Below are 72,089 nucleotides of genomic sequence, written 5' to 3'. Positions count from 1 at the left end.
GGCGGTTATAAAATATAATAATAACTTTATTTTTATGACGGTTAAAGTTCAATATTATTGTTTCATTGTCAGACTAATACATCACTTTTTATAATTTACCAAAGAAAAGTACACAAGATAAGTAATTTTGTTACAAAACGAAACGTATCAGACAGTAAACGTATTAGATAAATTAGGGATGACTGCGATAGGACTATGATAGTATTGAACGGACCCGTCAAAGTCGACGACAACACGACGACAGCAGAGTTAGAGGTTAGTTTATAGCAGCGAATTTTTTTTTTTTTATGTTATCGCGGGCAAACGAGTAGTTAATTAATTTAATTTATTAAACTTCTAATACTTTACTGTTCTTTAGGTTTCAGGTTTTATAGTTGATGTAAGCCCTAAAGGACAGAGATCCTCTAAATTTTACAGCTTCTATAACACGATCCCTTGTAGTAGCAAGAGCTTTGTAGCTGAGCTGTGTTGATTACGCTCACCGACTGGTCGCCAGCGGGCTTAGTCGGTAGTAACTTCTACATACGATGTATGAAGATATTGAAAACATTGAAACTGCTGTGGCAGAAAATGCTCATTATATTTGATTTAATAAGACCTCTTTACACTTGAGCGAACACCTGAGGCGATTATCGGCAGCCGTCACCCAGTTCTAATACGGACCGAGTACGTGCATTGTGATCTGAAAGTAGATTTTTCACGGTACATAACTAATTTTGCTATCCTATATAATCAATAAATAATCCAGATTATCTTACAATAAAAAGAAAAATAGTCATTATTTTTAATTACTTGCTTATGTTTATAAAAAAAAAAAAAATCTAACAAATTTAGCATTGCAAATTTTATTACCTCCGTCTTTTAGCCGAAGCAGCGCCTTGGTGATGGCTTTCCGATTCAAATAACCGCAGTGCCTGGGACTTGATTAACTGGAGCGGTTGGCCATGCCGACCTATTTATAACCTAGAGGTATTTTGATCTAGCATTTACAAATAAACTAAACTAGTTACACTTTAAAAACATAGAATATCAGCAACTACCGTTATAAATCAATATGAACAGGGTCTTCAGATCAGGGATTGTCAATTAAATTTATTTTGATAGAATTTTTCGATAATTTAAAAAAAATATAGGTATGTCTTATTTGTTATTGTAATAAAGTAATACATAAAATATATGAGTAAAAGAAGTTCATAAAATATAACTCATTTTTCATTAAAGATCTTCGTCATAAGTCCCTTTGAAACCGGAGACTATTTACTAAAGATTCAATGTACAAACTATTTTACGCAAACTGCATACTAAGTTTTCTATTACCTTGATGAAATAATTGTTCTAATGGTGTTTTCTTAGACAATTTCTAACTAACAGCAGTGTTATTATGTAAGCAGATTGCATACACAAATTTAGAATTAAATAGCTTTAGAAAAATCTAAAATATAAAAATAATACGGTAACCCGTAAATGAGTTTATGACATTATTTACGGATACTCACACTGCCATGGTCACAACCTTATAGTAAGCTGTAGCTGATAAAAAAAATATACAAATTAGTATGAAAAAAAAATACCGACATACTATTTTTATGATCATCGATTTACAAGAATAAATAACAATAATTGTTCTTGTAATATGTACTATGTCATCATCATCATCTACATCATTATCGTATATATAATCATATATATATAATATATAAAAATTAAAACAATATAATCTAGAATATAATATGGTTGCATAAATCCATTAGAATTTCAACAATAAAGCACGATAAACTCTTGCTGCTAGAGTTTTAATTTATTGCAGAAGTGACGAGATTAATTTTAATATGTTTGAATCTACGATCACAAGACGAAAAATCGAACGCAAGTCGACATGATCAATACAGACTGCGAGAAAGCACTTTGTCCATTACATTATATTAAACTTCATTAAATAATTTAATAGCACATGGTCGTAATATTTTTTGTTTTCAGATAACAGGTTAAGTTAAATATTTGATATATTTAATATTTGCTGTTGAAACACTTGGCCCTTGGAGTAGTGGTGCAAAAAGCTTCATCAAAAGTATAACACCTCGCCTTATTGCCTTCACTGGTGACAGGAGGGCTGGTTCGTTTTTAGCCCAGAGGATCGGAATTGCGATTCAACGGGGAAATGCTGCTAGCACTCTCTCCACCATTCCACGCGGTTAAGATTTATACAGTAAATATTTTTAATTCATATTTGTATATATTTAAGTACTTAATGTTAATAATTATTTTATTATAATACAACAAGTAAAAATATATGTTATAAAATACGCGTAGAGCTAGATATTGTTACTTTTAAAATAGTAATATAAAAGCGATTATTATATCTGAAATAAATGAAGTAAGCATAATTAGTGAAATAATGTAAACAATATAATAGACAAAATGTAAAATACATGCAATAAAATCATATGGTAGTTAAAAACGCATGTACTAACGCATGCGTCCTTACAACAATCAAAAAATCGAAAGGTCTCGTCAGCTACGCGCTTAGAACGAAGTCCCTTTCGCTATGTATTATGGTTTAAACAACGGACATAATTAAATAAATTAATATTTTAAACGTAATTAAATTGTTGTAATATTCTATGATTATAAAAAAATCACATACTGCAACAGTGTTATGATGGACGAAGATTCACATTTACTTATTTCGGCTTAACTCTCATTCGCCAAGTGTTTACAGAGAAACGTGCAATATGGAACTTCATTATAAAGTTTTAAATTTAAACCTCATTTTATGTGAACAGGTCTTATAAGAAAAAAGTCTATAATGCATATTCAAAGGAATAGGGACATAAAAGTATGTATTCGAAACCGAAACAATTCTCTACCCTCGTCAAATTGATACGCCAGTTTAACCAAATATCTGCTTAACGTCACGTTTTCTTACAATGTGATTTTCGTGGTCCCTAACGAAGGTACGGATAAAATAAATGTAATTAAGTCAGTAGAACCAACAAATTCGCTGGTTCAAAATAAGCTCTCAATTAGGATTATCAGAAATAGCACGGGATTCAGCAGTACAATTATAAAATATAACTTACCTACTTTAAATTATTAATTTTAGATTAATATCGTAAATTGAATAACTGATAAATTATCAGGCTTTAATTCGTGGAGATAAGTCATAAATTATACAAATAACAAAATTGTATAGAACATAAAAATATAATGTGTACTTCGATACTTGTAAATACTTTATAAATAGTGTATCTGTAAGAATATTTATATTATTAAAATAAAATATCTATTCAGAGTATAAGACTAAAGTCTGTACGCTTAGATCTTTTGAGCTACGAAACGGATTTTAATGCGATTTTCATAAATAAACAGGGAGACTCAAGATAATGGTTTATATGTATATATATCTTTCTTCTATATATTACATACATGTATAAAATATATTATACTAGAAGAAAGCCGAAAAAAAACTAGGATATTTCTTTTTAAAAGATGTATAAGCCCTTGTGAATCTGGGATGGATAGCTTCTAATAATATAGATAATTATATGTATAAATTAAAAGTATAATATATTTTCCTGCCAAATGTCTATGTGGATTAAAATCTGAAAAACACTTTCTATATTCATACTTCGACAAAAAAGTTCACCAAGACACCAAATTTTCGCCATTGAAGTTTCAATAAAAAACAATTCAATTTATAACATTTATGCGTAGCTGTCGCGTAGATATATAATGACCTAAAAGGCTTATGATACGGTATTGTGTGCAAAGCTTTTAAAAGTTCGATTTCATGACCACTCGTGCTGAGTGGATATTGCGCAATCATTTTAAGAGGCAGGTTAACTCTACCTTTTGTTTTTTATTAGTATTTAAGGTAAAATTCTTTTACAAAAATAATTTATATAAGAATATTTTTGATGTTATATACTTTTTTTCTGTACATCTCAAAACGATAGATGTATTTAATCTTACTTACTGGTAAAATGTTCATCACGTTAATTTACTAACTTAAGTTTGAACCATCTGTTAATGCATCGCTACTTAACAATTCATGTAAAAATTTGTACTATTACGAAGTACGGAAATACTGCACGTATTGAATGTAAAAGGAAGATCTCATGGCTATGGACGAAATTACTTCTTCTTCTGCCTGGCATTTATTAGTCCCAGCTATTGCCAGGGTCTGCCTTCCGACTAAGTGAAGTAGTCCACTTTGCACAGTCTTTAACGTCATCCTGTGGAAGTCCATTGGCTCTCATGTCCTGTTTCACAACATCCACCCATCGCTTGGGCGCCCGGGAAGCCTTCCAGGTACAAATATATCAAAGTACTTTCTCCCGACATAGTTCTTAGGTCGACGCGCGACATGGCCATACCACCTCAGACGACGCTTTTGGAGCTTATCCACTTCGTCACGGACCCTGAGACTACCTCGAATGTACGAGTTGCGTATGCGGTCAGTCCGCATTACGCCGCACATCCACCTCAGCATTTTTATCTCCGTGACGTGAAGCTCCTCAGTGTTCCGAGATAGTGTTGGTCAGTACGAAAATGCAAGTATGAAATTTGTGATGGAAAATTTATATCATTAAAGTAAAACTATGTTCATTCTATAATTATTATTTAATTAATATAATGAAAATATATACTATAAAAAAGAATAGACTATAAATAACTCACTATTGGCCTAAGTTTCTAGGGCTACACTCCATGTTAGACGAAGGTCTTGTGGTACATTTTCTCCGTTAAGTCGAATAACACTTACTATCAATAGATTTCCGCATGAAAACCCTCGGCAAAGATACGTTTTGAATGAAATTCCATTTCTAAAATTCATATTTATTTTAGCTGTTAACGATTTCTTTGAAGTGAAAAATAGAGCTATTTGAACTTTTAATGTTTTTGTTGACTTTCTAGCAAATGTTCTATTAGAAAATTTAATTCAACATTTATTCTAAAAAAACTGGTCGAAGTTGAGCTTGACCATTAGAGCTGATAATAAAATGACATTTAATTATTACCGTTTCAGCACATGCGCAAATGTTTGTTAATCTCAATAATAAAAAAATATAACGGTTCTTTTATTTCGTTTTTTTTAATTAAAAAGTATGATATCTTTGAATACCACCTCGATTACCGTCTGTTGTCGGTTCTTTTCGGTAGAATTTACATCCTGAACCGGTCGTAGCTTAACGTTTCATGCAGTTCTGTAAAATGACGATTTTAAAATCTTACTTGAATAAAGTATATTTTGATAAGGTAGCAAGTCGAATATACCTATATCGTATTATAGAATAAAATATATATGCTACTTGCTACCTTATCAAAATGGGTTAACCCAAGGATCTATATCCTTAGGTCTTGTGTTCAATCCTCAGGGCGAGTCAATAAAAACATATTGGTTTTATCCGTAGACGACATTTGAAAAGCAGTCTTAATTTTGAAAGTGGAATAGCTATGTTTAAGGCGTAACAATATAGAAGGCACGTTAAGTGTTTGATTCTCTGAACTCCTTTTGATCGTATTAGGTTTGCCAACCCATTGGATTATTAGAGTTACGGAATAAATAATGAAATTTAAATAATGTTTGCGCACACACTTGTGCGCTATATTCTGTCATGAGCCGTTGACTAGTAGACAGTTGTCGTCCTTGTGAATTTGACGACCTGTTTGAAATCAGCCAGTTAGCTATTATCATCATCTTAATATTAAAAGTATCAAAAGAGTCATGGTTGAATGTCATAAGTAAAATTATTAGAATTTTAAAATAAATTTGTGGATTTAGTTAACAACAGTCCTGAAATCAATACAATCGCTAATCAATGGATAGGAGAACAAATCAGCTATCCATCGATATTTCTTAAGGTTTTTTTTTTAAATATACTGTCTATATACTTTTAAAGCCGCAATACTTTGTATTGTTGTGTTCCGGTTTGGAGGGTGAGTGAGTCAGTGCAACTTCTGCTTTGGAGATATGAATGATTAGAATTTATTACGGCTCCAATGTCGATGGGCGGTGTTGACCATTTACTATCAGTCGGCCCATTTGCCAGTTCACCTAACTATTTCAAAAAAAAAAAAAATTACAGAGTTAAAACTGAAAATTATTTATAAAGCCATTAATATTAGTCGGTTCGAAATAAACCAATACTGTGGCGGACGCGAGCGAAAACAATGGCTCTCTGTCAGCTCGACGTAGACAAATTGTACCGGAACATGAAAGAACCGTGATGTCGAACGAATGCAATGAAATCCCTTTACACTGACAATGTGGCTGTATGCTTTTATACTTGTTTATGTGGGCACATTGTAATCACAGGATTCCATTGTAAGATTCTGCGTTTCGCTGCATTGAAATACTGTGTTGTTTTGAGTAAAAATGCAACGTAAGCAGTAGCGAGCCAATACACTATTAAAATAATACTAGAATATATTTTGCGGAATTACACCACGATTTTTTTTCTTTCAATAGTTTGGATTTGTTTTGTGATTTGTTTAGTTCTATTTGAAGTCTTTATAATTTTATGAATGAACTTTCGAAAGGTTCGCTACCATAGAATTGTAGGAAAGAAGAAAATTTTCCGATTTTTGTCAAAGAGCAATGGGCGACTTTTGATCTGAGGCGAAGCGAATTAAAGTCGTCTTCGATTTATTTATTTTTTAAATTTTGAATGAATTCCTAGTTAGTTTAATTATACACTTTTGGTTCACTGGTAGAATTACAGGCCTACTCAGTGAAAAACTAGAAAGGTCTTAAGATCCCAAAAATATCCTCAGCTCCCGTTTGGTGTGGGGACAGTAGAACCGACTCCTAGTTGTTGGTCTTCTTCGGTGGAGCAAATAAGAGGAGGCATTTTTAATTACAAGTGCACAAAAGTCAGGAGAAGACCGAGCCCGAGATGGCATATATTAGCTTCGAATTCGTAATGGGGGAAAGAAGTAGTAGAAGAAGAAAGAAGAAATAAAGGCCCAAAAAAAGTCGAGCTGACTTTTATCACTATTTTAATTTGCTACTTCTTATAAAATGATATATGACGTATAAAATATGTAAAACAATTACGAACATGCTAAATAATCCCGCGTTACATAATATAATGCGGAAAGCATAAACCGGAAACATCAAGGAGCTTCCGGTATTAACTTTTAATATCCAAGATATCTTTTTACGAGAGTTGTTAATTGGAACGTCACAAAAGATATTGTTGAATTTAATTTAATTTAATTAAAACAATATATAACAACCCATAAATGATACTATTCATATTACTGAATTTTAATTTCAAACTTTTTGATTATTTTATTCGCAGTTAAGAACTTTTCGCAACAATATAATCATAATCATAAATTTATTCTTGATATTATTTATAAGTAACGTGAACGATCAATCTATGGGTTGCCTTTAGACATAAATCAACAATAATTCTGTTAGCTCGACCTTTAATCTGAGGCGGTGCTTCGGTGATGGTTTTCCGATTCTATTAAACGCAAAGCTGAGACTTGATTAACTGTTGGCTTTACGATAGCGAATATTGAAGTATGTATAATATTCTTTTTTTTTTTTCTTAAATGTCATTACAACCAATCATAATAATAATTAAAAATTCAATTTAAAAATCACCTTTTATATTTTCTGCAATAATTATCGTATCTTAGCTATGGCTAAAAAATTTGATAGGGTTTGTTATGAAACAAGAGCATAAAGCGATAAAAAACAAAAAGTTCGTATTCGTTATATTATACAATATTGTTTAAATTGCATTCCATTTGAGAAAGGTAGTAAATACTTTGTTTATAGCTTTTCTTCTCAGTAGAATCTACATTCCGAGCCGATGGCAGTTTTACATTAAATTTAATCACGTAACATGACTACTTACAAGATTTTCTAAGAGCTTGCAACTGAGTGAATAAAGAATATTCAATGTAATTATTTTCTTTTTCAACGCCTACAGTCGGCGTGGTTTACCTACTATTTTTTTTATAGTTGATTTGTTACAAGTATTGAATCATTAGTATTATGTTAGTATTATTATAAAAATAACTTACCATGAATTTATATTGGTAATTATAATCTAACCACTAAGATTGGGAACTACCAGTCTGATTTGAAAAATAGTTTTTGTGTTAGATATTCAATTTATTGAAAAACTAGCTGGTGCCAGCGACTCCGTTCGCGTTACTTTAAACCTCAAAAGTAGGGGTATTATATGATATTACACGTAGTGCTGTCGGGGATTAAAGCAAAGATTTTTTGCAGTTGCGAACACACGACAGAGCCACATAAAGCTCGACATAAAGGTCGAGTGTACTGGAAACTGGACTGCTTAAAAGTAAACGAAAAGTTTTTTAGAATGAGAAGGATCCGAGGTATAAACATGAAATCATCCATTTCTATTTATAGTATATTTATTTTTAAATGCAAAGGGATGACAACACTGGAACTCTTAAAAAAGATTTAAGACTCATCAGCCCAAGGCTACAACAATACATCAGTGAAATCCGCATCCAAATCGGTGAGGCTGATTCCGAGATTAGCGGTGACAAACGAACAGATAAACAACACAGACAAGACAAACACACAGAAAATCTAAAAATCATGTTTATGTGATCTATCGCGTTAATAGATACCTCCAATAATATTTTTTCTCAAATATCTTCCAAGTACAGATTTCGATCAGTTACGATTTTATTGTATGTATAGATATTTAACCACAATTAAAAAGCTTCATACAAAAACCCTAAGGAATATAGCAGCTAGTCAACCATGCCTGTAAACGAGTGAAGTAGTTAAAAATAAGGCCAAAGCCATCACAAAGCTTTAATAAAATAAATTGATCTTTATAGGTTCTTAAAAGGTAAAGAAAAAAAGAAGCGTTTTACGAATTAATTTTAAGATATAAAATGTAAACCTTTTGAAACTGTTTATGAATTCAATTTTAAAACATCGAAATCGTTTATAATTACTCCACTACCAGATAAGGACTTTTCACACTGAACACAATTTAAATTAGTTCATAGGTGCTTGAAAGGATTACAATCAGCCCCTTAATCGGGGCACATGTTTTCGGGTACTTCAACTCAACCGTCAAACATAGTTCAACAACTACATGATAAATTTCAGTTTTATTATTATATAGCCACAACTGAAATAACAAAACATTAAACTAAATTTATTTTTTTAAATCATATTCAGAGTCAGGTGTTGTTGTAATAAAACTGTTACACGGTCGTCCCCATCTAATAACGTTCGTGGAAATGAGTGTACACTCATTAGTCGCGATAAAATGTTTTTGTTTACATTCGACCGCCCTTCCGTCGCGGTCTCGCTTGCGTCATAGCATCTATCGACCACTGTGTTTGCGTATCCTAATTATTTATATTCATAATTTAGACGCTTGAACACCTACCTGAGCCAACTTTAGGTAGGAGGGGTCTTTTTTTTAATTATTGCAATAAAACTTTTAGCAATCATTACACTACCTGAAGTAAAATAAAATTATGTGGCCTGTAAAACTTACCAGCAGCGGAGTATAACCCTTCCCAAATGATAATTTTGGATCCGTCACCGACACCTAACATTGAATGAACTAAGGATATGACTAAGGAGAATCGAAACGGACAGACAAAAAAGGGTAACCACCACTGAATTTTTATAAGCCTAATTTGTGTTTATAAGTCTCGTGCTCGGCGGTGAAGGTTACCAGCGTGTGGCAATCTGCATATGTCGGATGAAAATCATCCACATACGTATCATTGCATTGGAGTGTGTGTATACGTCAGCTCAAAAAAGTCTTGTTTTGTAACATTTACGTTACTTATTATTTATTCTATTATATTATAATGTAAACGGGTTTCCGTTAAAGGCTGTGCCTACGCAAACTCACCTACAACCTGTATCAGTAAATGCTATTAATGTATTTTAAGTAATAAACATTGATTATTGTTAATATCGGACTCTAGCTAATTTATAGATAGCTTAATTAAACCCACGTTTATTTCGCAAATATTCGATTACTTTTAACTAACAAATCGCGCCGACGTCGAACGAAAATTTTTGAAAAATTAATATTATATCTCCTATAATTCTGATTTTTATTTATAACATACTAATCGTGTATATTTTAATAAGCAGACACACCGAGTAAAATATTTATAAAATCATTTAAAACCTACTTTACCCTCATCTTGCATTCTCTAGTAGAAGCTTGATCGATTGCGTTTAACTTCATCTTTTGATTAGATTAACATTCCATTCAATGTAAAAATCCTGCTAGCATTTGCGCTTTGGGCAGCTACTGAGATAGATTATATATTTACTAATACGTGATATCTATTAATATCGCCAATATATGTATATTATATTTTTTAAAGTAATTATTGTAATAGGAGAACAAATAAACTGGTTTCACTTGAATATTGTACAATTAAATACACCAGTATATATTAACTAGTAGTTTTATAGAGTGCTAATTTTTGTATGTTTTTTTCTGGATTCACGTAAAAAATACTAATCCTATGAATACAGAAATTTTACGGTAGCTATATAGATAAGAGATTACATAATATGTTTATTAATCAGGCTTTTTAATATATGAACACGGTCGGATTGGATTTTGTAGTAGTCGCTTAATAGCGAACGCTGCTTAGACTATAACAAATACAAAAAAAAAAATCTTTCCAAATAGTCTATTTAAGCATATTTCTATAGAAGAAAATGTTAAATAAACTATTTTAAAAGTCATTGATTATATTTATTCTTTTTTTATAGTAAATGTTTACTAAATCACTCAATAACTGTAAATTGTCATACAAAATTATACTATCTTAAGTATAAGACAACTCAGACACCTTTTTTATATAATACCATTCCTATAAAATATACCTCTGAAATTCTCCAATATCGCAAATTTTCTAATATATCATCATCATCATGATCAGCCTGTATTATTCCACTGCTGGACGTAGGCCTCCCCCAAGGCCCGATCTTCGGCTCTTCTCATCCATGTTCTACCGGCCACTTTCCGTACATCATTGCTCCACCGTGCCGCAGGGCGTCCTACACTACGCGTGCCGATTCGCGGTCTCCACTCTAGTACCTTCTTGCCCCAACGGCTATCAGTTCTTCTACAGAATAATAATATATAATACATTCTAATTAGGTTTTAACCAAGTACAGTTTATATTTCATAAATATATCTTCAATGAAACAGTTATTTTTCACATTACGAGTTTTCACCTCCATTATTCTCTTAAAATTGGGGTTAGAAATACGAGATTAATTGTTTGTATATTCAGACGAAGAATAATAAAAACTTGGTAAAAACTATCATATGACGCAAGTGGAGTTTTCATGCTTAACCGAATAGATATACCCTTTGCTGTGATGTTCGTAAAATCTATACAAACGTTTTTCTTTGATAAATATGAATATACAATGACATACGAGTTTTACAGCGAATCTAGTTTATAAACACAAAGAAAATTTCTATCCCATCTTAAAATCCTACATTAAAATATTTTAACAAACTTCGTGAATGATCTAAACAAAAAGTTTGAGAAATTTTGCAATGTTAACATTTTGCGGGCAGTTTTCAATGGAAAGTCGTGAGGTAAGTTGCATATCTAAAAAGCAATTCTGGGGCGCGTATTCACAGACCAATTCTTAGTAAAGTTGGTGAGCGACGCTCGTAACGCCCTTTCAATAAAGGAGGTCACATCGTAAAATGAAATGAAAATGGGTTTACCTGACAAATAAAAAAAATCTATATATGTAACACATCTCATTCACTTTTTATATGTCTATTTACAAGCAACAATTTAAAAAAATTACAATACCCACATTATTTAGGTTTCGTAGTAAATCACGGAATTTTTGTAATAACGCTTTTATGTTTTACATTTTTATTTCAAAAAAGTAGTTAAACCGCCAAAGGGGTAGCCACCATCATGAGGCGCTCACCATCACCCATAGACTGTCACTATAAGAAATTTTAGAATAAATTTATTAATAATTTTATTTCTTCATTGCTGCCCCACCAACCTTGGAGACGATGATCGTGTGTCCTTTGTGCCTGTAATTACACTTACTCACTCACATCATCTTTGATACCTTTATCACAGTGGGTGGTATCCACAGAGACGGGTTTGCATAAAATCCAAGTTACCCTCTACTCTGTCATTTATATTCAAATTAATAGATATTTTTTAATGCCAGCCAGACAGATCTATTTTAAAAAGTTTGCATATAAATGTTTTAGAAATTTCTCAAGTAATAACAACAACTGTGACCAATGACAAAAGTTTATCGAATTTTAAGAAGTCCTTCAAATAAATGTTTGAGTTATTGAACCAGACGCGGTACTATGGTTAAAGTTCGTTCATTATTTCATGCCGTTGTTTTAATTACTGTGTAAACATTTACCGTTTTAATGTAGTCTGTTTGAAGGTTAACTGAAAATAATGTAGGTTTTTAATAAAATTATGACTGTCAGACTGAATCCGAGGATTTTCTGTCGAGAAATTCTCAGTAGCAGCCTGGATTATGGATGTTGGCGTTAGTTGTTAGAGAGCACCTGGATCCGTTGGTGCTACGCCTGAGCTCTTTTCGGTGGTATCGGATTGGCCGTCCCATTGGCTAATGAGAGTCAGAGACTCGAGAGAGTACAGGAAATAGTAGTAGTGCACAAACACTAGTGTGCTCAAATATATTTGGGATATTATGACAAAAATGGGTTATAACCTACGTATTCGGACGATATGATAGTGTCGCATGTCGCATAGTAACTATACTATGCAAAATTAGATATGTTTTCAACAAAATCAGTGTTTTTTCAAATAGTACCAAAAGTCACAAATGATCAAAACTCATCACTAAACACTCAGCAGTTCCGAGGCAAGTAGTGTCGCGACCGACGTTCACCAAGCTACTGAAATGAAAACATAACGACCAATCACCTCCAAGACTGTAAAATGCCACGTGGTGGTGGTTCCTGTTTTTGTTCCGGTAATAAAATATAGAGGTAACCTTACAATGCCCATATTATTTTTATTTATTGAAAAAGTTACCCATCAACTTATCCCTAAGCACTTAAAATTAATATCTGATGTGGCTATCATTCAAAGTGATACGTCTTTAAAGGTGTAAACAACATTAAAAACAATTAATGACAATATGATATACGAGTATAATGTGTTGGCTGGTATGTCTTGAGCCACCGTGGCAGAAATCAATTTTATCTTAATAAAAAAATAAAATAGGAACTGTATTTTTAAAAAGGTTTCTTTCAAAAAAATCTAAAAATCCTATTTAATTCTTATAAAATTATATGAAATATTTTAAAGTAATTCAAAAAAATGTATTATGTACCTATATTGAACTTGTTTTTTGACTTATCGACTAAGTTCTACCGGTACGTAAGCAAAAATTCTTGAATCAAATTTTAAAAATGAGAATATTAATATCCTTTGTCTACTTACCCTTCGACCTGAGCTGTCGGCAAAAGCTATTCAAAATTTAATGAACGTCTCGTTTTTACCCAATAGATTTTATCATTTTGAGGGTATGCACAGCGTTTTCTTCTTTACGATATGAATATAAACTTAAACCGTCTGAGGATAAGGGCAAACATTCAAACATGGATGATAATGTAGATTTAAGAACAATGTTATAAAACCTTGCTATATTATTTTTCCAGATCAGAAAAATCCTTGGCTACAATGTTAATATTTGATATTTGAATCATGTATTCGGGTCAAACTTTAGATTAACGTAGTATTAATTGACCTATATTTAATATAATTCACGTGTGAAATAATTTTTTTAATAATGGGATTTTTTATAATACTTTTTCATGTAAGAATTATAAATATGTACTAGAAAAATATCTTCAGAAAAGTGCACGGCGACATACTATATTTTATAGTATTTATTAAAGGAAATAAGCGTTTTCTTTTTATTTAAATTACAGTTTATTCGTAGCCACATAGATTAGTGTTTTTACCTTAACAATCACCAAGTCAACCAAGCTTTCCGCCATATAGGATCGTTTGGTTCGATCCCGAATGATGACACTCGTAAAACTCTGACTTTATTGGTGTAAAGTCGGAATGGGTTGCCAATACATATTTGTTTACATAGGTTGGCGGACGAGCAAATGCGCCACCCAATAGTAAATGGTCACTTCTGCCTATTACTATACTTATAATTGGCCTATTTAACCAGAAATTTTAACCATTCCTTACATCGCCAATGTGCCACCAACCTTGGAAACAATATGTTATGTTCTGTGTCTGTAGTAACTGGTTCACTCACCCTTCAAACTGAAACACAAGATTTCTATCCTAATAAAGTAGTTATATTTTTTTATAAATATACCATGATGATATAATATCATTATTATTCTACTTTTTGTTTTTTTGTAACATTGTGTGTTTATAAAAAATATGACGCTTTTACAAATCAGAATGAGTGATGACGTTAGCCAAGATTACTGGGATAATAACAAATGACCGAACATTCAAACCGATTTGCGTATTTCCGTCATCGTCTTAATGCTTTTGTTAATACCTAACTTGTAAACAGATTAGAGGTCGTTTCGGTGTAGTAATTTCGGCATAAATATTATTTTACATACATTTTTAGCAGCCTGTAAATTTCCCACTGCTGGGCTAAGGCCTCCTCTCCCTTTTAGGAGAAGGTTAGGAGCATATTCAACCACGCTGCTCCAATGCGGGTTGGTGGAATACACATGTGGCAGAATTTCATTGAAATTACCCACATGCAGGTTTCCTCACGATGTTTTCCTTCACCGCCGAGAATTCAGTGGTGCCTGCCTGGGTTTGAACCCGAAATCATCGGTTAAGATGCACGCGTTCTAACCACTGGACCATCACGGCTCTTATACTTTTTTATCTGTATCTGTATTTTTTTATTCATAACCATAGCCAATTCCAATATCAGAAAAAGTAAAATTAAATAAACTTTAGATTTACATATTCCATACGATTTTATAATATCTCTGCTATATTGTGTCATACAAATATTCTTGATTAATTTTTGTTCGCGAAATCGCCCGCGTATTTAATATAGTTTAACCCACAAGATATACAGCAATAATCACACATTTATAGTAAATTACGCCCCACCATATCAGGTTCTTCCAAGGGACTTAAACTATCTCGATACCAAATTTCATTTAAATCGATAAAGAAAATTACGCAAGTCTCGATATAGCTTATGTACTATTCTGATGTATAAGTTATATTATTGTAAAGTTACGTTAAAATCCATTCGGTAGTTTTTGCGTGTAACAAACGTGCATAAAACCTCAAAAACTTTCTCATTCATAATATTAGTAGGATATAATACAGCAATATTCTATTAATTATATTTAACTACTTATATCGTTTATATATATTATATATTATAAAAACGGATATATTTATTATTCTTATTTCAAATCTCGGCTAGTTTTATCGTATCAATATACACTATGTACATTTTATCTTGGATTAATTTTTCAACTTCTTCTTTAATAAATGTACATAATATAAATGGAATGAACTGCTAAGTTAATCCTTGAGGCGCGAACTCAACCCATCCATTTTACTGAAAATATTTCCAAGGACGTCGGGCTTTCTCGTCGAAAAAAGGGAAAACTTTTAGTGTAGTCGTAAACATCTAAAAGCTGACCTATTAAATATTTGGGTAAGTATCTATTTCGTGAACGATATTAAATTCCTAACAAGCAAGTTTTATTATGTAAAATGTTGTTAGGTTTATGTTATAAGGGCCAGTTGCTATTGTTTTGATAAATTTCTTCGCTATTTATTTTATTAGGTCACATGATGGCGTGCGAGTTATTCTTTTGTTGAACTTTATTAGTGTTGACGTCGGACGTGAAGATGTACTTTGTTAAATGTATAAAAACTTTTTTCTTAAAGTGTTTTATTAAATTTTATAAAGCTTTTTATTGGCGTTTTATGCTAATGTGTATAAAAAAATATTTCTAGATCATATCGTTTTTTTTTAGTTTTGAGAAAAACAGAGTACGTGGTCTACGTATAATTATTTTTATAATGAGGAGTCATCAAATGCACAAGCACGTTTTTTTACAATCCTTCCCGGGTTTTACAGTCTAGAGATAAATGTCAAAAGGAAATTGTATGTTCGTGTGTGTGATGTAAGATCTGGAACGTGTAGTATTATTTTCTCACGCAGTTATAATCTTCAGAAAAGTAGCCAGGCCCATGGGAGGGGAAATGTAGTATTTTTACCTACTAGAACCACGGATTGGAGAGGCTGCAGGATCGTATCGATACATCGTGGTGGACCTTCCGGTGTTATACTCTCAGAGCGGGCGGTGAAAGGCTAATTTCACATCAGGAGGCGAAGGCAGCGCGAGGTTATCTAGGCTACCGCCCTTCTCAGAGTCGACTAAAGCAGGCACATACGGTTTCCACTTCACGCGTCACCCCAGGGTCACGGTCTATTTTTGGCACTCGTCGTTGCCCAGAAAGTCTGATGCATGCCTGGTACCCAGAGTGGGTCTTTCCTAGCACCACGAGATCGCTTGGTCATGCTACCGTGATGCTCTTGTTTTTGTCTTTCACCAAGCTAGAGAAGTTTTCGGGGTACAGAGAACTCTCGGTGACGCTTACGGCTGGGGCAAAAGGTGCGCATAGCGCTGAAGCCTCCCAGATATTTTTGGGCTCACACTCCCGCTTCTGCGATGCGACATGACACTTTCACAGAAAGAGACCATCTCCATCCAGTATCTGTCATCGCCGTGCATGACATTAATTACGTTTGACGACCTCCTTGGTCGAGTAGTGTGTACACCGGTTTTCATGGATACGCTACTCCGAGATCCCGGGTTCGATTCCCGGCTGATTCGATGTAGAAAAGTTCATTAGTTTCCTATGTTGTCTTGGGTCTGCGTGTTTGTGGTACCGTCGTTACTTCTGATTTTCCATAACACAAGTGCTTTAGCTACTTACATTGGGATCAGAATAATGTATGTGATGTTGTCCAATATTTATATATTTATAATTATACATAGTACCGAGACTACCATGTCTGCGTTAGCTTAAATATTAGTGTGCCGGAAATATACTCAGCGACGCAAGTGGGGACGGATCGCCAGGCATGCTGTTGGTGACCCCAGGTCCTCCTGCCATAAGGCTCAAGGCTCATTGAGCTAGCGGTTTGCCTCGAACTGAAGTAGTAACGTTTCGCTAATCTGGATAACTTATTATTATTACTTATTTTTACCTTTTTATAATATTTACATAATCTGTAGTCAGTTTTACATACACGAATATTTCATTATGATACTAAGTTATTCTGTCCATTGTGCCTGTAGTTACACTGGCTCACTCACTCTTCACACCGGAACACATCAGTACAAAGTATTGCTGCTTGACGGTAGAATATGTGATGAGTATGTGGTACCTACCCATGTGATATTGCATAAAGCCCTACCACCAACTAAGTTACTTACTTTAGTTCGTTTAGAATATGCCAGGATATTGGCTATCTGTATTCCAAATATCATTCAAAGCAGTCCAGACGTGCGTGTTGAGTAACTAACAAACTTACACAATTATTTTGTTAGTTGGATTAGCTAACTGCGACATAAATTCAAATAAATCTTCCTTGACGTTTTTATTTTGTTGACAAGCGCATAATAGTCGGTAAATCGCAGCTCGTGTATCGGTCGCATACCGCCATATCCGAATACCAGCTTGAAGCAATTTGGCATAACGCCCGCTCGCAAATCATTACTCGGCAGTGAGATCTAGTGTGGCAATGTGGCTTAAGAATGTTCTACATTGTTAAACCATAATTGAACTGAAATAAATGTATCGAAATAAGTACCAAATCAACAGAGATATACGTGTATATAATTATTGTTTCAGATATTTTAAATGTAATTATTTAATTTCGAGGTGAATCTCACTCGAAAATATTTTTAAAAAAGTTTTCTTAGTGAATACTTTTTGCAGAATTTAATATCACGATCAGTTTCTAGCTGTGAAGGAATAATTTAAAAGTATTAATGACACGGAATAAATGAGTTTGAACTGCCCTTTGTTCTTCATTTTTTTATCGTAATATTATTCATTTTATTAATTTTTATATCTACTGAAATCAGAACATCTAATAGGTAAATATATACCTAAATGCTCAGCTTAAAGTGCTTGTGTCATGATTATTTATAAGTTACGTTAATGTGAAGGTAAAATAAAATCACTAAATGGTCCACGGTTAGGAAAAAGGCTCACAAGTTTACCCGGATTTGGACTTATTCCGCTGAACCCTAGTGTTTGGCTGCTTTATTATATTATATTAAATATAGTTTAAGCGTCAATAGGGGAATGGTTTACGGGCCGCCTAGCGATGTAAAAAATTGCAGGATCGATCTTAGGATCGATCCTAGGGTTTTCCCTTGGGCTATTGTCGTCCCCACTCATAGTACAAGTGATAATTATAGGACAAATGTTCTTTTAACAATTTTACAAAATGATCGTCGTTTGGTTGTAAGACGTTTACTTTTAGTCCGCATATTGTAAACTGTAAGCTTTGAACTATAAAATAAGTAAAGGACAGATATTAAAATATATAAATAATAAATCTTACAAAATATTTTTTAAGTATTTAATGTATTTTTACATGTTATTTTTAAATATACTTTCTTAGAATTATTAATTATTATTTATATTTCTCTACTTATTTTATAGTTCAAAAACTACTTTTCAACAATTCAGTTTAGTTTTTGTAAAAGAGAAAAAATTGCAAACAGTCCAATATCACAATGATCTACTTTTTTGTAATCAAAGGACGAATGATGGATGCTTTGAAGTGCACATGCTACAGTCACTTTCAAAGAAACGACCAATCAAAACGGGAAGCCTCGTAGATGTTGATTGGTCGTTAGTATCAAAGCAGCTAGTAATGCTAGCATTGATAATATGTATAATTTATGATGAGTTATTTATCATTGCATCGACAATGTCTAGTGAAATTACGACTAACTAATTAACAAATTAACTGGAGTTTTCTGTTAAATACAGAATTCAATGAAATAACATAATAAACCCTGTGACATATGTGTGACATTACCATAGGCTACCATTTATTAGTATTTCATTTCATTTCTACAATATTAGAAACAAAGAAGACCAAGAACTATATAGGATTTAAATATATGTATACGTAGCTCTAGAATATAATAATTATGATGTATATTTTTATGCTTCAGTTGGCAAACGGATAGTCTCATCTGATGGAAAGTGACTATCACCGTCCATAGACATCTGCAACACCGGAGGGCTTGCAAGTGCGTTGCTGGCCTTTAAGAAAGATGTACGATTTTTCTTGAAGGTACCCAAGTCGTATCGGTTCGGAAAAACTGCCGGTGAAAGCTGGTTCAACAGAGTGGTTATGCGAGGAAAATGCATTAAAAGTCGCGCTGTTGTCGATTTTCCGACACATGTGATTTGGGTGGAAATTGGAATTTAAATAAAGATCTCGATAAATGGCATACATACGAAAGTATGGAGTTTAATTTAATCGATGATTAGTAATTCGTTAATTTGTTACAATTATGGTATTGTATTATTTATATTGTTATTTATCATCTTGGTGTGCATTCTATTATAACGTTAAAAAAATATATGAATATCGTTATTATCTATATATAAACTTATTAATTTACAGAAACGCAGATCCCAAGGTCAATCAAAAGGCCTGGGGTTTGAACCCGACCAGGGTTTAAATCCTAGGTCGGTCCGATAAAAAGTTATTGCGTTTTGATGTTGAATATATTTCAGCAGTAGTCTCTCAGTAGAGTTTGGAGTTGAAAGTGTGTACACTAGGATGCCTAAGACAGGCTGATGGTTCTGGACTCCCAAGGTCATGTCGTGTCGTCCTATCGGATTGTAAGAGTGAGGGAATAGAGAGTCCACCTGTGATTTCGCACTATAAAACATCTGCGTTGTTGGCTAGCCTCCCTTGAGACATTGTTCTGGAGGATATTACTTATGATAGAGGAGGAGCACAGATAAGAAATCCGTATTTTACTTAATATAATTTTCGTAATAGATATTCACATTTTTTGTTTGGTGGCTAATAAAGAGATTTAGTATTATCAAAAAAAATAAAAAACAATAATACATGTTTTCCACAAGTAATAATGATTACGGAATTTCGACTACTTGGCGATCACAACTTCATACAATTATTTAAAAAAATATTGAGTGCTTTTCGAGTGCAGGTGACTGAACTGCTTGCTAAAATAAAAGGATATTTATTCCGTACACGACCAAGCTCCGATTATTATGTCCAGCAGAACTAATTTACATAAAAATGCTCGGTGTCTTGTCTTTCAAGTACTTTACAATGAGTAGTTTTTAAAATGGTGATGTTATGCAGCTTATTTATCCTAAAATACATTAATCTGCAATCTTAAACCAAACTAGTGGGTTTCCCGTGAAACTTCGCGTTTATTCAAAAGATTTTTTAGGAAGTTTGAAACCTATGACAGGTTTTGTTTTGATTTAATTTCATTGTAAACTGCAAATCAGTCATCTAAATTTGGCGCCAAAATTATGAAACTTCTTTTAAATGAATTTTTAATATCAAATAGTATACATTGGTTCAGTTAGAATGTTTACGTTTTCATTTTTATTCTTATACAGCCGTAGTACCGCTTTCTAACAGGCCAGTAACTTTTTTCCGCACTCTAAAATAAATTCCTTGGTAAATCGTAATATTTTTTTTTATATGCATCCATCGTCCCATAATCATTTATGCTTTATTTATTATTTTTTTGGGTCATTGTGGACATGTACTGCCACCGATTTTACCACTGAAACTAACTTTGTATTTAATTTATATGTATTGCTCATTGTACAAGTGAACTATAAGGTTCTTTATGAGTAATAAAAGTTCTTTAACCTGAAAATAATCTCGACTTAATAGATAATAATAATATTACAAATTAATATAACATTTAAATGGAAAATTCATCACATCTTTTAACAAGATAATTAACGCATTATAAATGTATATTTAATTGTAAATAAACAATAATTGTAATAGATACATATACAAAACAAAATAAAAATTAAGGAGAATATTGTTTGTCCCCTTGAAAATACTTACTATCTGTTATGAGATATTTTGTCGTGCGACTTTAACTAGACATAATAACCAATACAGGAATCAAATATTACAATTTTTTGACATTGAAATAATTATATAAAAAATAATGTATAAACAATTCATATGGTTATTGAATAAGTACTATATAAGGGTGTAAAATAAAATATTCAAATTGGACACAACGCAAATCGACAAGTTTATTATGTCGATTCACAATCTGCGAGTCGTAAAGATGAAGATACTAACATTAACGGCCACTTTGTTAGTACTGTTGCCTTGGGCGAAGAATATTGTAACAACCGAACGTATTCTTCCCCACTCAATTTATTATAAACCGAATACAGTTTATTATTTTAAATTATTTTAAAACCGTCTCTTACTATAATAAACATAATCAGCCTGTAAATTTCCCACTGCTGGGCTAAGGCCTCCTCTCCCGTCGAGGAGAAGGTAAATTCCACCACGCTGCTCCAATGCGGGTTGGTAGAATACACATGTGGCAGAATTTCGTTGAAATTAGACACATGCAGGTTTCCTCACGATGTTTTACTTCACCGCAGAGCACGAGATGAATTATAAACACAAATTAAGCACATGAAAATTACTATTACTATGTTATCGCATTATTGGCATTTTTCAAGTAAATGACTTAATAAAATGAGAAACTTTGGTAACGGTAATATTAACTAAACACAAACACTATAATATGCACTTACCATATTTTTGATGATGACGTTTTATTGACTGATTCCGGCCTTGGCAGAAATTCTTAACCGGCTAACTGAGCCAAGTGTTTGCTCAAATACAACTTAAGTCGCGCAAACACGTGTCCATGGGCGGTGGTAGTCACTTTCCATCAGGTGAGCCTCCTGCTCGTTTGCCACCTTTAACATAAAAAAACTCTCAAAATCGGGGATGGGACTGCAAATTCAACACGACCGGAAACATCAATGTGCTTTTCAAGGCAAGAGGCATTACTTACTGTAAATACCAAATTTGTAACTCTTGGCTGTAATTGATTTTTTATAACCCAGTAAAACTTTTTATCGCCACGACCTAGTTATAAAATCCCATGATCTTGAAAATTCAGGATTTATAAGCTATCTTGTAGACCAACGACTCGTTGGTCTACAAGATGTATGTATGTATCAGGCAACTACCTCAATCAGCTTTATAATGGCTAATAAAGTGATTACCTCTGTGACTCTGACATTTGCACCGTCACGAGTATATACTATTTCTAATACTGCCAATGTGACGCCTACCTTGAAATGTAAGGTTTCGGGCGAATCTATCCTTAATAATTAATCATTCTGTAGAATATTTAATGACTATATCGTATACACCAGATTCGTTGGCAAAGAGTTGATCTACCGGTTAACCCTTTGAAATAAATATTTCTTCATAAGGTACTTATATAATAATAAATAATAAACATTTATTATTATATAAGTACCTTAGAGATATATAATAAAGCAAGTTAACATTTCAATTAACATTAAATAAATAATCTAATTAAATTTATAGTTTACCCAAAATAGAGTCGAATATATAGAATGAGCGGGGAATATACCTCCATAACTTAGCTTTTACGTCGATGTCTTGCGTATAACTTTATCGACGGATCACGAAGCAGTCGTTCCCGTTTACAGTGAGTTTCGCCTCGAAATATGTTTCAATTATATGACTGAATGAAATTGATATTATTTAAGATTCGTGACGCAGATACTAGAAGTTGTCATATCGTAATAGATTTTATTGCATTTATCATTCTAATGTTATGTCTGTGAATTATTTATTAAATTTAAAATATGTACACATATTATAATATAATAAATGATATATGATTTTTTACCGAATTTTGCACGGCAGAGTACAAACATTATTGAATTTCAGGTGCTTCATTTGTGTTTATTATTCATCTCGTGCTTGGCGTTGAAGGAAAATATCATGAAAATATCTACGTGTATCGGTTAAAAAATGGCCTTATGTTGATTCGCCATTCCACATTAGAACAACGTAATTTTTATTTTTATGATTTGGGTTGGTGGATGAGCAAATAGGCCACCTGATGGTTAGTGGTCACCACCACCCATAGACAATAGCATTTAAGAAATTTTAACCATTCTATGCATCGCCAATGTGCCACCAACTTTGGGAACTAAGATGGTAGAAGACTTATATCCCTCGTGTCTGTAGTTACACTGGCTCACATAGCCTTCAAATAGGAGCACAACAATACTGAGTACTGCTGTTTGGCGGGAGAATATACCATATATATGTATATTTGAGTGGATGATACCTACCCAGATGGGTTTACCCAAGTAAAAGTAGTAAGAAGTGGAGGAAACTCCAAATTTTGTCAAAAGGAGATGGGGCCGAGGGATATGTATAAAAAACACAAAATGATAATTAATATACGCCGTTTCAAATCAACGAAGCCTTAAGAATTCAGCCAAATAAATAATTTTCAATTATACATTTTTGAGATATAGCAATGCTGATAATATTTTACGGAAAAGTCATTTATCGCTTTCGAATAACAATATTATTTTTATCATTGGAGGTTTCGGTTACGGTCTGATGATACTTATGTGAGCAAATTTAGCAGATCTTTGTCCATCAGATCAAAAATAAATGCGAGTGCTATTTGCATACACCAGAGTTCTACAGTTCCAAATAGTTTTTAGAAATAGTTCTGTCGTTTTTAACTTTAAAAAAGTCAATTGTCGAAATGACCAGCCAACGTTCCGTACTATTCGCCTATTGTTCATTTTGTAGCAGATTAAAAAAATATATAATTTATTTAGACTTGCAGTTAATTTCTACGATCCCAAATACTTTTTAGTTATACTTCTGAAGTATTTACATTGATAAAGTCGAAAATAAATAGCAGGAAGGTTTAAAGGCCGAAACACTATTTTAATTGCTTCAAAACACTTTTAAAAGCAAGAACTCTCTTTTTTCTCACAATTCGGCAAATTTATCATTATTCTTTCACTATATCCATTTTAATAAGACCTTTGCATAATATATACTCGTTTTGAACTAATATGTAATGAAGAAATTTTATACACAAGCCGGACTTTATGCCATAGGGCAGTCCTAACAAGTCAACCAATCAGAAAAAAATAAATAAAAAGGAGTGAATATACGTTATCTATCTATCTATAAAATATTTAGGCATATCATTTTGAGAAGGTTTATGCTAACTGTTATTCTATGTTGGACATTATTCGTGCACAGTCCCGCTGGATAACGCAGTGATCTATTAAGAATCCTGAGTTTCACAACTAGGCAACCGTATATCGCTCTATGTTGAGTAAAATCTCTTCGGGATGCTGATCAAAAAACTGGATATTTCAAGATAACAGGAAAGATACCGTGCAATAGTGAAGGTTTGTCGGATACGGAGAGGATGCGTGCCCAATCGTCGACATACGAGATTTAAGATACTATGTGAAAATGATAACAAAACAATAGTTTGAATAGATTAGCTTTTAAATATTAATAATTCATAATTTGTCAGAAAGTGTCATTTATGATGAGTTAAGAAAGACAATTTGATAGCACAATATGTTTTTAAGTTGACCCTAATCATGCGGTCTTAATTTATACGCTGGATCATATTAATATCAATGATAATATGATCGTACGCCCAAGGGCTATATATGAGTTGGGTCTATACCGGACGCCAATAATAAATACATATGAGGAAGACAAGAGATATATGAGACTAGAAATTTAGTGTGATCATAATACATTAATTTATATCGAAAGCAGGCGTAACGATTTTAAAATATATCTATACGGTTAGTTTTTTGCTGGTGCATCTCGGTAGAATCTGCTTTCCAAATCGGTAATAGCTTTACTTTAATATATTTCTGTAAAATGACGATTCATAAAAGCTTGTAAAAGCCTACTCGAATGAAGTATATTTTGATTTGTTTAATTCAAAGTCTTATTCATTAAAAATAATTGAAAGACTAATAATAATATGTATTTATGTTAGATTGTTATAGTGTATATTTATGTTATATTTTCGAAGTAAATATCATTATAAACACGTTATATTATTTGCATAGAGTAAATACTGGTACAAAATAATATTTCAATTCCAATACTCAGGAGTTTGTTTACCCAATAGGGGTCTTGATACAAGATATCTCTCAAATGGATTAGGTATTCGCTGCTAGAGGCGGTTCGTGTTGTAACAAGGAATAAATATTTGATCGTCTATTACAGGATTTAGTGTCTAAAATTATAATTTTCTGCTTCCATTTCAAAACAAAGTAATATATTTAACTGTGGAGCAAAAGATTATTGTTAAAGACAATAAGCGTTTGGATTTCCGACATGTAGTTTTTCTGCTTAATTTGGCAAAATCTTCTTAAGATTATTCTGCTTACTGTACCACCAATTTGTTACAAAACACGTTGTTAAAATGAGAATAATAATATTTATTAAAGCACTCGTTGAGACAACAACGTTCAGGTAACAATCATATCGTAAAATATATTAATATTCATATTATCTTACTAATTAAAGCTTCGAAAATCAACTATCTAGTAACTTTTAAAATGTATTTATCACAAAATCGACTTATATTATTCTTATAAAGTTTCGTTAAGTAATCAATCTGATATTTAAGTAATTATAAATGTCATAATATTCAAGTAATTTTTTACATTTCCATTCAGGAAATGTGTCTAATATAATTTATTTTACGTTTTTATATTTATGAATTACATACATTTCCTAGGAATTGTATATAATTCCTAGATTTAATACATTTCCAGTAACAAATATATAATATGAGTAATCTGAAGAGTAATGAATGTGTTGACTCAATATATATCTGTCACAGTTTTTCTGACGAAGTCAATCATAGGGAGGATTGCGATGGATCCACACACAAATTGCTGTCTTTTCAGACTTAAATAAAAATAATGAAAAGTTATTGAAAGCTTTGGAAAAAATGTAGAAAGATTTGTATGACATTTAAAAGAAACTATTTAGGTATATTTACAAAAGATATTTTCTGTAAATGTTAAAGATTTTTATAGAAATTTAAATGAAATACCTTACCTGTAAATAGGAAATCTATAAAGAATAATAATAAAAAACCGGCATTTCTTACAATTGGCGTTCGAGTTCATTAAGACAACGCCTCGGGCATCAATTGATTCGGGTCTTATCTTTCGACTTGCTAATTGCTTAGTGCTTAAGCCCGCCATTATTTTTAATAAACGTGATGCCATAGTTTGAATTGTTCTCAAAATATATTTTATATTTTGTAATTAAAAATAATTTAAGAATCTGATATCATTTATAATTTTTAAGAAATAATTATCATATATTTTTGTGTAATATTTCGTATTATATATCATATTTTGTAAGTAATATTGAATTGTGTTGCATGTTTCGATTTTCCGAGCTTCAAATATATTTTCAATTTACTATTCGAACTTTTTATATTATTAGGAAGTATGAAGGCAAGGAAGTAAATAAACATTTTGTGAAACCAATGTGCTTAAGTTATTTTGTTCATTGTTATCATTTTTTTTTTATATTATATTATTATTCTATCATTTAAAAATACGGTTGTTATATGTTCTACGTATGTATCTATGTAACTATATCATCATAGCTACTTATTAAATGTTTTTAATTACGATGATCGATTCAAAAAATTGTATCGAAATGTTTATGTGTTATATACACATATAGGTATATATGTCTGTGTGTATAGAACTTGTGTATACTTTGTAGAAAATATTTAAGCTGGTGATTTTTTTGTTTTTTAATGAATAATTTTATTATTAACCGATTTAGTATCTTACCATTTTTTTTTACTGGCACTTTATTCGTTTTATTTAAAACTTTTTGAAACGATTATTTAGGTTGTAATTTAAGAGATGAAAGATGCTACGTTTCCTTAGACTTGTACAAAGTTTTCTTGTAGTCGAAGAGTCGAATTTGAGAATTCAAATTCGGGGCTTGGTCATTTAGCAAAAGTAGAAACATCAATTTTTAAAAATGGCAACTTAGTTAACTTTGTAAACGGGCCCTTTATTAAAAACAACAATCTTTTTTGGTAGTGATTGTTTCGAATCCTTCGAGTTTCCGGAAAATATCAAATCGTATGACAATTTTCGCTTTTCTGAGGCAAAAACAAGAGCTTATCGATACTCTTCCTGGATAATATGTATATCATTCAAACGAAGAAGACGCGAGCATAAATTGTTATCATCAAGTGTTTTTTTAAGTAAGCAATTTGACACTTTTCCGTTTCAAGTATTCATTACTCCGACCGGTCTATTGTTACGAAAAACAGACCTAAAGAAACTAATTTAATTTGTTACCCTGGAAAAGAAAACAAATGCCGAAGTCGTCTGCCCTATCATTAATCTCGAAGAGTTCGTTAAATGTCCACAGAAAGTGTTTAAAGCGGATATTAGTGAATTTCAAGACACCAACCTAAATTGAAGCGACGCTTTAATAAAAATGTTCAGATAAATTGTGAAAAGTCTACTCTTGCCTCCTTATGTGTTCTATATTTAAATATTATAATATTTTTGTATGTCAATAAACAACTATTTTTATGTTACGTATAACGAGTCGTTGTAGTTGTTATTTGTCCATTATTTATTGGGACGATTTTGAATTACGCCTCGTACCATTTCCACATGTATGCGGATTAATTCCACCGTCCATAAACAAAACGAATCGTTCCTAGAACAGGTTACAATTACATTAAAGTTCTCATACATGCGGAGTTGATGTGAGCCTTGGAATTAGGATGTTTTTGAAAATTGTCTATACGGTAAGCTAGTGTAAAGGCTATCTATCCAGATAATTTAATTAAAATGCGTTCAGCCGGTAAATTGGGATCAAGTAACAATTTTCACATCTAAATAACATAACAACCTACTAGCCTCGCTCGGTGCAAATTAATTTTCAGTTATAACTTTTATAACATATAGTTTACACACTTTACTCATTTGTGAAGTTAGCAGGGTCTGAGTTTCTTGCTCACACACACCACAGTGGCGTGCATTTGGAGAGGCCTATGTCCAGCAGTGGACGAATGCGGGCTGATGTGTGTGTGTGTGTGTGTGTGTGTGTGTGTGTGTGTGTGTGTGTGTGTGTGTGTGTGTGTGTGTGTGTGTGTGTGTGTGTGTGTGTGTGTGTGTGTGCATGTGTGTGTGTGTGTGTGAGTTTCTTGCTAGTTTTTCTCGATGTAATCTACAGTTTAAACCAGTACTAGCTTTACAGTCAATTGGTTTCTATAACAAGACCATTTCATTAAAAGAAACCAAGTGCGAGGAATCGTCAGGGAGGATGAGGGGTTGATGTACTTGTAGGTATGCTACTCTTTGTATTTCATCACGTAATCGCTTGTATTACCTACCCAATTTCAGTTATAATCATCCAAGTTCATAAACTATCATGCTTGTAATATTAGTAAAATAATAATGAAGTCCAATAACTGGGACGAAATATTTATTGCCGAAATATAAATTTTAAAATTGGAATCAGTTTATTAAAAATGAGCACTTTTATTTATATAGTTTGGCATATGGTATGTGTTTTGTATTGTTTGCAGGTTTTGAAATGAGATTTTTCAAATACTTATGATACACATAGTTTTTATTTTAGTAGTAACACTAAAATATTCTTATTCCAATCCTTCTTATCAAAAGGGAGAGGGGGTCATAACCCATCAGTGGGATATGCACAAGCTGTTACTTTTCTAAAAGATTTAATGAGGCGAAAATATTATTTTATTTTTATATTCTTCTTGCCAAAAACCGTACGCAGTCTTTTTATACGTTCTGGCTAAAATATTCTCTGAAAATATAATAAGCCTAGGGATGAATTAAATTTAATGGAGGATAAGAGAAAATTTTAAAGATAACTACTTAGTACGTCGTTAACATTATGCGTATCGTTAGTCGCAACTGGGTCCCTTTTAAAGTGCTCTCAATGTAATTACTTTGTTCTAGGTCTACTTTCCCTAATAAAGGGTAGAGATGAAGAAGGGTAAAAATGTTAAAGTTAGACAGGATTACCGTATTTCAAAAGGATGCGTGCATATGGCGAAGTTAAATATGACTACTAGTGATGCACACCAGAGATTCAGCAATCGATTGTACGTTATCGATAATATTGTGACCTTTAAAAACATCCATATTTACCCACGATGACTGTTTTAACGAGGACTTAAGACTGTATGTGAAATTATATGTATTTTTAACACCATATAATATGTTTTAAATAGTATCGATGAATATTTTTTTTATCAAATATCTGTTTAATTTTTTCTTTTGAAGTTCTTTCATTACAGCGATCTAACACCTACGCTAACGTACACCACGTTAGATTTAGAGGGCCAAATAATATATTTGGTCATCTCAGTGTAACGTGATGAAAATAATATAGTTTATTATCAAACAGAAAGAAAGAAATTGCTACAAATTTGAATTTGATTCCATAAAAGTTGAAGTTTGACAAACATATGTTATAGTAATTAGTGTCCCCGTTGGATAAAAAGTCTTTCGACTTTACAAATTGCTTTCGATGTAGCAATTGAGACGAAAATGACATGCCTGAACGCAGGTTTGCAAATGTTCTAATGTATAAAAGATACATAATTTATTAAATTTTACTGCTTATATACAAAGTGCAAGTACAGTATCAATATGTATTCCATAGACTGACTGGACTAATCTGATTTAAGTGAATTATTTTATGATCAGATAAAAAGTGGGTATAATGAAAATGGCAAAGTAATTGAAAATAAAACCGACTATGTGTGAAATAAATATATCTTCGGTTCAAGAAATTATTTTCTTAAAATGGATAAAATAAAAAAAATTACAGTCACTATTTTTTTTTTTTGGATTGACAATTTGACCACCTACACTTCATTGCAGTAGACTTTTACAGGCACTTTTGTTGGTCCTTTTACAGAAAAATATTCAATGCAAAGCTACCATATTTGGAATGTAGATTCCATAGACAGGAGCCAGCAATGAACTCAGTACTTACTCTATTCCATCATTTCAAATACATCATGTCCCTTGTATCTGTAATGTCCGGCTTAATCACCTTTTAAACCAGATCACAAGATTATGCTTTTTAGTGCTGTTTAGCGTGTAGCTGGTGGAACCTACCCAGTCGGGCTAGCACAAGAGGCTCACTGCTCACTGGTTTTCTACGTGTATATTTCTTATATGATATTGCTTATTGTATTAAAAATTCTATGTGTTAATGTAAAAAACATGGTTGTACAATTTCTAATTTAAGTTTGTATAAAAATTTCTTAGACAAAATCAAAAAATAGCTAATACGGCACGTATTGTAATATATTGTAAAACGTATGTGATACGTTTCGCCAGCTAAGCCACTGAAGCTATTTTGATAAAATTTGGATAATGAATGACATCGTGCTTGATTAGTAAGAGATTAAATGAAAGATATAATTCAAATGTCTTATTTTTTTTTTAAGAAAAATAAATCAGACTTAGTATTAACGATTGTGCCTTTTCCTATTCGTTTTACCATGCGGTTAATGTGTCTCTATAACTCACTATGTGTTTGCAATAAAGTTACTTATCTATCTATTCAATTATCAAATTAGTTGCTTGCTTAAGAACACTTACGACCAAAATAACTTTCCGCCAGCGGAGTCACAGATTTGTCCAATAGACTTATGTAAGTAGTAAGAGCGTAATGTTCCACTTGGGAATTGCAATTCCGCAATATTTACAAACCCTCAGGGCAATTTCGAGATTGACCATAATTTCGTGGTATTGCTAAGTTTAATATTTAATTTATATGTCAAATATTAATCACAACTAAAGTAAATCTACTGTAATAAATTCGTATGTGTCAATTAAGCGTTTATTACGAGTGCTTAATTTAATGAAATTCGGCAGCGAACTTCAAGGAGGTGCTTAATTTGCTTCTAGCTTTATGTTTATTTATTGAGTTACGCTTCACATCGATCTGCTGTCGAACTCTGGCTCCAGGTGTTGGGGATAACTGAAATTATCTTGACGTTTTATTTAAGTCAGAATCAACTTTAATTAAAAGGTTCTGAGAAAGTGAGAGTTTAGTCGGAGTTGACGTAACGCTTATTCATCCTTAAGTATTTTAGAAAAAAAAACGTTTAGTATTTCGGGAATTCGCAAAAATAAAATTACTTAAAAAAATGTATATTTTGAATGCTGTAAATATTCCGAAATTATTACTTCGAAGAACATTAATAATCAAAATTATATTTACTTTTTTATATAACTAGTCTGCACTGATGTATTATCGTGTTTTTGGTAAATTATTAGATTCAATTTTTTTTTTGACAATCCAAATTTTCCGGATTACAGTTTTAATTGTTTTCTGTTATTTATATATTTCATTTCTTGCATCTTCTTTATCGACCCAGATGTTGGCATACATCATTCGTCTACCACTTTTACTTTTACTTTTATCAAGCTAGCTATACGGGCTATGTACTGTAGATAAATATTGCAGTATTCACTTGAATAGAACACAGGGTATTCAATTTGCGCTATCGTCAGTACACAAATCCTTCAATGGTAAATCAAATAATTTTACTAAATGTTAGTATTAAAGTATTCATACTATTTTATATCATAATAATTCAAGCAAGAACTAAGTATATACTTCTTTTAAATAAAATTGTTGGATTAAACGCCTGGTATACAACTAAAGAGGTATATGAACACATTTTTGAAGTTTTAACTTGTTGTGGGAGGGTAAATCGCTTCGTTATGTAACGCGTTACGGCGCCCGTCTGTCTGGTTTCCCTTTCCTTACGCATACGGCAGCGGTAGGTAATAACGATACTAATAATGTACATAACTATTTAAGAATTGTAACTAACAATAAAATATATTTTATAATTAATAAAATATTTTATTAATAAATAATCTTTCCTTACATTATCATATTAATATATTATATAAAATTTAAGTAATAAGCAAGCTTTTCTCAAGTTAAAAAAAATCAATATTAAACAGTTCAACTTATATTAATTCAAGTTATTACTTCTCTCGGGCGTCCCGAGACGTAAATTTAGTTTTTGTTTGTTTTCGATGAAATCACCAATCCTTTTATATATATACAAATACTGGATCGTTGGCGTATATCGCATTAAATGTGTTCCGAAACTTCGCCCACGTTGAATTATCGTGATATAAATAAAGAGCATAGGATATATTTAAATGTGACAATTATGTGTGATTTATTTTTATTGTTTCAAAAGTATATTCATTCTAAATAACCAATATTAAACTGTACTAGAAAATTACATATTTTGATATATAGTTTTATCGCGAAGAAAATCTCAGATTCAACATAGTTATATCAAAGCCTTTATTGAGGAAATAAAATATTTTCTTTAAGGCAGGCATCACAACTTTACTTTACATACTCAATATTAAGCGAATTAAATTATAGAAACGAATTATTTGTAATCTTTTTGAAAATATACACGTATTAATTGAGGGTTTGACAATTGTACATTTTGATAATATCCAGATTGTATTTAAACTCGTTTAGTTATGTTTGTATACGCATGTATATATCTGTATCAATAAAATAAAATAAGTTTGTCCGAGAACGAAAAAATAATATCCGAGAAAATAATGAAGTGGTCACACATATTTTATATGAGCCGATTTAATGACCTATCTTCATAGAATTAAGTTTAAATCATCCAAGTCTTATTTTGTATGTAATCAGTGAACAGGTATGAATAACGTACAAGTCGACACTTATAGTGTTTTAATGAAGTCTGCTGAAACAGTAGATAGGTATATATATAGTAGATGATGTTTACTGGTATTATTCTGATATGAACATAAATAAATTTTGTATGTTGTGTCTTTATATACAAACCGCGTGTTCGATGCGACTTCCTCTCAGGAACCTCTCCAGAATCATGTGACTCGTCACAAATTTTAGCGTTTATGAGTAACGTAGTGTAAATGTCTTAACAATCGACCATGACGAGGAATAAGTTATACAAACACAAATAATATCAACAAAATACCAAGGAAGTCTCATACGTTTACTTTTTAATTTACTTGTGCAAGCCCGTCTGGGTAGGTACCACCCGTTCATCAAATATTTTATCGCCATACAGCAATTCTTAGTATTGCTGTTTGTCGTAGTGGTGAGTGAGTCATTGTAATTACAGGCACAAGTGACATAACTTAAATACCAAAGTTAGTGACACACTGAAAATGTAAGGAATGGTTAATACTTCTCACAGCATCAATGGTGACCACTTAACATCAGGTGGGACATGTCCCCGGCCGTCTACCTATATCATAAAAAAAACTTAGTTTTAAATATAAGGCACTTTATATGAACACACCTTGTTTCTTACTCAGACCCTAGGGAATGTACATAGATATTTGTTTGATAAAATTGATGTATTGCATCTTAAAATTAAGCTTTGAAGCTTATTCCGTCAATCTGCTTTACTGTCGCGTAGTGGTTTAACATGTACAGTTTAACATGGCAGAATTTCATTTAGTACTCTCACTTCATTTATATCTTATACGCCGAGCATAAAATGAATTACTATTACAAATTAAGCACTAAAGGAATTTGAAACCCCAAACATTCGATTAAGATCCACATGTTACTATTAAGATCCATATGTCACTAAGCTATTGGCTTAATTTTTTAATTTACAAATTAAAACACTTACTTGACAAGTTACTAAAAAATCACATAATATCATCCTCTATTAAGTTTTATTGAGGATGGAAGATCGTTACATACGTGACGAAGTATAAGAAACTACTTAACCCATAAGTCAGCGTTTACGACCTCTGTGTTCGAGTAGTGTGTACACCGGTTTTCATGGGTACGCCACTCCGAGGTCCCGGGTTCGATTCCCGGCCGAGTCGATGTAGAAAAAAGTTCATTAATTTTCTATCTTGTCTTGGGTCTGGGTATATGTGGTACCATCGTTACTTCTGATTTTCCATAACACAAGTGCTTTAGCTACTTACAGTGGGATCAGAGTCATGTATGTGATGTTGTCCAATATTTATTTATTTGAATAGCGTACGAAGTAAGTAGATATATGCTACTACTACTTATACTATGTATAGATAAAATGTTATAAGCTCATAGTCAGAGTGAATAGCAATTAGTGTAAAGGTATGTAAATAAAACTCCCAGTACGATATGACAACACCGCCTTTAGTGCATTTTATTAATTAAACTTTAATATTATGGATTATTTTAACGTAACGCGTCCACATAACAGTAACTTTGTTCTGTTAAAAGTAATTATGATTTGACATTTCATACACATATGACAACCATATACTAGAAATCATGAATTAGTGGCATCATTTGTGATAATGAGCACTTTTGAAAGGAGTATCGTATCAGACTGGAACTGATAGAGCATCACTCAAATATGATTTTTAACTTGTTATGATATATCGACTGTTATTGTTGATTTCATTTTGTATTGGAAGTGTTTTATCTTATAAAGTTCACTTAATAAGGATGTTATTCTTTTGTTTACTTAAATACTTTTGTTAGTAAAATCATTACTTGTTGTGGTCGCGTTACGAAATAAAATAATTTCATCCATTACATTGTCACATCGATTTAACAACCAATTGAAAACATTATTTACTATCAACTACATTAAAAATTGTGTATATATCACAATGTATTCTTTTGATATCATACTATATTTCATTAATTCTATTGTTTTACAATGACTTCATTAATGAGAGTAAATATTATGTTTAGATGACGTGAGACCTGTATTAAAATTAATTGATACATTATGATTAGGCCTGGTTGTATTGTAATGATTTCCCTGTTTTAAACTTTCGTTTCTTGGAGAATCAAGTTATTTTTCAATACACAGAATATTTAAAAAAAAATTATACAAAGAATGGAAAGTTTTAATTCATTATGAACATTGGCATTGCCAAGGCCGACACGAAGTTACAATACATTCTCTCCTCTGCCTACAATTACATTGCCACACTACAACAACATTTAAATTTAAACTTGAATAGAAATTCTTGTAATTGATTTATGATATAACAGATGGGCTCTCGCAAAACCAAATGAGCGGTATTTGTAATAAATTGTTGTCTTAGGGTTATTTCAATCACCTTTATGTAACCCTTAATTGGGTTTTAACGCAATAATTAAACAATTTAAAACTGTTTACTTTATGAAATAGCCCTAAGCTAATAAAACATTCGAGTTTAAAACATACGTAAACATTGCTTTATTCCTAACTAAATATCTATTAGGCATTCCTTACTCTACTTCTAAAAGATAAATAATATCATAAATATCTACTTAAATAACCGAATTAAATTAATTAAATGTCGTAATACATAACGAATGATATGAGAAAATGATCGTAATTTATATACGTATTGTCTTTTTCATTATTATTGTAAATCTTATATCTAATATTATAACTATTGCCAACTCTATAATAATAATAGCTCATATTGTTCCTATTGTACGGTTATCTAGTCTATTACAAGTATAAAATATAAGCAACGCAAAAGGAATTGTCTATTTTAGAGTAATTCTCTGGTTTGTTTAAAAAAAGAATGAAAAATTAATGCCGAACAAAAAATAATTTAAAACAATGTGTTCTATTTTCAAAAGAAGAATGTTTTATTTTTAATTTTTATAAGAACCAAGGCATTACATTGAATAAGATAATAATATTTATTTAAGTTTTACTAGATACGAGCTGCCATATAATAATTTCGAACATGTCATTGATGTACCGATGTTCTGTTTGATTATTCATTTGAAGCGAACAGTCGCTTTGTACTGTGTCTGAGATATCTGCATGTATATATAATGAACTGTTGTCTGTTATTGTATTTTATATCAAGGCTGTACTTGTATAACATAGATGTTACATTTTACTGACCAGATCCAGGAATAAATTCCGGGACTTTGAAGTATGCAGTCCAATAAGCCGGCTGCTACACCAACGAGGCAGTCAGCGCTAGATTGGGTTACATATTTTTTTATAAATAATATCTCTATTATTTTACTACTCTTAATAGTTTTTTCATTATTTCCAATGAAATAAAATATCAAACTTGTTTTTACTGAGAGAACTTGAGATCAGTTTTACTTCTAATAGTCACATAACACATATGTATAATTAAATCAGTGTTAAATATTTATTATTTTATTTAAGATTGGGTTACTCTTAAAGTATTCTGTATTTAAAAAAAAAATGTAGAACTCCGTAAAGTATGAAAATTACCTTACAAAATCACGCTGAGTAAGCGTTTCTTATGTATAAAGTAAATTTTAAGAACATGACTAGCTACATTTCAAGAAAACAGCATATCTAATGTTATATAACAATTAACTATCCTACTATTCAGTCACATCAATATTAAATAAGCATTTACAAATGAACAGCGATTACGAGGTGTTTAATCACTTTCTAAGTATGTGAAGTTACAAAAAAAGCTATAAAATAATACAATCTATAATAAAATACAATAAAAATAAATCTATTTTTAAATAGTTATTTCTTTTTCATTGTTTCCTTTATATTAATATTTTAATTGATTTCATTTACTAATAAATTTGTCTACCTGACACAATACTTCGTAACACTTCAATATCATTATACTTGATATGACGCGTATCATTTTAAATTATTTTTTTCCATATAGTCGTAACTAATGACCACCACTTGAGTCCCCAATTTTCACCATTTTAGTCTTTCAATAACATATAATTTCTTTAATTAATTGGTAAAAAACGTCTACGATTCTTTTTTTCTTTTTGACTTCTACGATTTCATAAGGCTTCTTTTTAATAAACTCCTACGTTGATCTGAAACAAAAGAATACTTATAAGTACTTGTTTAATTTATAAATTATATGTATATAATAATTTCTACCATTACAAATAGAACTAATAATGTTTTCGAAAAAATAGTTTCTACTTTCTACGAGTAACGCTTACGGTACGACATTAGATAAAGGAGCTAAGATCAAATCAGCACTTCTGGATCGATAGATAATAATTGCAGGTCTCATATTATAGACCGAATTAAGATGGAGTTTTGGATTTATTTAAATATAATTACAATATAAATTATTTTTATATAATTTATTTTGTTTGTTTATTGTAAAAAATGATATATAATATTTTTATATATTTTATTTACCCGATATCTTATGAAGTAAAATTCCTATCGTTTATAGAACGATAATAAAAAAGAGTTTGTATTGCTCGTGCTTAAAATATAGTATAAGTCATCATTCGCTTGGCTTTGACTTATTTATTTAGGGTCGACATAGCGTGTAAACTGTACGAAAAGGATTTCTCAAACTTTATTGCCGGTCGCCTGCCTGAACAAAGTTCGACCGTTGAGAGGTTTCCTGACATCTGTCAGTTGGTAGTGACTAGTGATACACTACAAAAATAAACAGTTGGCATAAACTTGTGCCAAAATATCAATATTTCCTTATTTATTAAGAATTTAATACAGCGCAAATTTGTATCATTTCTTGTAATAGTGATACAGTATTTTTTTTATTGTTCAAACCTTTTTATAGATTTAAAGGCACAACGGATTTCATTTATGGTCCTTTGACGGAAGTATTCTTTTAGCGGCCGGACATTAACCTTTCTAGAGAATGCTTTTACTGGTGGGTGAGTTCCCTGCTAAGACGCCTTTTCCGGATTGGCTGAGTTTATCAAATGTCCCTTATTCAGCTCTTACAACACCCATATTTTAATGTGGGGTGACTCTAACCTATTAGGTTGCAATTACAAATTAAAAATCTATTTAATAAAATTAGTAACTAAAACTGTTTTTTATTGGCCAAGTGCACTGAACTAAATGAACCCTTTACTGCTAAGATTTAAGTTAAAAAAGGATTATTTTCGATTAATAGTTTTTTTTAGACCAAGCAAACGAAATCTCACGTATAAAACGTTCATTTAAAAAGTTTGATTAAAAAAAAAATTAAATAAATATAGTATAGAAAAAAAAAACATCTTATTACAGATGACAGGAGTAATTCAGAATAGTTTAATTTTGACACGTTACGAACAAAAATGTTTACAAAAATACGATTTTGAAATTTTTAAAAAATTTTAGAACGTAGTCTCCATATTAAGGAGAGAATAATATTACATAATTATATATTATATTTATAATATAAACATAATTATTGTGTATGTAGGTAAGGTTAACCATGATGATTTAAATCGTTATATATATTACTCCTTGAAAGAATATAATAGAATAAATTCGACAATTATTAAAATAATAAGTCATTTTAGTCATACGTTTGTATTTCGTTAATCGTATACATATAGTTTATTATAATCGCAGGAGTAGGGATAAACACACTTTTACACACAGTCACTCTCCATCAGATGAGCCTGCTCGTTTGCCACCTCTAACATAAAAAAAAAACAAACCTTAAAGTTACATGTTTCATGAGATATGCTAATAGCTTTGCTATATTACATACAACAATCAGTTCTCGATTAATATATCTTAATTTATTATTCAACACTATTCCACTTAACTACCTATATCTACTTAATTCTACGCTCAAAGTTTCGATAGCAACTTCGCCTTCATACCAAACACCATTTTTTCACGTATCCATAAATAATCAAAGGTCAATCACTTCTTTTGTGAGACGAAAACTTGAAATCAATAATAATAATAGGAATAATAATCATAATATTTACTTGTAGGCTATAATTTTTTTGATTGCTTCGCAGAAAATATATTGTTTTGATTATTTTAAATAACAATCTGAAACTAATCGAGTTCTTCATTTTATATTCTTACAGATAATTGTGATAGCATATTTTGTCAACAATAGGATATTTTAATTTAAAATTAGAACATTCTAGATTGTAAATAAAATATTTGTGAATTTATGTTTACTTTTAAAAAATAATTATCAAATGAATACTCGTAGCTATTATTTATACAACAGGCAATCACTCTCTTGGACGAAGGTTACTCTTCTGCTTTTGACGAGATTAAGCGATTTTTCCACCACGCTGCACCGTTGTGTTTTTGTGGATACAGTAGATATGTAGCAGAATCAACATATAGTGTTCCACACGATATTTATTTCAATCACTATTTTATATCAATATTTTATATAAATATTTAATAATAAGTAGTAAGGAAATAAGAAAACTTACAATATCAGTACGTGTATACTAAACGACGTGTATAGGGCACCCATCCTTAGACCTCATGTTGTCCAAAGGTGGCGGTATAACAACGTACGTGTCTCGGCTGGTGCATGGTATCTCGTCATTGCCAGCGAACAGCGGCGGCGGAGGAATAACGTCATTATCAACCTCTTCCTCTATAACTTCTTGTCGCCTCCGTCCGGGCATGTAATTCATCACGCATGTCACCGCGATTAGAAAGAGAAAGAAAACGAACACCACGTCAAACATGATTAAGAAGTTAACCATTAATAGTTGCATCACGTCAGGGCGTAGATAACATTATGTGCATATACTCTAAGTCTTTGGTTCAGGACATGTCTGATGTCGATGGAACCTGTAACAAAAAGTTGATATTATTTTTTAAAAAAAACACCCAGTACTTACAATAATAAGGTACACGTTAGATTAAAGATAATAAACAACACGATAACATTTATTCATTTATCTTGTTTAGTAAATAAACAATTGTGAAAGGTATTGTATACTTTTGTTATATTAAATCGGACGCCAAAATTACACATATATAATTAAACATTTGAAAATCTCGTTAAAGAATAATAGAAATTTTTCTGTATAAAAGATATCAGGAAATGGAAACCGGGCTTTGAAAGATGAATAACATTGGAATACACTTTATAAATAAAATGAACAAGGCAGTGGAGTTAAATATAAAAATACTCAAATTGAAGTGTATTGTCCTTATAACAATATTGTTTGAAATCCATACTTATAAATAAATATGTAATTGAATGAAATGATTTTTGATTTCGAAATAAAATCTTGCACATTATTTTTTATACAAAAACTTTGAAATCTGACTATGTTTTGACATGAGATGTGATATTATTTTTGGTCTCTGCATTGATAATAATGATATCAATTAAATATAACATACTTTAGTTAAAAATAGAGTCTCGGGACCCGGTTGGAAGGAAGTGGTCTCGCTATGAACATATTGTGTGTTAAATATAAAGAATATACACAATGGAAAAAAATATGGCTAGTCTATTATTATCATAACTCATTCGGCGATTTCACAATTTAATTATATTGTATCATGCAGCCAGATTCGTACTCAAATGTTATTTAATAAACTACATGCACATATCACAAGCGCAAAAATTACAAAAATATCTTTCGTAGGAAGACATAACAAAAATAATTAAGAAAATATAAAGAAATACTATCAATAAAGTGATTTTATTTAGTGATTTACTATGATCATTTTATCGTGGTGTAAAATTATGTAAAAATAAATATTATACAAGCCAGTATCGGTACGCTTTACTTTTACTTTATAATAGTAATATTCTTATACATCATCACCATCCTCCAGCCCTCATCCCAATTTTACTTGGGGTCGGCGTAGCATGTCTTCTTCTTCCATACTTCTTTGCCGGACGTCCTCTCACAAGTAACATTCTTTCTAACCATACCGTCTTTCGCACAATCCATCCATCGTTTCTTTGGTCGTCCCCTACCTTGATATCCTATCATAATAATAGTAACGCCCTTATACATACACGAGTAAATTACATGATATTTAACAATTCGAATCACCTATTTTAAACGGTTTTTATTAGAATAGCTTTTCCCTTTATAGCCTTTGAGTTATATAATATATAAATAAAAATGCATTGATTTTATAAAACTGTAAGTCTGAATGTAAGTCTTTATAATTATATTATTCATATATAGAGTTTTATGAAATTAATAAACAAAAACAGACACACCTACATACAGACAGACATTGTATGTACTAACGCATTTATTGTTACTACTTTAATTTTAATTTCTTTTTTTTTATATAATAATAGCAATGCCCCTAATTAATAAAGGAACTACTAATATTCCTATTTACCTCTCCTTTTAAGCTTATTATTTGTGTTAGGATCGATCCTGCGAATTTTTACATCGCTCGGCGGATTTTATTAGATTATTAGGTATTTTCATAATGATTTTTATGTTTTTTTATGGCTCACTAGAAGTTCTCAACACTGTGTTTTATTAATACGAGTATTTTGTATATGTTAGTGTTATAGGGTAATAACGTAAAATTGGTTGAAATTAATTTATCCCTCTAAAATTTTCATACGAAAAATGAAATTTCGAATGTGATGACTCTTTGTTCAGAGAAACTCAATAGCTATTTCCACGTTCTCAATCGATGGTTCCTTGTAATTTTTTCGCTGATACGTCGTTTGATGCTACAGAATTTTCGGTTATACTCAGCCTTTATTTCTTAATAAGAGCTTTTTCAATATTACTTGAAGGCCATTGTCCATAATCGGCTGTATTTATTATATGTATGTACTCGTATGTTATTGTAGAACTTTTTTTATGATTACTACCAACAACGTCTCTACTATATTCACGATACATTTAGGAATATCGAAGGGCAGCAGGTTGACTTATAGTCAAACTTTTTACTATATGCTATATTGATTACAGAGAAAAAAAAATGACAAAAATTATGAAAAAAAAATTAAATTATTAAAATCAAAATTAGAACGGGAACAGTCGACCGCCATTACTCTATGTGGCAATATATTATTTTAGTATTTAAAAATGTCAAGTATATAAAATGTATCACGTGGTATATTACAGAAATACACATAATTTCACACTGTGATATCACCGTTTAATGTGTCGTGTGTATGTTCGACTATTTAATGAGTAATTTGTTCGTCATATCAACGAAATATGGTATCCACATCAAACAATTCTAATTGTTAATAGTGAAATGAATACGCTTCAGATTCTATTTTGCCCAATTGTGGTTAAGTAAAATCAGCCAAGTAGTTAATAAATGTATATCCTTTTTATCAATATCAATATTGTTTACACCTTTAAATATATTATGTTAATTTTATTTGTTTAGTGATAAGTTATTGGTGTATGTACCTATTTCAATAATTAAATAAAACTCTACTCTACTAAAAGCCATAAGTAATTTTTACCCTCTGTTGTAATTATTTATATTTATGTTTCAAAAGAGCAAAAGTAAATAATATTGCTTTAAAACTTTAATTAAATCTATAGTAATTAAAAGTTATGATTTTAACAGATGATAAAAGTAAATATTTACATATAACTAACAAAGGCTTTGGGCAGGTAAAATGTAAGCCAAACGGCTTAGAATCGTCTTTAACCTATTTAACTGGACCATTTTATCTGCTGGACCAGCCGGCTTTGGATTAATTTGAGCAGTAGAAAAGCAATTGAAGCCGACGTCAAATGTGTCCTACATTGATATAAAATACTTGTATTGTTGGATTTAATCGACTATTACAAATACATTATTGAACTGTAACTTGGACATGTAGATAAATCCTGAGACACTCGGCATAGGGTTTGAAGGTGAATCAAGATTAAAGTCGATTCAATCATTTTAACAATTTAATTCAGTCAATATTCATTGGGATATTGACTTAAGACTTGCTTGTGAGAGATAATATTTATCGTCGTATACTTGCCTTTATTCTATGGGTAACATATTTATCACAATATATTGATAACCATATTATGTATATAGCAACAGACAATATATAAATACGATTATGTCTCTGCAAAGTCATCAAAAATCATCCTTCCTTGGGCTTACTATAGATGTTCCTTAGTTTGAATTATCTACGTAACTTAACTGTCGGAAATGAGTAACAACTGATTTTCGTGCCAATTTTTATCTGTGTAATCTACATTCCGAACCGATGGTTTTAAATTTGATTTAGTCTTGTAAAATAATAATAATAATCTTTATCATATCCTCAGTTAATTCCATCGTGCACATATTATTATCCCTAAATAGTCTCCTATCGTATTCTGTCACAGCTACAGCTTTACACAGCAGTCCACATATAACTCTCAATATATTTATCTCGGAGTATTCACCTATTATTCATCACTATTAAGCTTAGTATCCTAACACTCTAATCCATAGCTGATAAAGGCGATGACAATTAATGTAAGTACTAAACGATAAAAAAAAGTTTCTGACAACAGTTTTGTAGGAAGATAGTTTAGAGTGTATTGGACCAAGCTCAATGCGAATGGAATTGTATAGCAGAATCACCCAGCACAATATTTCTTTGATGAGGTTTTCCTTTAACCTTGAGCATGTTGAGTTGAGTAATAAAAATAAATAAACAAACGAATGATTTGAGCCTTCAATTAAAATCTTAATTTCTTTACTGGGCCACTGTTAAAATAAAGATAAACAACGTTGTAATATCATAGTTGTAAAGATTTAACTTCCCAACAAAACAATGTACCTATTTTAATATCTTTATAGAGTTCTGTAGCTTTTTTTATTCTGGAGTAAAAATGTTTTTTATTTGTTAATTATCGCTTTAAAGAGCCATTACGTGAGTACGGTGCTAAGAAAGTTTAAGATAAATTTTATTTGGACAATAAACATGAAAAATTCAGAGAAAAATGAACGCTCAGATTCGACGTAATATCCGCTTAAAACTCGTTTAACTGAATTGTGGTCTTAAAAAGTGGAACGGACTTTATTCTGACGATCATGAACCGCTTTCGACCATCTGATTTGTTTTTAAAATTGGAATTGACAGAACTTTAATCACAAATATTGGTCTTTTGAAATAGTGACCTATATATATTTAGGCTAACATCATTTTTCAATTTCTAATCTGTATAATCTTTAATATGATTAAAGATTATATATAAATATATAAAGAGGTAAATTTTGGTAGGATTATACTCAAAAATTACCTAAAATGAACGCGGGAATCTTAACCGATGATTTCGGGTTCAAACCCTAGTGAAGGAAAACATCGTGAGGAAACCTGCATGTGTCTAATTTCAACGAAATTATGCCACATGTGTTTTCCACGAAACCGCATTGGAGCAGCGTGGTGGAATATGCTCCAAACCTTCTCCTCAAAGGGAGAGGAGGTCTTAGCCCAGCAGTGGCAAATTTACAATGTAATGTAAAAAAATATTATTAAGTCAATGTAGTGGGAATAAAATAGGTTATCCTAAAGTTTTCGGGTTGATTTTTAAGAATGCGGTGGAGTGTACCCACAAGGGTAACATGATTGAAATTATAAACTTCTCCTCACTCTGTCAAAGAAAAACTTATTGGTAGAACAAGGCCTTACCACAAAATACTTGCACTAACTTACTGTATTTAACTACAGAAACTGCACTTTACATTATATAACTAGTTTGATTTATATACAAAATCCTACAATGATATCGCAAAAACTTCTCTGCAAGTCGTTTTCTTGTACCCGGAAAATGGTTTATTCGGTTAATCTTGACAGGCGTGCTTCATTTCAGGCAGACAGAATCTGAATACAAATATTCATTGAAGAAAAGACACCTACATTTCAGAGGATTTAATTTTAATCTTGGCTTTAATTTTAGTTTACTTGTTCAATGTATTTGTTTTAGTATGACAAAGGATCATATTAAGTTTTCTTAGAACTGTATACAGTTCTCATTTAAAAAAATATTTTATCGTGTATTTAATGTTTTTTAAGACAGAAAGGTAATAAATACAATTATAGACGTAAATGATTCTCGGGTTTGGCATAAACCTATGTCGCAAAATCCGGTGCCCCTAAAAACAGTTTTCGTATGGTGATAATCTGTTATGAATTCCCTTTATAAAATTTATAATATAACACAAAATAAGGCTATTCCTAGAAAAAATATAGATATTATTATTTAGATAGAGTATACAGATAGAGTATTTGTGTGTGTGTTTAAGTTAGTATGATACTTTGTTTTTTGATACTAGTGTTATGTGAGTGTGGATACGTTCCTTCAATTCAGTGTAAATATTTTTTCACTTCATGTTTTATCGACATACAAGGACGTGTCAACGTTTGGCAATGATTGAGGCTGTTTCCTTGCAGAGAAATGGAAAATAATCTCATCTTTTCTGATAAGTTTCTTTTTTATTTAACATTTGTCGGTGAATTATTATATAACAACTTAATATCTTGCAATAAAATACTACAAAAATCTTTTAAAGAATAAATAAAATGGGAATTCGGATAATTTCATATTTTAACCGATTACGGTCCGATTACAGGTTTGGTATGCTTTGTTCCATCTATTCGTTTTAATAAATGTTCCTTTTTTTAAAACATTCCTTAATATATAACATAAGTAACGTTATATATTGAGTTCAATCACCGGGAAGTTAATGTTGAATTTTGCTAAAAGATTTTTGGTATCAGATATTTAAATTATAAAGCGGACAAAAGCAGCTTAAACATAAAACGTGCATCTATATTTTAAGTACTTCATAAATATTCACTTATTAATTATCCTTTTTAGGATCTCATCAAGAATCATATGATAGGATGAAAATGCTATTTTCGTAACATCGTAGTAAATATTCAATCTGAAGCGACCTTAATTCTATTTTTATCCGGTTAGTCCATTTGGGGTCGGTATTGCAAGTCACCAACGGTTATTGTGATAAATTACAGCCTAAGCGATAGGCCATAGCCATTAGCTGGCATTCATATAGTTTCTATACTAGACACGGGTGGGGGTTTATACAAAGTTCTGATTTAATTTAAGAACTTTTGGGCTTGTACCGATTAAACTAGACGTTTATTGAATAACTAGACTACAAGTAGGTTGGGTTAGTTTGTGTTACGAGGGCTTAGATATACTTATTATTAAACTAGTAACAAATTGTTATTTGACATATATGACATATAAATATGACGTTTTAGGATATAATTTTTTTTAATTTAACCTTTTTACTTAATAATATAAATAAAATATAAAATTTTCAAACCATAATAAATAAGACTATTCACGTATACAATTTTCTTTTTCTCCCGAAAATAACCAATAGCTGAGGTACTAATTTTAATAACTTAGTTTTTGACGATATATATTTTTAAGGTTGAACATATATGTCACATTATTTTACTCTTAAGAATACTAAAATCGTATCGGTAATAAATATTCTTTATAATTTTTAGAATTACATAGGAGTATCTAGCGTTGTTTAACTAGTTGGTTGGTGTAATCTGTCTACGTTGTTTTCTTCTCACCAAGTCTATATTTCCGTACGAGGTAGACATTACTGTAACTTAAGAAAACAAACATTGGATTCCATGAAATATGGGTCTTGGGTATTGCAATTTGAATGATACAATTCGTTGAGCTATTATTGCTACTACGGATTTCAATATTCCCGACTTGATCATGTAAGGATTATTGCCTGTTATTAATCATATCTTACTAATCTAAAACTAGGACTAACTATGTGTGTGTCAGATTAAGTAAGAAATAATTAGACAATTACAGACAAGGCTTACACTATGTATTATGTTATGATTACATATGTATTTAATTTAAGTTATTTTTGAATTGTATTGATAACATTGATGTTAAATAAGAGGGTACTTTGACTTTTCTGTTCAATATTGTGAGTCACGTGATTGTAGTGAGGTTTATATAAGTGATGGAAGCTCGGTACAGAACACTTCGACTTTTACTTTACACTTTACTCTTCTTGGAGCAGCAAGGTGCTAACATTTAAGGTACGATATAATTTTTTGATATAGTATAATTGTTATTGCTTTTTAAATTATTGATGAATATATATATGAATTGTGTTTTTGCAATTATCAATATACAAAGTTAGTATTATATATACAAAGTTAGTATAATTGTATTTAACTAAAATGACTGTATTTTTGGATATTGAAAAAGAGTAACTACTGAGTTTCTTGTCGGTTCTTCTCTGTAGAATCTACATACCGAACCGGTGGTAGCTTTACTTTAAATAGTTTGTTAAATGACGATTCAAAAGTGGTTATAAAAGCCTACTCGAATAAAGTATATTTTGATTAAGGTAATTTGTTTTATTGCAATTATTAATTGATACAATATTACGATTACTACAGCTATTATAATGGCTAAATAACTATCTGTGTTTCATATATAATCTTTTATTGTCTTATAACCTTAAAATATAATAAAATAATAAAGAAATAGAAATTATTCTTAAATTATCCTGACGTAATGTATTAAGTCTCTATAAATATCTAACACGTGCAAAAGTTTCTTGTTCTTCCATGACTCACAATAAAGTTTCCTTACAAGTTTAAAAGTAAATTTAGCGATCAGAAGTAGCTGTAGTTACTGCGTTTTTCTCCAATATTACTTTTACTTTACATTGTTTTTGTTAGAATTCTGGGAGTTACTTAAGTAGTTTATAATTTCAGTCTTCTTCTGCTTGTGTTTGTGATAACATGTGGAAACTTAATTTGTTTTTGTATATTTTAAAATCGATGATGAACTTTGAATGAGAACAGTTTAAATAGCAATTTCGAGGGCAAAGTTTTCGAAGGTAGCGGGATGATGCCGAACAGTACGTTCACTTATTTTACTTGATCAGTAATATACAATATTAAAATAATTAATTTCACATCTATACTCCCGCGTTTAATTATATTTTGATTATAATATTATTTGCGGTTTTAACTACAAATTAGAGTTCGACCTTAATATGAATTAACGTAATATTACATTAATAAATCGAAAAATTACATATTTGTAATTTACAACGAATATAATTACGATGTTTCTATTTTGTATTAGATCGGTAATACTATTGTTCGTTTATTAACATCGAGAAAAGGGCTGTCATTTTAAATGCCCGAGATTTAAGAGAACAGATGAAAGGCGAAGAATATTGAAGGAAATAAACTAATTATTATTTGACGAAATTGAATAATTCATATTTCAAAGAAGCTTATATCGTTTGTTTTTGAAGTTGAATTCTTAAAATGGTTTTTCAGTTTCTTTATCAAGTGAATGTATTTTGATCGTCATTATAAGTTTGTTATTTTTATGAAATATTTTCGGGAAGATGTATGTAAGCTGTATATCTTGTGGTACAAATTAATACTTGAGTTTTCATGGCTTTGTGAACTAAATTTTGTAACTGTTTATAATATTGTTTGGATGTCTACACCGTATAAGGAACCTTCCTGCCAAATTTCAAGTTAAAAGATGTTATAGTTTCTGAGATTTGGTTATTAATCAGCGAGTGGTATTTCGCTTATATATATATATATAGATAAACCAACCAACAGATGAAAGTATGATCAAACCAGGATTTTATGAAGCAATTCGAAAAGCAGTTTACCTGCATTTTACTTAAAGAAAAAAATTTATATATATATGTAAGATGTAAAATGATCTAAATATTTTATAAACAAATTCAGTTATAAGATTACTTCTTTCGAGACTTATTATGGATGTAAATACATAATCCTTTTATACCTAATCATATAAAATTTTAATTTATGAATTCGTTAATATAACTGAATTAGGATTCAGCTTGCTTGCGTAATTATAAATTTAAATTTTTCACACTCGATTTATTAATATAATATTGTTTTTATTACATAAACATAATAACATAATCAGCCTGTAAATTTCCCACTGCTGGGCTAAGGCCTCCTCTCCCGTTCCGAAGGTATGGAGCATATTCCACCACGCTGCTCCAATGCGGGTTGGTGGAATACACATGTGGCAGAATTTCGTTGAAATTAGACACATGCAGGTTTCCTCGCGATGTTTTCCTTCACCGCCGAGCACGAGATGAATTATAAACAAATTAAGCACATGTAAATTCAGTGGTGCCTGCCTGGGTTTGAACCCGAAATCATCGGTTTAGATGCACGCGTTCTAACCACTGGGCCATCTCGGCTCTTGTTTTTATTATTACAGGAATATATACTGATATTATAAATACGAAATTAGCTCCGTCTGTCTGTCTCCAGCTCTTTCACGACCAAACCAACCACTGAACCACTGAACCGATTTTGATGAAATTTGGTTTAAAGCTAGCTTGAACTAAAGGTAGAAGATAGGCGTTTTATGCACAATATTTAACCAACAACCCCCAAAATGGTAGTAATATATAAAGTAGCAAGTTTTATATAGTTCTTTATTTTTTCAGGATTAACACAAAACTACTAATACTATTTATACGGATATTGTAAGTGATTTTAGTTTATTGCTTCAGAAAATAAATTAAAGTAACTATGTAGTTATTATCATTATTAAAATATGTGGCTCACTACGTCAACGTATTATGTAAGTACAGGTATGTCCAGTCGCATTACAAGCGTTGCTATAAAAACTATACCTAATAGATACAAGAATGTTAATTTTTTTTTATAAGACTTCTAAAAATTTTACCTTAGTTTATGGTTATAAATATTCGCTTTTAATCAAAAATAAAATACATAAATATATTTTTAAAATAAGAAATATACATATTAATATATACGCTTCGATAAAATAAACGCAAGTTTGGTGTGATATTTCAGAATAGAAAAGATCCACTCTATCTGAACTCGTGGGTGTTGTGAGAGTCGAACAAGAGAAGTTTTGAGAAGTACATCCATCAATAGAGCGCGTAGGCGTCTCGGAAACCTTATGTTGCGTGGAAACTGACTCATTAGTCGAAGCATTTATAAAGAGGGTTGGTGTTAGGAAGTGAAAGTATGTCAGACATTAAAGCTCAAACACAGCGCTGACCAATAAATGGAAAAAGGGTACCTAAATGCCAAAATGATGATTATGACTTTATTTTGTTTTAAACAACAGACACAATAAAATAAATTAACAACGATTTAAAACGATAACAAAACATAAGTTCAAATATGAAACCGTCTTTCTATTGTATGAAAGAGACTAAGAGAAAGAGAGAGAGCATTAAAGGCTGCTTAGGGAGGGCATACTGCTTTTCCTTTTATTTAAGTTTATATTGACATGTTCTGAGATTCGATTTCGTCACGTACGGATTTGTAATCGAGTAAGTTTTATATTATACCTTTTAGACTAATTATGCAATAAAATATATAAGACAATGGTACGAGTAACTCGCTTGCAACATTTTAGCCGGTAACTGGAGCGTCATCAGGATGTAGACTTACGGAAGATCACAAACTTTGCGTCTTTGCTTTCAAAGACTTAACTTAGCCGAGCGGAATAGGAGATCGTATTGAAACTTTCTTATAATCATTTACATTTGCGTATGCTACATATTCTCTTTTATTACTGTATATTTGACCAAATTTACAAAAAAAGTATAAAATAAAAATAATGTTAATGGTAATTCGATTAAATTCTATCTGTAATTAACAAACTCTCCGTCCTGAATTCGTACGTAAAATAAGGATTTTATTTCATGCTATTTTCTAGGGTATAAACATTCGCCAACCAATCTATTCGCTTGTACTACTCTAGTGCATCGTAAATACGTCCTGCGTATTTCTTCACCCGTTTTTTTTTTAACATTTCCGTATTTTGTTTTGAAAACTAACGCTATGAATTTCAAAGTATTAAAGCAAATATTTATCTATAAAAATCTATTTTAAATAATGTGTTATTTAATTATGACAAATATTAATATTATATGATTATTGAAATAAAGATTACATAATTTTTTTAAATATTATTCGTTTATTGGCAGGTATCTCTCATATGTTACATAAAGTAAGTAGTTTACAATGTGATTCAAGTAAAATATCTAAAATTAAAGCATTATTTTAAAGTAACCAATATTTTAAGATAATCTGCTGTCGCTCGGTTTTTACGTTTGAATTACATGATATGAGCTGTATAATATTGTTTACCGCAGAGTAGCATTATTCTAACGGGACTCATTATCGTGCGAGAAATACAAAATATATAAGTAAATTTTACTATCTTTTCACAAATAAAAACCTACACAAAACATGCTTAATGTTGAATATATATCTTATAACAATAAGAGGCCTCTTAGTGTAAGTTTTCTAGTATGATATGGTATTATATACGGTTCAGAATAAGTATTAATGATGACTACCCTTCAATTTTCGGTCACATTGACCTCTTTGATAAAGACAAGAGTTTAGACATGTGCACAGTTTTGCTGTTTATACTCGTGCGTTTAAAAACACAAGTGAACTCTATATCAAGTGTACTCTCCTAATCCGACAACGATCCCGGTAGAAGCAAAGCTAATTCAGGCGCAAAACCGGCGTCTGGATGTGTTTTTCGAAGCACAGAGTTACAACAATAATACTTCCTGTGAAGCGCTACGGATACATAAATTAGTATAATTAACAGGTTCAATCACGTCCCAGAATTAGCAATATGTTTTAGTGTATCTTTGAATATAATTTTATTTACTTATAATTTTTACATTTCATATTAATTTACGTATCAGAAAATAATATTTAAATTTGATAAATAAATTATTTTTTTTAACTCAACGCGATCTCTAGGATATTATTCAAAATATGCTCAAGTTTATTAAGTTATGAGTTTGAGTATAATATGTATATAGTATAATATGTTGGATTTGTACGATTCAGTGATGAGAATAGTGACAATGTTAATGTTGTAGATGATTTTATTTGGCAGCACCGACAGTGTCTGCTAAATTTTATTTACTTTGATCTAACTGATTTAGAAAACAATTTGCAAGAACGAAAATACTGACCGGTTGAGTTAAATATAAGTTGTTAATAAAGCTTTTACAATTAAGAAAGATGTTATGGTTTTCTTTATGATTTTAAATTAATTTAAGTTAAGGTTGTAACCTTTCTGCCATTTATTTTCAACTGTAGGTTTATAAGCAATATATAGTTCAACCCACATATTATAAATAATATGAGTAACTTAAGATCAAGTAATATTTATCATGGATGTTATCAAAAAAATATTATTATAATTCACATTAAATTATGATTAAACTTAGTACTTAAAGAGGTGTACCTTTTTACTATTTATTGAACATTAAGACAAATTTAATGAATGATAAATCATTTTGATATATCTTGCACGTGAGTGTAAACACTCTCGAAACGAAACGACATGAAAATATGTTCTCGCCGGCTCGGTGCTAGACTGCGCCATCACCATTTTGTATCTTACTACTAAAATTGGAACATGATAGGTTTTCACGTCCCAATTTTAGAAAGAATTGTTATAAAATGGAATATAGAATACAATTTTTTACGTACCTAAATTTATGGTTTGTTTTTGCACTGTGTCGAATTTCAGTGTAATACTAGTATGCCCTTTGATCAAAAAATGTTGAAATTGAATGAAGAACTAAACATGCCACGTTGAATAGGATACGCAGTTTTAAATTCAGTCTAGAAATGCAATGACTATAGACAAATTTCATCAAATTCAGTTTAGTTGTTTGGCCCTGAAAGCGTAACAGTCAGAGATACTTTTGCATTTATAATATTTTTTATAGATTTAAAAGGGTGATTAGTTAAACAATGCGCTGTCTCCTTTTCACTAATGTAAAATCAATGAATTCAGAAAGAGATAAATCTATGTTTAAACATACACTAAATAGCGTTTATAAGAAAAGGCGTAAGTTATTTTTAGTTAGAGTAAATGTATTAATCTACGAAAAATCACTTTTTATCCGATAATGATTATTATTTAATTATATAAAATACGAATAATTGACTTTTAAATGTATTATTATGCTAGGAGTTTTATAAAAAATAATAATTACAAAAATATTTTTAAGCTAAACAAACCAAATTATCAATAAAACGAAGCTCTTTATGTTAAGCACTATATACTAAAACATTCTTCAGAATGCGCTTCATTTTGTGGTACATTTTTTATGTATATTGGCTAAACAGTTTTTTCAGTAAGCAAAAAAAAAAGGTGTTTATTAATATACATATGTATATAACGTTTGCGCTGTTATAAGTACCTGCCTCATACTAAGTAAATTAAATACAGTATATAAAATTGGTTGACATTTATGGTTACTGCTTTCCTCTAAAGGTCATAAGTGTATACCCTATGACATTTCTCAATAAACATTTTTCAAATTAAACTGGCTGTTCTTGAAATTAGCTCTACTACAAATGCTCCAGCTTTATAATATACTTTTACGATTAATTATTGTAATTCTAATTTTTTTTTATCTTTCAGGAGATTATATAAAAATAGTACTATCCTTGCTATAAGACTTATTGAATAATTCATGTGTATATTGAGATTTGTATGATAGACGTCCTAATGGATCACCAAATACCTAGTTAATGTAAGGTTACCTTCTCTACAAGTAGACATGAGAACTTAAAATTTAATGAGTTTTTATTTTAACTTAAGATGCCATTCAACGATATATTATATAAAACATTAATTTTTTCGTCTTTCATCAAAAAATTACAATTGTTATAAATCCTAAATTCGAATAAAAAATACGAATAATAATAAACATGACTATTATTATTTTCCCTAACTAGTGTAAAAGTAAAAAAAAAATATGCAATTTGTTTTTCTAGTCGAAGAATTTTTTGGTGTTTCTTTAACAACAGCTTTATATTGCTAAAACGTTTCCTTTTGATCTTTGACTTACAGAAAAGATTGTTAGCGTATAAAAAGAGTATTAAAAACCTTTGATGAACTCCGTGATAAAAAGTTTATTTTTTTTGATCATCTCTGGTATTGAGAGTGGGGATGATGGAATAAAAACAATTAGGTCCTAATAAAACAATCAATTTGAAACATTTGTAAACAGGATCAAATGGGTTCATATTTGCAAACCAAACATCAACTCTCTCAAACTTAATTTAACTCAACTCAACTCTAAAGGGTAGTAAGTGGTTATTTTAAGAAACATTTATCAATCCCTTGCCAAACATGTGATCTATTGTATTGCATGCCTTGTGTCCATTAACAAGGGTTATATTTGTAGCGACGAAACATTCATATATTCTGGGGCGGTATATCCTTATCATGTTTTATTTTAACCTCGATAAGAAAGCACTCGTAAAATGTAAAAGACTCGTCAAGCACTTTAAATCGTCAAAAAAATTAAATGTATAACTTCCAGTGTTGAATGCAAATTTTACGAGAATGAACCAAGAGAAACTGTAGTTACTAGTTTTCAACAATTGAATACATTTATCTATACTAATATTATTATAAATACGAAAGTAATTCTGTTTGTCTGTTGCACTTACACGGTCAATATGGAGCAATTCCAAGGAACGATTACTTTTTCACGCCTAATACCTGACGACTAATTCCTAAAACGCGATCGTAGCCGCGGGCAATAACAAGTGTTATATATTTACAATAAAATTTAAATACTCCACATGAAAATATTTTTTTATTTCAAATACATTGGTGGACTGGCCTGATTGTAACTGGTCATCATCGCCCCAAAGAGATGGGATCTGTAATAATTATTCACCATCCATTACCTCTTTACCCATTACCTCATTGCGTTACCAAACTTGAGAATTAAGTTATGTCCTTTATATTTGTAGTTACACTGGATATTCCATGTCAAGATTTGTGTATTAACTATATTTAATTTTGACTTGAATATATTTAAATTAAATTCCCAGTGTAAAAAGTGTTTTATTAATAAAATTATGTATTGAAATAATTTTAATAATATCTTAATCATACAATGTCGTTCGTATATATGTGTTTATGTGGTATCGATTTATTACAGGATTCGAATTGAATTCGGCCTTATCTAAAATCTGCGATGTGAAGCAGGTGGCGGTAATCGTGTTACTGTTTACGTCACGTCAGTAATATATTTGCTTGTACTGCCACAAGTCCCGTAATACAATTTATTAGACTGACGTATGAAGACTTACCTATTATGGTTAACTAATTAGCCACCATATAATCGAAATTTTTCTCATTCTGTTATTTTGGAAAGTGGAAAACTGCTTAATACGAAAGAATTTAAGCTTTTGTACATATGTATTTCATAGTTCAGTGATAGTGCTGTTTAATTTCCGTCAATTTATAATACTTACTAAATTTTCGATATTAGCTTATTAATACAATAAGTAATATTATTGTCGAAATTATTATATTGTAATATGTGACGGTGTCACCAGATAATAATTTTTTCGTTGAATTATATGAGATGAATAAAATGTGACTGACATTATCACACAGATGTCCAAATGGTTTTCCAGATGAAGTAATGTCAATTGGCAAATATTGCTTAATATTTTATATAGTTTTATATTTATAACATCTTTTCCAATTTCACTTACTTTCTCATAATTCGTTAGCTTCATCAATGACGTATGAATATTTCAGGGTTAACGAACTTAAGAATCACTGGATCCTTTATTGGCTTATATTACATTGCCCAATTTATAATATGAATACTTTAAAATATAAATTGAGTATCTATCATCGCTTTTAATTACAAACGATACCATAATTAATTTATTTCATACCTTTATCAAAAATCTTGTAAAACAACCATTCAACGACACTTAAACATGTCACACTGCGTAAACTTTTTCTATGTCGCGCTAACAACTGGCGTTCACGCCGGCCGGCGTCGGGCGGCAAACTGAAGACCCCGCAGTACCCGCCGCACCTACGAGCTACGACACCCCCAGTTTTGATTTGCAAACACCACTTTTGTGACTCGTAGAATTTGACACATTCGTAATATAGCACGGTCTTTGAGGTATTCGCCGTACATTATTTAAATTGTTGAGGTTTTATCGTTTTAGATACTGTTCGTTATACGGTATTGTTTCTTTTATACACTACGTATTCGTAACATATCATTTATTAAGTGATTTATATAATTAAGATAATAAAAAAGATATAATTAATTAATTAAGGATGAAATAATTGGACACTCGGAGCAGACAACAGAAAAAGACAGCAAAGACAAATTATTTATATTTTTCACAATTTTTTCTCTGAACAAAATTTTTAAGTATAACATTGATCGGAATTATGTTTTGTTCAGTGGTGCGTCTACTTGTTATATTTGTTTCAGTACGTCGTGCATTTATGTTAGGTTGAAGTGTTTAGTTATTGCTAGAACCTAATAAATATAATTGAAAATAATCTTAGAAATTTACTGGAAATCAAATGGATGTCCGTTTGATTAACAACAATCTGCTTATAATGAAGATAATGTTAGATTTATGTATTTTTTAAGACAACGTGCTACCATATTTTCATATATCTATCTATTAATTTTAGATTAGTAGCTTATCTAACAGTTTAATCCGATTCTAGTTTCCAAGATATGTGTCAAATCTGATCACAAATGTACTTCAAGAAGTACAAATCACCCACGACAATGTTAATATATGTTCGGCAGACCATGTGATCGAAGGTGTTATATCCCCTGTGCCTGTAATTACACTGGTCCCACACATTTACATTTGTCTTATAAAACTGCGAATATGTATTATATAGTGATTCATTTACATATATTGTTATTATATCGATAAACGTCATCGTCATCGATAATGGTCAAGACTATGCAACATAGAATATAAAATCTTATAGAGTTGTACGCTGTTTTGATACTTGTATTTTTTTAATGTTATATATCACACATGTCGTATATCAACTTTTCACGATCGTGTTCTGCGGTGAGCTTCGATTTTGTTTTTATGGACTCAAAGTTAAGTCATAACGTTTCGTATAATGTTTCAAGTAATGGCATTGTTAGCGAAAGAATAATGAAATTATTGTTATATTTATAAAAATAACTTATTTCTATCAAGACATTCATATAGTAAATTATTAATAGTTGCAATTTTTTCTATGTAACCAACTTTGTAAAAGATATGACAATATAAAAAAAAAAAACTTGTCCGTCCGTCCGTTGCTTGCAGAACATACAAAACGGATATTTTCGATTCACGTAGGCGGAAACAATATCCGCTACGATAGCCCTCAGCGCACCAATTACGTACTCGAATACTCGTGAGCAAATCTACATTCGAAGCTTTAGTCAATCTAGTGCGAAATTTGTTGATATCCTCATAAATACGTCTATATATTATGTTTGTTTATGTTACGTGCTATAAATCTTAAGACTATAAACTGTTTTGTTTTATAAAACATTGTGTAGCGTATTTAGGTTTATGCGTACATTGAAACGGCAATATTTGTCTATGGAATGATTTGACGTATGACGTACTTCCTTTTTCTCTTCCCTTCTCGTGTGAGCCGCGGTAACGTGTGTTATGTGAGTGCGCCGCGCTTTTGAAATTAGCTTGTGTAACGGACTTATCCTTCTCCTGTAATATCACCCATCCCTTTGGTTGTCTTCTTCGAGTGTATGAAGACCAAGGGAGCGCTCCCAAGAAGAACGTGTCTTCATAAGTCAGAGCCCAGTTTTGAAGTAACAACTTCCCTTTTTTCCTTAACTACAGTCCACTTTTCTCTCGCGCGTACACCTTGTAATAAAAAACTCAATCGAGTTATTTTCCAAATTTTATTACGTTATATGTTATTAAATAATAAATATTTCGTTGAAAAAAAAAGTTGTTTAAAAAAATATATCTTTACAAATATAACACCGAGTGACCGAAATCCTTTATGACTTTATTAAAAATTAAAGAAATTATTTGCAAATAGCATACGCAATAAACGTATGTTTTTCCGACTTTCTGAATATATAATATAAAATATTTCAAATCATTCATATTAAAAATAGTGGTTTCGAGTCTGTAATCGGTAATGAAAAATACCATAAGGGTCAAGCACATAACGTTCTTTTTTTTAAATGAGTTTGAGTTTGAAACAAACGAGTATTATCGCTTAAAATGGAAGTGAATTTAATGTTACCGAAGCCTAAAGGCTATAAAGCCTATAAAACCTTTGTAAGAACTTGTTGCTCTGTTCTTTATCCTTTGAGACGCTTTACATAATGTAGAGCAAGTGTTTCATCAAATACAGATTGACATTTTATACAAAAAAAAAAATTTTAAAATGAAGATGGTGTTCTGTTTATATAAATTCTTTCAGTATTTCATAGAGTGAAAATTTTAGGTGAGCTATTTAATAAACTAGCTGGCATGGAATTGTTAGGTTCAAACTCTGTAGAGCCAATACAAAAACATATTGGTGTTTTTCCGTCGAAAAATATTCAGTTGCGGCCTAAAGTACCAAGAAGCAGTAAAATTCGTTGGTCCTGCCCCTGAACCTTTTCCAGTTTGTCGGATATCTCACCCTATCGGATTACAAGAGTAATAGAGAGTGAACTTGAGTTTACGTATATGTGGATTTGGTTGGCATGCGTTGAAAATGAACGTAGTGACCGAAATTGGTCAGGAATATATGACCATCATTTCACAAATATTTTGATTTATATGAAAATATATATGTGAACAGGATATTTATTGCTTTTACGAAGACAACCCACAGGAGACTTAATGTCACATCAAAAAACAACTATGTAAATCTACATTGAAAGAAATACATTTTTGCACTAGTATTAAGTATTAAAAATATAATTAAAATATACTAGGACATACACATAACTTAAACTTTAATTTGTATTCCTTTAAATAAAGATTATTAGAAAAAGATGAAGAAGATATTCATCTTTCGTTCTTTAGCTGATTTATATTATACGACGATTGTTCCTTATCTGTTACACTCGCTCACTCATCCGTCAAACCGGAACACATAAATACTAAATATTGCTGCTTGGCGATCTACATGATCAGAGGGTACCTACCCAGAAGGGTTCTGACAATGACCTACCACCAAGTTAAAAATATATCTCTATGAATGTCTTCATTTGAAATAATGTTATTTAATTTTATCGGCAATAAATTAAGAAACGTGAATCAATATAGAGAATTTTGTAAAGAGAAAAATTAATTTATCGGCCCAGCTGTTCCTTGTGACCTTTAGATATTCTTCGCAATTTTTATTTCAAGAGTCTTAAGGTTACAGTTTTCAAACACTGTAAACAATATTAAAACTTTCGTGACATCTACTTCGTTGGTATAATTTTAATTTAACTCACAAACAATAAGTATACCAAACTCGTTTATATAGACATACGCGAAATTCATGTTTACTGTACCTAATTCTAAAATAAGGTAAACCTTTTGAATTGTTCCGCTTATGAAAAATACTTTGAATACTGAGACGGCGAGGTCGCTAGCTAAATATAGCCGCTGTTATACGACAAATGCAAAACTATTTTAGATAAATTCTAGTATTTTGACCTCTATGTGAACTGAGTATACATATTGTAAAAAATATTGTCATTTAGAATAGACCTTAAGTCATAGAATATATGGTCGAAATTCGCTGATATAATTTGTACTGAAGCATTATAAGCTACCTATTAAATCAATGAGTTATTTACGATATTGTTACATTAATATCATTCGAATAGACGTAGACAAACATGTAAGCGAAGCTTGGATATGTAAGATGAGTGAAGTAAGTAAATTAATGTTTATCTCGTGGGGCTGAATAATGTTTGCTCTACATCTTTGAAAGTTTACAAAGTAACGTCCTATTTATGAAGTTGTTTGCACTAAATTTAAAAGTATATATTTACGTAATTAAAAGCAAAAACATTTATTAAATTATAATAATTATTAAAATACAATATGTTTTATTATATTGAAAATACTTATAACTTATGTATCCAATATTATATCTGCTTTCAGAATACCAAAGTTAAAGTAGAGCATATCAAATTTTGTTGAATTCTCATAATTCGCTTACGTAATATATTATTATAAATCAATTTTGAAGAGTATTTCATGTTTTTTGGATATATTGTTTTCTTTACAGATTGAACTATCGCGTAAACATTATGTACATATTTAAAAACAATTAAATAGTCTTTAACTATTTAATTGAAAGTTTTTATTCAAAAATGGTTCTAAATTCCAAATTTATAGTACAGAATAAAGATTGTTGTACATTAAAAATTTTTTAATTTTTTTTTTTTTTTTTATGCTAAATTAGTTCAAATCTAATATTGTTGTTACGTAAAATTAAAATAAAATACTTTAATCATATAATCGACGTTTAAATGTATACTTAAAAAAACATAATTTCAATATGTTTCACATAAATACATGTAAAACAAATTTCGTATAAAATCCACCAATTTATAAGTGTCATGTGTCAACGGTTGTTCGCGAAATTTAATTAAATGCTGAATGTGACACCGATGGCCTTTCCGCGTCTGTATCCCCATTGAGGTCTTGTCTCTATTGTTATCTTAGCATTTGCTTTCATTCCTATAATACAACTAGCAACCCTACAATAGGCCTCCGCACAATTGAAATTATATTTCAGAGTAAAGCTAACGTATAATATTCTACATTATCTTATTTCAAATTATTTCAATATTTACTTAAACAAAACGAATATTTACTTAATAAAAAAATATCAATAATTAATATAATTTTAAATCTAGAAACTGAATTTCTTTTTAATAGCCACATGTCATTTTTATTTACGGAAAACGTTAGAAATGATAATGCACAATTTTTTGATAAAATGTATTAAGTTTCTAATAATAAATAATATAACCCTTTATTTATTAACACGTTATTCTTAAGGTTATTTTTTATTTTTATAAAAATAATAATAGTTATTCATATACAAGAGATATGACATCACAGAGTACAATTATGTAGACATTTACAATGACCGTGGTGTGATTCTGATACAATGTATTCTATCTATTACAGTTAAGGAAGCGTTCGTGGAAGTATCTTTACTGAGTATTTCTCTCCGACTATATTTATAAGCTAAATATGAAAGATGCACTCTAGAAAAAAAATATTTATTCTTAATTTATTATGAACCTAAGTACATAAATATAAAATAATAAGTTTCATATCAAAACATTACCCTCTTTTTTGGACAGTCGTGTAAAACAGGTATGTAAGGTCGATTCTATTTTCACCGAGATAGTATATAATGTTTAAAATGTAAATCTTAGCAGAAATTTTGCGTAAACTTGTCCAGTCAATTCAAAAAACCAAGGTTGGTTTATGTACCCGTTGAAAGTAATTATTCCAATATAATGACTTTCATATTGTGATTATATGTATATGATGTTAATATTTTGTTTGATAAGATTTACCTTATGTTTTCATTGAAAAAAAGGATGTGCTTCAATTGGAAAGTGCAGGTGAATTCTACCGTCAAAAAGGAGGCCAGTCCAGTATGACGGATTTTACGAAAACTGACACTTTTGTCTGAAACAGGGGAAATGAATCACATGATAATAAGTATTCGATCACCAAATTGCCATCACTAAGTAAAATCATTTACATAAAAATGAATATGTTATATATACATTTTTTTTATTTATCTCTCACGTGAAAATAAAAAAGTGTGAACGTTCAAATACACAATCTTCTATCTACATGTATATAAATCAAATGAAGTATTGCATCGCTTGTGTCACGCGAAAAATGTTCCAGCGGGCGTTTATCGTTCACGTCAAATAAAATAGTTGCCAGTGTCGTAAACAGTTTACGAGACGTATATTTGTAGACAGAAATGTAGTAAAATTACTTTTGTAACATCTAGTAACCTTGTATGCTATTTTCATACGATCTTTCGTGACAATCAAATACAATAAAACATTTTATACGCCTACCCATTTTGACATTACACAGTTAATAACATTTTTTTCCAGTGTGTTTTGCTCGCCCTATCTCGCCCTACAAAGTTTATTTGACATGAATAATATTAAAGACATTGGTTGGAAACTTACCTTACAAATAGATTAATAAAACGATTTTAATTAATATATTATTAATTTTAATCATCAATCCATCTCTAATTTTGGAATAATAAATACTTGTTAATTTATAACAATAATTTATTTTTAAGAGCAACAATGATACGATTTGTTAGTTGTTATATGTTAGTACTCTAAATAACGAAACAAAAACTTGGTCTTAATACTAATATTACGTAAAAATTGTTGAGTTTTTCCGTTACAAATAGTGCAACAATGATTTATGCAAGAGCAGTCCAACCTGCTTGCAATCATTTCGAGGATGCTCTTGGCGCAGCCCCGCAGCCTACGCACCAGATATCTACATCTCTTACACATCCCTGATGAACTGAACTGATTTACAGTTTATTTATTAAAAAAGTTGAAAAAATTATCGATAAATATCGTTAACAAAATAAATTGCGTATAAATTTAAATGTAGACGAATATTGACTTAACACTTTGTAATTCAAACGTTTGGTTTTAAATTTTAAATACGTCGTGTTATTTATTTATGGTCGTATCGAATATCTCATTACTCCAATAGTGGCGAAAAGATCGACAGGCGAATAAATATACAAGAGGATATTTATAATATATCATTAATATTAATATTCGAGGAAAAAACTTTATTTCTTTGCCTTTCGAATTCGAAACGGACGACTAGTATATTTAAATACAAACGCAAGTGAAAGCGCGAGGCACAGCTAGGTGTTTATATTTCCAGATAGAGTTTTATCGTAATTTATCCGAAATCACATGATTTGTAACCGTTTTGCTGATTATTAAACCAAGCCTCCCTTAGGACGTGACTCTCGCTTGTTTCAGAAATTGGGTCGCTACTCGACACAATATAGATAACATTAAAAAGCTCTTTCAATTTTATCGATAATAAATTTTCGACAGGTTACGTTGATTTTATTTTATCGTGATTTATATTTGCCGAGAGTTTCTAGAATATCGATAATGGAGACGAATATGTGTCAATCGAAGATTATTTCGATTCCAATGGATTGGTATAATTATTACTTGCAACTGTTTTTTTCTTGCATATGATAATTATAAACATTGCAAATGGTACCCTCCTGGGGTAATATAACCGAATTCTGCGCAACCATCATGTTTTGGGGCGTAGCATAGCTACCACTTTACGCCGATACTTACTTTTTGCAGATATAGTGGACCCATTTCAATTACTTTTACACGTGACTTTCAGTAAATTCAAACAGTAGTTAATTAAAAATGGCCATTGATACATGGTCGATCAATTATATCGACATGATGATGATGATCAAAGATGACTCATTCCGATTGATTGTCAATTATGGACAATACTTTGCATAGAAGTATGCTGGTTTTGGGATTGGGAAGTTAGTGGAAGACATGTTTATATTGTTATTGTGACTAGTAGTAATAGTTGACGGTAAAGTTAAATTATTTGTATCAAATAACATCTCATCATCATCATCACATATTATCATGTTCATCTCATTAGATGATAGTTTAACGGTCAGTCATAGCATTTACTCTGGTTGTAATAAAAACTAAAACAAAGTTTCACAGAAGTGTATAAGTTATAATGAGTAATATTGATACATCAGAACCAAATACAATATCATGAAAATACCTATATAATCAGTATAGTCTAGTACAATAAAGCAGCGGTCACATAGTAACACTGTTTGATTTAATGCTAAGATCGAATTTAAATTTGAAATAGGATGTTATAAAGTGAAAAGCAAGCCGTCAACGATATTTTCTGAATAGACTTCTTTTATTCAAAAGTCTGCTTTGATACATCTAGCGTGCTCGTGTGAAACGTGTCCCCTAATGAACGTCGACATAAATTCTCTCAGATATTTTCATTAAAATTTTGAGGGGATCATATTACCTGCGTTGAAAGTACGTAACGTTAATGAAAGAATTCCGATGCGCGTGACCCATACGGAAGTCTGGGGTAATGTTCTTCTGTATCATTTTTGGACAAGTTTACAGTTTAACATTCGGATTTGTTTGCATGGTCGTAAAATGTAGTGAAAAAGCTTCCCTGATTTTAAGATATCTTTGGCACAAACATCCGTAATGAGGGAAGTAACTGTCATTTCATATGCGTGATGTGTGAAATTTCATGTGCGTAAATCTTGTGATTCGTAGCGAAGGAGAACAGATCGTATCAGATGATCATCTGGCACACGTGTACGTGATTAAATTAGCGCGAAACCTTTTAAAAAAGAAATAAGGTCTAACGGCGGTAAATTTGCATTGGTTACGTTACTTTTTATCTTAGGGCATTAAATTTTACTAAAATGTATGTTTTCGTTGTTTCCGCGCATATATTACGGGTAAAAATTTACAATTATGATACGATAGAAGTTATTGATCTAATAATAAGACCCACCTTGTAACAATTTTAATTATATTATGTTAACATTACAGTAATTATTTTTTTATAATGATTGTACCTATAACTTTATTTACTTAACACACTTTATGTAACACAGTTTTATATAACATATCTTTGTGAACAATCAACATTCAGGTGACTTAGTCACATAGAGTAGGATGCTTTTAGTGTGATTATGTCGTCAAATCTCTTGCTTTCTGCTCGGGAGCATTATTAGAAGTCATTCCAGTCCCTATTCCAAAAGAGCGAGAAATTGCGGTGTAATGACGACGTAACCATAGTGCTCGTGAAGCGTAGGTTGTCTACTCACGTAATGAGTCCGGCTATCATTCTTAGGGTAGCACACATCCAAAGGTCAAAGTAAAAATATTGTATGTGTTTAATCATATTTATCTGGGTAGACAGGAGTATGCGTATCAATAATAAATGTTAAATGAACATTATACAATGTTTATATACTGACTCACTTATCTTATTTTTATTGAAATTAGTCGAGTCTAAATGGCGAATATTATTATATTGAAAATAATCAAGGAAATAAGAATTGCCTTACAAAATTTAAGATTATATTGTATTTAAGCTGAATTGCTATTATTTTAGCGCAGGCTGTACTCATGTTATAAAATGTTTATAAAAGTGTTATAAGTAAGTGAAATGAGACTAGTTTTTTGTATTGTAGGAAAATTCTGTAATTTAATTAAAAGTGAATTTTTTTTTTCAGAGGCTACAAATTTTTATACGAATATTTTTTGTCTGTTATTTTAACCATTGAAATCTTTATCATTTTTATTGTAAAATTAAAGATGATTTTATATTTTTATACACAATTAATTAGTGAATTATATTAAAAGAATACCTACGTACCGCAAATATTAATTACACGTAATGAGCGCCCGATAGATTGCTAATGTGCTAGGAATTAATTAGTGAAATGTTGCTAGTAATTCGAATGCAATCTGTGCAAATCGGCAAAATGGCGGGGAATTCTGGCGCCAAAGATACAAATCTAACATGTCGGGTCGACTGACCGCTGACCTCTGAAACGTTCATACGATTACGTCACCGCAAAGAGTTTTAGAAATATACTGAAATATGTTTATCGAGTATATCTGTTAAAATAATAAACTAATGATACTTAAACAGTATTTAAAGCTACAATACTGTAGTTTTGATATTTAAGTTTTGTACTAAAAATCTTCTCCGAGACTCGCTGAATCTTATGGAATCATTTTTCTATACTGGTTTAGTAGTTTTTATAATTCATGAAAAAGACTTTTTTCATTTATTAATATAGATTTAGATTTTATCAAATGTTGATATTTATTATTCGATTTAATGTAGTTATTTTACAAACAAAAAATGATAATATAAATATATATAAATTATAAAATATTAAAATATATATCACATAACCTAAGTATAAACTAACCTATTATAAGGCCTATTGCATGATTATGTAGGTACATTCTCGTAAAATGCTAACATAGGTCACCCGATGTCGGCCCTCGGTACAACGTCCTGGGCTCGCTCCAAAACATTCCCTTACCTCGTCTAAGCAATAAACCTCGGTAATTACGGAATAGCTTCGTACCTGGACTACGGGCGAGACTATTTATTTAATCACTTTGACTAGAAAATAATGGAGAGGCCTCACTGCTCTCCCATCAAAATTGTTCGAGAGCAATCTATCGCATATCGTGTCGACCATGATGAGATCGCTTTAGTGTGGCGGATTAAATAATTTTGATACTTTCAATTATGAGTTTATTGGGTGTTCAGGGTTTAGGGTTAACTATCAGTGCAATATGAGCGAACTTTGTCCAGTTTGTGGTTATTATAGCGCTGATAGGATCACACAAGTCCAAAGGGTAAAAGGTCAACTAACACGATCAAGACTTAATTGAATGGCAAAATCTTTTGAAGAGAGGATAATTACTTCACTATTAAGACTCTAAACATACGAATTATAAATTTAGATAATTACATTAAAAGGACAATGTTATTTCCATTTTGTTTAATAGCTTATTATATGTATGAAGTAATGAATTGTAACATTTAAATCTTTATGTATCTACATAATATGTATGAATATATTGACAGATAAATATTTACTATTGCTCGTTAAAAGATAATGATTTTAGAAAGATGATTATTTTGTATTCTCTTAATTGAATATAAGAAATAGTAGTTATTAAATTAATATAAGAAACACTTCACATAGACAGATGAAACACCTGTTCAGTTAGAGGGGAAGTGAAATACTTATATACAATTAAAATATTGCCATATTTTAAATAATAGCTGCTATAATCAATTACGTAAATGAATATTACTTATAATTATTTAAATTTATTTGTAGGAACGTGTAGATTATAAAAGTAAAACAAAAGATAAACATAAAACTAACGCTCGAGTGAATTTCTTGTAACTCATAAACTTAGAGTTCTTCCACCCAAATTTTCTGAGTGTCAAATTTGAATGCCTTAGAGAGATAAAACTTTATATAGAGCTCAACAAAAGGAAAATGACGCCGAATATATTAAATAGGTATTGGTATTTAAGGTAAGTAAATATTTAGTGAAAAAAAACGTGAGGGTCGGAATTACTTTTTTATATCATGGCTCGGTGGATTAACTGGCCGTGAACATTAACTCCATAATAATTTTAATCATTTCTTACATCACCAATGTGTCACCAATGGAAATTGAAGCATTATGTACCTTGTGCTGTAGTTGTACACTGTGTTAGTAAAACCCTTCAAACTGAAACACAACAACATTAAGTTTTGCTCATTGGCGGTACAATATATGTATGTTACATGGGTGGTATCTAGACGTGCTTGCAATGCTAACCCTACCACTAAATATCTTTATGTACTTACAATAACACAAATAAAAACAGAAACAGACTTCGAAATTTGGTAATTTATAAATACTTAGATTCATATAAATCGGGACAATTACAAGAGTTCAAATCGGATGTTCAAAATATTTATGTACAATGTACATTTGACTAACTTATGTTGAATGTTATACCATTAGAGGTATAATATAAATAGCACCTTCTAAATATTTATATCGAGTTCATTAACAGATGCAGGCTCGTCCTTACAAGAATAACGATCCTGTGTTCCGTGATTGGAGCGATGTACTCTTTGATTTCTTAGAGATAAAGATAGTTCGAGACACTGTTATGCGATCACGATATCTGTGGTCGGTTTTGTAATTATTAATATTGAATACGTACATTTTCCATTTATATGTACTACACTATTGAGTAGAATATATATAAAAGTAAATCAACGATGTTGTTACCGCAATAGCAACAGTTTTTTTTTTTTGTTAGACTTTAGGCCTTATATCAAAATTAACAGCCAGTAATGTGATTTAAGTTGCATCTTAGTACTACAGTTAGTAAGCTACTTGCAATTAATATACAAAACACGAAATTAATATATATATATATATATATATATATATTTATTAAGGGCAGACAAATATTGCAGCCATAAAGTTACTATAATTGTACGGAAAAAAAACCTTAATAATAAAAAAACTGAAAAAGAGGAACTATATATTAAAATTTAAACCCAAAAAACAACAATTATATACTATACAAATACATACATAAACACAATGTTATCTCGTTGCGATGATGCGTGATGTGTTTTGTAAAGATGTACCATTCGGATTTTATTTTGCGCTGACCTTACGCTGATTTTCAATATTACCCTTTGAGATTGTGACGAACTGTGACAAAGTGATTAAATATTAACTATAATTGTATTAAAAAATAATTTAAGATATTATAATTATCATGGTCTCATTTTGTAACTATGCGAGTTTTTTTCGATAAACATTAAAGAAAAAAAAATATAGTTTGATTGATTTTAAAACGAGTAGGTAGTTTAAAAGCTGTAAGGGTAGACGAACGTACACACATAAACAAAAATCATAGAGAACTTTATTTTTGCGTCGCTATACTCTGGTATAAACGATAATGTAAACAACAGCACAAACACTTATATATACAAAAATTAAAATAAATTAGGATGTAATTTAAGTAATATTTTCTTGCATAATTTGAAACAGAATACAGTTCATGATTTAACCTGCGTCAACAAAAAAAAAAAAGTACAGTTCATAACATAACAGGGAAATTAATAGTTTCGATAAACATCGATCATAGGTAACGCGATAAGTGCTTTTTCTTTGATGGTACTGAATCATTTATATTGTGACTCTTATCCGGAATATTATTAGAATGCATTACGTTATATTTTATTTACGATTGTTGTTTACAGAGAAATATAAAGCTGGAACATAAAGATGAGTAACATCTAAATATAATTTGCTTTATAACACCGTTTAGCAATAATAATAAATAGCATAATTATTTATTATAAAGTGGTTCCGTACATGAAGTACATTTCTTAATGATATACTAGCTGTAAATTTAATTATACTACCAACTTTTATTAATAACAATCTTCATTGACAGCATATACCCATTATGTCTAATATTTATGGTCAATATTTTACAATTATTACGTAATAGCTTTATGTTTGTGATCATAAACGACCATTTAATAGAATTCATCTCTGGATATTTAGATTTAGATTGCCGGACTATTTCGTAATTTTATTTTAAATAAATTGTATATATTTTTTTGAGTTCTTATTGTTTCAACGATGATATAATATATATATCAAAATCAATTTCATATTAATTTTACTTGTTTTTATATGTTTATATATTTCTTGTGTTGCGTTATCTGGATAGGTAGCTCGTCGTAATTTGTTCTAGTTGTTTTGCCAGTGTAATTACAACTACAAGGATATACTCAGAACATCGTAGTATGGTTGGCTGCGCGTTGGTAGGTTTAATAATGTTTATCATTTCTCACAGTGTCAATGTAGTTAAGCAATGGCGACCATTTGCCATCAGGTAGTACATTTGATTAATTGTCTATCTAATAATTTTAATAAATAACAAAATATGACTAGTTGTCCTGGTTTTGCACGAATAGAATAAAGGATCTACATAAAAAGTTTATATTGCAGCATAGACATCAGTAATCTTTGTTGGCGTACTCAAAACATTTGCCAAAGTCATATCATAAGTCATATAATCATAATCGGACAAATGTTTTACAAATGTATAGATACGTACCCAACATACTAATACACATTTATTTTTAATTATAAGAAGAAGAAAATGCTCTAGAGTTTACGTGGTTGAACTTGTGATTACCAGAAACTATTGATTTGATTAATAATAAGAATATAAAGAAGAAATTTGCCCATTTTCACCGTATTTTTAATACGGTGAAAATGGGCAAAACCGCGAAGCATTGACTATAACTATCGTCATAAATATTGACAAAAACAAATATATATGTATTTTAATCGTTAAAAACTAAAGTGAAAATAAAAATAGGTTCGAATTTATTTACATCTATTTCGGTGGATAGATAGATAGATAAGTAGTGATATATTATTTGAGTGGCAAAATAGAAACGGTGGAAGCTTTGAAAGTTGCGAGCCTGTCAAAACTACATTATCGGGACGGCGCTGATAAATATACCACCCTGTACTATCTTTTTGTTTTAAGCGATGGAAGCGCTTTCAAAACAAGCAATACTAATCGCTAGTGTTAAAACTAAGCACTATAGCGCTGTTGGTGCACCTGTGGCTTACTTACTGAGTACGATCGCAAATCGATCGAGAAAATGGATTGCTTTTATTCTCCAAACTGAAATAACAAACTTAGTACTACGGCATAAGCACATTTCACATTAGAAATTACTTTTAGAGGTTTTATTATATTTACTTATATTTTAAATAAGTGTTTTTGACTCTAAATAATTTGTTAAAAATATGAATAAGATTATAAACTTTTTGTTTCTGTATAAATATTTAATTCCACCAACCCGCATTGTAGCAGCGTGATGGACTATGCTCTAAACCTTCTCCTCGGAGGGAGAGGAGGTCTTAGCCCAGCAGTGGAAAATTTACAGGCTGCTTATGTATGTATGTATGATGTAATTAAACAAAGATTTTTTTCTTCGAACAATTACCACATACAGAATCTTCACCGCTTCACCGCCGAGCACGAGATGAATTATAAATACAAATTAAGCACATGAAAATTCAGTGGTGCTTGCTTGGTTTGAACCCGAAGTCATCGGTTAAGATGCAAGCGTTCTAACCAATGGGCCATCTCGGCTCTTTAATTACGTAAGTCCGAAAATCTTAAGATGGCTATAAAATTATTAACTCAAATCCATGAAAATTTATTTATTCATGGATATTCAACGCCATGTAAATTAAGAACAATACAAATTCTCTTTCAATTTATCGGAAAAGGAAAAACGTGCTAACTTTAAGGATCTGTTGAGATATTTTGCGGTTGAAAGATACGAGCAAATAATCTGATAGGATAAAAGTTCGAAATCATTGAAGCTCTAAATTATTATAATGTGTAATTAATTGTATATAATTAATAAATAAGTTTACGAACTTACTGTAAAACCAACTGACTGGATTCCGCTTTCTTAAACTATTGTGGGTATCAAAAGTAGATTTTGTAGTACAATAGTAATATGTATGTATAATTAAATTTACCAAATGTATGGTCAGATTTATACATTATAAATGTTACTTTATTATTTTTTTCAATTAAAATTTAATCGTAATAAATTTTATAATTATAAAGGAGCTACCACACAAACTAATATTAATATTAAATTGACAATAATATTAATATTAAATTTAAAAAAAGAATTCGTCAATGAATTTAAAGTTACCCGATTTGGTTTTAATTCGCATCCAGTTTTTAATTCATTGCTGTCTTTTTGATCACATTTGTTCTCTAACAAAGTTCTTGCAGTAAACAATAGTACAGTTTTCTCTCCCTTATCACTGTTTCTCACAATAGGTCGAGGATATTTACGTGACTGCAACTGTTTTAGTTAATAAATATTGACTATAATATTTTGCAATATGCAGGTCTGATATATAATTTTAAATTTCGCTTTATTATTAAAATTATTTGCGTGCAGTGTGTTAGTTTAGGACAACGATTGTATTAATCTTGATCAATAGTGACATATAATATTTATTTATCTATCGAAATACATCATCGATTACTCTAAATACATATTAATAAATTGAAACCCGAATTCTTTAATAACTTTTACCACTAATAATGTTAAATATATATATTGATATATTTTATATAACAAAGATATTCTTCTAATTTATTTTAGGTAATGTTATTCGTTATATAAAAAGTTGGAGTTTTTACATAACTCCTAACAATGAATCCCCTATTTCTTCGACGGCTTTGTAAATTATATTGTAAATTTATTCATTGTTATTGCATTTTAAACTTTAATGCAAAAACAATAAGAACGATAGGAAGAAATCTATTATATTAAGGAACAATTTAGACCATTCTATTTAAATTCTGTTTACTCAGCCAGCTAACACGAAAAGCAAACAGTTAATTTTTGTTGGTAAAACATCTTCAGCTTTCATTTGGACAAACTGAATTAGTAAATTAAGAGTTAGAGTCTCTCATCGCTCTTTTGATTTGCTATCAATCAAAAAATACAATTTCGAATAGCATACTATCATTTTGCAATAATCAGTCACATGTTATGCCTATTT

The 72,089-nt window shown here is 30.6% G+C and overlaps 1 long non-coding RNA gene across 1 annotated transcript; it reads right to left on the bottom strand.

The window, feature by feature from the left end:
- Window positions 1-36,474: 36,474 nt before the first annotated feature.
- LOC113404236 (uncharacterized) lies at window positions 36,475-55,829 on the bottom strand. Its single transcript, XR_003369383.2, has 3 exons — window positions 55,714-55,829; window positions 39,419-39,788; window positions 36,475-37,069 (listed from the first exon to the last, which is right to left on the bottom strand). It is a non-coding gene; the product is annotated as an uncharacterized LOC113404236 (long non-coding RNA).
- Window positions 55,830-72,089: the final 16,260 nt, after the last annotated feature.

This window comes from Vanessa tameamea, chromosome 10, assembly GCF_037043105.1.
Source record: "Vanessa tameamea isolate UH-Manoa-2023 chromosome 10, ilVanTame1 primary haplotype, whole genome shotgun sequence".
Taxonomy (NCBI): domain Eukaryota; kingdom Metazoa; phylum Arthropoda; class Insecta; order Lepidoptera; family Nymphalidae; genus Vanessa; species Vanessa tameamea.
This window is presented reverse-complemented; position numbering and strand designations above follow the sequence as displayed.